The 60,948-nt window shown below is 37.1% G+C and overlaps 4 protein-coding genes, 1 long non-coding RNA gene and 2 pseudogenes across 8 annotated transcripts; 2 read left to right on the top strand and 5 right to left on the bottom strand.

Moving 5' to 3' along the window:
• The first annotated feature begins 356 nt into the window (after window positions 1-356).
• LOC103420881 (uncharacterized) lies at window positions 357-5,673 on the top strand. 3 transcript variants are annotated; one of them, XM_070806950.1, is made up of 5 exons: window positions 357-487; window positions 580-679; window positions 831-870; window positions 970-1,031; window positions 2,689-5,673. In XM_070806950.1, the coding sequence occupies exons 4-5, from the start codon at window positions 1,020-1,022 to the stop codon at window positions 5,491-5,493; spliced, it is 2,817 nt and encodes a 938-aa protein (XP_070663051.1). In that variant the 5' UTR covers window positions 357-487; window positions 580-679; window positions 831-870; window positions 970-1,019; the 3' UTR covers window positions 5,494-5,673. The 3 variants fall into 3 exon arrangements, with proteins under 3 accessions (XP_070663051.1, XP_070663050.1, XP_070663052.1); XM_070806949.1 differs by having other exon boundaries at window positions 771-870; XM_070806951.1 differs by lacking the exons at window positions 357-487; window positions 580-679; window positions 831-870; window positions 970-1,031 and adding an exon at window positions 1,058-1,870.
• A 6,756-nt stretch (window positions 5,674-12,429) lies between these two features.
• Window positions 12,430-14,726, top strand: LOC139188416 (uncharacterized). The gene is made up of 3 exons (XR_011571826.1): window positions 12,430-12,840; window positions 12,932-13,031; window positions 13,131-14,726. It is a non-coding gene; the product is annotated as an uncharacterized lncRNA (long non-coding RNA).
• Window positions 14,727-14,787: 61 nt separating this feature from the next.
• Window positions 14,788-16,712, bottom strand: LOC103422110 (uncharacterized). Its single transcript, XM_008360146.4, has 2 exons — window positions 16,064-16,712; window positions 14,788-15,147 (listed from the first exon to the last, which is right to left on the bottom strand). Exon 1 carries the CDS (start codon window positions 16,530-16,532, stop codon window positions 16,077-16,079), a length of 456 nt encoding a protein of 151 aa, XP_008358368.1. The 5' UTR covers window positions 16,533-16,712; the 3' UTR covers window positions 14,788-15,147; window positions 16,064-16,076.
• Window positions 16,713-17,657: 945 nt separating this feature from the next.
• On the bottom strand, window positions 17,658-19,370 carry LOC139188613 (transcription factor ABORTED MICROSPORES-like; annotated as a pseudogene).
• Window positions 19,371-26,352: 6,982 nt separating this feature from the next.
• Window positions 26,353-30,273, bottom strand: LOC114827329 (uncharacterized). Its single transcript, XM_070806752.1, has 4 exons — window positions 30,041-30,273; window positions 26,987-29,206; window positions 26,812-26,883; window positions 26,353-26,696 (listed from the first exon to the last, which is right to left on the bottom strand). The coding sequence occupies exon 2, from the start codon at window positions 28,571-28,573 to the stop codon at window positions 27,158-27,160; it is 1,416 nt and encodes a 471-aa protein (XP_070662853.1). The 5' UTR covers window positions 28,574-29,206; window positions 30,041-30,273; the 3' UTR covers window positions 26,353-26,696; window positions 26,812-26,883; window positions 26,987-27,157.
• Window positions 30,274-37,070: 6,797 nt separating this feature from the next.
• On the bottom strand, window positions 37,071-38,693 carry LOC114827298 (basic helix-loop-helix protein 004-like). 2 transcript variants are annotated; one of them, XM_070806880.1, is made up of 5 exons: window positions 38,396-38,693; window positions 38,241-38,277; window positions 38,034-38,142; window positions 37,573-37,788; window positions 37,071-37,421 (listed from the first exon to the last, which is right to left on the bottom strand). In XM_070806880.1, exons 1-5 carry the CDS (start codon window positions 38,487-38,489, stop codon window positions 37,374-37,376), a joined length of 504 nt encoding a protein of 167 aa, XP_070662981.1. In that variant the 5' UTR covers window positions 38,490-38,693; the 3' UTR covers window positions 37,071-37,373. The 2 variants fall into 2 exon arrangements, with proteins under 2 accessions (XP_070662981.1, XP_028964774.1); XM_029108941.2 differs by having other exon boundaries at window positions 37,573-37,791; window positions 38,396-38,684.
• An 8,043-nt stretch (window positions 38,694-46,736) lies between these two features.
• LOC103429522 (transcription factor ABORTED MICROSPORES-like) lies at window positions 46,737-49,698 on the bottom strand (annotated as a pseudogene).
• Window positions 49,699-60,948: the final 11,250 nt, after the last annotated feature.

The raw sequence follows: 60,948 nt of genomic DNA, 5'->3' as shown, positions 1-60,948 counted from the left end.
CGTTTGCCCTTTCTTTCTCTAATAGGTTTCTTATGAATTCAATCCTATTTGAAATAGGATTTTGAAAGCATGAAAGCTGGATCCTTTTTTTATTGTGACAAAGACTTGTTTTGATTTGTCTTTCCTTTGTCTTGGGAATCCTATTAGTTTGTCTCCATGCTTTTCATAAAGCCCATAATTTAGATGGGAACCATGACTTTCCTTTGTACTCCACGTGAGTGGCTTTCCTGTTATCAAAGAAAGAAGACCACATCATATCCATCCTTTTATTTTCTTTTATTGGAACTTGATGACGCCTTGTCCTCTTGTTGCAGTTCCTATTCTTCTATTTATCATGGGGCTTTGAACCATTTAACCCAAATGTCCTTCCAATCTGACAACAAGTTGTATTATTATTTTCTTTATGTAACTTAAGGCTTCTAAGTCCAAATAGGACTCGGTTTCAACAAACTCTCTTCCTCTCCATGTGAGAAAACTCCCACGTGAGGTGCAAATTTCATTAGTATTCACGCCTCCTCGCAAGATGTCTTTGGCGATTCCTCATTCTCTTAGCTCTAAAACCTGGTGGTTTTCCTCCAGATGCAGGAAACTATTCCGATATATTTGGGATCCCGTGGATTTCGCTATATTTCAGACTTCTATTTGGATTGAGTATCCGTGGATTTCAGAGTGAGAATGGGTAAGGTTTGTTGGAGTTTAAATTTTTTTGTTCCAATTACTTCGTTTTTCCATTATTTTCTCTTTAAACAGCAAAGTCCCACTTTACGCAGGACACAAGAGTTCTCATCTTCCTGCTGCCCTATTCTTTTGCTTGTGTGCTTCCTCTGCAGATCGAAAACTCAAAACAAAGAGGGGGAAGAAATCGAGCAGGTTACCCATTTTTGTTCTTTATGTTCTGGGTTCGTTTACGTATTTGGAGTGAAATGAAAATGTAGCTGCAATGAGAATTTTATTAATTCTTTCGTGCAGGCATCGCAGACTTGGTTGTTGGACTCTGCATTGAAAACAATTGTTGACCCATGGCTCCAAAGGTGAGATTCTGCATTCAGAATTTTCTTTCTCTTCTTTTGTCTTGTAGCAGTTGTAAGTTTTATATCAATGCTTGGTCAATATTTTTTTGACCCAATGTTTGATCAAACTGATAGTCACCCTTAGGTCCTTCGGTCCTTTAGCTATATATTTAGAAGCTGGCAAATCTTCTTTCTCTTCTTTTGTCTTGTAACAGCTGTAAATCTTGTTTTAATGCCTTTGGTCAAAGTTTTTGACACTGAAAATCTGTTCCATCTTCACGTGGCAAAGAAGGCTTTGAACCTTCTTTTGATTTTTACAGGAACTTTTCTTCCTTTAATCACTCATTTTTGTCAACATATGCACCTTTTCCTTGTTCCCTTGTCTCTTTTATCCAATATGATAGCTATGTGTATGGCTTTTTAAAGAAACAAACTTTTCTTCCTCATCTTCTTCACGTGAATGATTTTTGAGATGTCTCTCCCCTTGGATTTTGAATTCTTCATTTTCTTTGGACTCTTATCCAAATAGTTTTTTTTTTAACAAAAGGCATCCTCCATGTTTTGTACCCGTGGGTAGCAAGAACATAAAACAGAATAATTTCTTCTCTCTTTCTTGTGTTGCATCTTTGTATATGTTATTTCCTTGCTGTCCTATTTCTCGGGACTTAAACTTAGAGCTTTGAAATTGCACTTGACAATCTGGCGAAGGAGTAGACTGTTTTAAATTTTGGTTTAAAATTTCACGGGGTGGTCTAGGCCACCCCGAAGAAATTCATGGGATTCTTGGAGATTATCTCTGCTGCAGCTGGGGAGGAAGTCGGTGGATTGTTCAGAGTCTCCACCTCCATTTGATTGGTGAAGTATGCCAAACAAAGAGACAATGGCCTTATATGCCTTTGCTTGTTTCCCTTTCCTCATTTTTTGTTTCTCTACTGCTTTTCAGTTTTGTGTTTGCTGCTACAATGCTTTTTTATTTGCTGTGGTCTCTGCTCTCATTTTGTTCTTTCTGCAACATAACAAGAGAAAATAATAATTTAAATAGAACTTGTTTCATACCTGGTGATGAATGTTCTTCTTTAAATCTCGACTTGAAAGCACGAAATGGTTGAATAGCTTGCTCTCTTTCCTGGCAGCACCTTGTTGCTTTTGGTATTTTCTCTAAAAGTTGCTCTTATTTTCGGCAGAGTTTCCCCTCTTTTTTCTGTCTCTCCCTACTTGCTGCAGGTGATGCCTATTTATAGGCATCCTAGGAAAGCTCTAGGATTTGTTACGTGGGGGAATTTGGAGGCCATGAACTCCTGCCACTTTTACTTAACCTCTCCCACGACTTGTGCAGTTTTTTTTTCACGTTTTGCAGAGAGATAAGAGGTTTCTGTGTTGCACGTTTTTCTTCCCCCTTTTGTAGGAAGAAATTCATTATTATTTTTTTTATTTGTTTATTTCTGGATCTTGCTTTGTATGTAAGGCCCATTCTTAAATTTTTGGGCTGGTTTACATCTTTGTTTTGCCTTGTAGTCTGACCCAATTTGTATGGACTATTTTTTTTAATGTTGTATATTTTTGTTGTTCAACAGATTGCCCCCTCAAGCTTTATACGTGAAATTGTTTTGAGCGTATAAGGCTTGATATGTCCATGTCGAATACTGAGCTTCTGACCAACCTGCATTTTATATTTCAGGGAATAAATGCAGATGGTCAAATTTGTACCCAGCGAGCTGTTGATAAGGTCGGGAAAGAGTTTGCCGCGGGTCTAGGGTATAAGCGTTCTTCTCCATTGGCTTCACTTAACTACAACTTTTCTTTCAGTGATCCCCCTACCTGGTTTCTTCCTTCCAAAGTGAACTCTGGTCATCTTGATTTTATTCCGGAAGATGGTACTATCAAGGTTGGTCGGCATCAGGGCGATTTATTTCAGGCTTATACTCTGATGAAAGTGAATAATGAGGCTGATGGAGACACCAAGTTTAAAGTTGATCCAAATTTTTTTCCGCTTTTACACAGAATGATCCGAGAAAAGACAGATTGGGGTTTGAGTGTGAAGGTCACAGGTTGTGCTACTTTTCAAGTTGGTGTGCTGGAGTGGACAGAGACTATTTTACGAACTTATGCAAGTGTGCTGCGTCAAGCAAATATTTATGGTGCTGTGGCAGTGTCCCGTTATCCTTACAAATACTCCTCTAATGTATGGAAAGCTTTCTGTGAGCTATGGGGGCCTTTAACCAACACCTTCCACCAGGGAAATGGGGAAATGAGCATTTCATTATATGACTTAAAGGTGATAGGTGGTTTACCAATTCTCGGTGCTCCTTATGAAGAGTTTGTTCCTCCAAATGATGACCTGTACAAGAAAGAGGCTTACCCGTCTACTCTTCCTGAACTTTTGAGAATTCATTCCCAATTGTGCAAATTTTATGGGCAGAAACATATATTTTGGAATCAATGGTTGGACCATTTTTATCGAGGAAAAATAGTTTATGCGGGCTATGGTGAGAAAAATCAGCGGATGTCCCCGAATGAGCAAAAGATTTTTAAAGCCCGAGGAATCTTGTTGGAAGTCACAAAAGAAGGGGCCTTGGCTGCATTTTTGGTATTCTGGCTTTGTAGATTTGTTTTGCCATTAAAGGGCGGTAAAGTGAGACCCGAGACTTTTCCCATGGCTTGTTTAATGGCGCAGGGTTCTAAAGTCTCTCTTGCGCCAACTGTTCTTGGCTATATTTATCGCGGCCTTGGGGATATCGTTTCTTGTCCGAGGGGACCTGGCTTCACATATATTTCCATGCCGGTTCACTATATTGTCGGTTGGCTAGGGGAGCATTTTCCATTTTTATACCGATCTCGTCCTGATAGTGATTTTCCTAAGGGTTATCCTCAATTAGCGAGATATGCGGGTATTGAACCCAGGGAGGTCAATATATCTCATGCGAGGTTTATCTTTCGGAGCGACAAATCTGTTATTTATCGCCCAACTGTTTTTGTGGAAGAGAAAGGTTGCTCTTTGATGGATAGTGAAGACCTATCTGATGATTATTTTGAATTTTTGGTCTGTGTTCGCACTGCAAAGCTTCCTGTCAGAATTGGTGAACACCTTTGGCTAGAACCATATTTTCCTAACAGATTTGCTCGTCAATTTGGCTTTGATCAAGGAGTTCCAATGAACAATTTAGCATTTGGTGTTTCTAGTAGACAAAATTGCAGTGTTGAAGCTATGTTCGAAGCGCAGACGGTGCTTCTTAAAAGGAACACCGGATCTCTTTTTTATGTTCCATGTTCAACACATCAAGGGATCTGTACCTATTGGTATTGTAAGTGGTGGAGGACTTCTTGTGTAACATATCTTGGGATTTCTTTGGCTGATATTTATGCTATCTTCAATAAGCGTCCTCTTAATAAAAAGACAGTTTTTAGTGTGTCAGTTCTGAGAGACATAACTCCAGGTTTGAGAAAAGAGTTTTTGCTTTCCGAGGTGGGATTTGATAAGTCTCCTGGCTTGCAAGCAGTTGGTCAGAGTTCTAGCCTTTCTAAAAATAAGAATACAATGGCTGACCAGGAATGCAAGGTTATCTCGGAGTCTTCTTCACCAGGATCTTCTTTAGGGAGTAGCCATGATGTGAATTTTAAGCGTGCTCGTTATGAGAATTCTGATGGTCCTGGTGGTGTGGATATTGAAACTGTGACTGCTGCAGATAATTTTACTCCAGAAATTATCCCTGGAAACTTAAGTACACCATCTGTGAAGGTAACGAACCAGCCTTGTAGGGGAAAGTCAGCTGCCTATCTGTCAAATGAAGTTGCACCATCATCCTTGCAAGAAGTGACGGCATCCATCCATGCTTTGTTTGGCTCGGAGGTGAGCAATTTTAGGCAAGGATATATTATTAGTGAAGTAGAGAATATTTTTGTCAAGCTTTCCTCTTGCAACTCACCTACAGAAATTCTTGGCTGCCATGAGGAAGTGAATTTGGTGCTTGATGTTTTGGTTCCCATCATTAACATTTTGGAATCTGGTCGAACAGAGCTCGAGTGGTTTGTCAAAACCGTTCGCCATATTTTTGCATGTGCTTCACAAATTTCTGATAATGCCAAGATTATTGATCAAGGTAATCATATTCGCGATTTGCTTCATTGTCATGATGAGTGTTTGTCAACTAAGAAGGCCTTCGAGTCCGAGTTAAACAAATCCATTCAGGAGCTTAAGAAAATTGAAGCTGAGGAACTGCCTGTTAAAGAAGCAGAGGAGATCGCTCGTGTTCTTCGCCAGCAATATGATTCTGGAAAACATGCTGTCAAACGTCGAGTGAGTGATCTTAAAGCTTCTATTGAGCGACAAAAGAAATTGGATGTGGAGCTTCGTCAGTCTCGAGCTGATACAAATGAAGGGCTCCTTCCGGATGTTGAGCGTGCTGAAGTTTTGAACAAATCTGCAGAAGAAAGAATCTTGAACTCGATTGCCTCCCTGCTCCACTTTTGCAGTAAACCGGAGTAGGGATCCATGTGTTTTTCTTTCTATTTTGCACTCCTGCTATTTGGGATATTTATGTTGGCCTTTCCTTTTTTTTTCGCAGACTCTTTTGAGCAAACTTGGTTGATAATAATGGGTTCATTGAACCAGAATATTTGAGATTTATCTGAATTTTTTTTATGTTATTCAAACCATATTCCTTTACCCATTTCCCTTGCTAAGTTTACGTGCCGTGTTCAACTTCAACATGTCGTACCTTTACCTATATATATATATATATATATATATATAATATACATAGATATGCTTTATTTGGTAGATTTTGCGATGAAGGTGTCCTTTTTTATTTCCGCAGCATATTTCTACGAACGGTTGCACCATTTTCAACCGTGGCTGCTGTTTTTGACATTTTAGTCATGTATAGCTGCTGTCAGTATTTATGAGCAAGTGTAGTTTGATATTGAAAAGACTCCACACTGCATATTTCCTTGTAGATAGCTGCACCCTTAAACATGGCGATTGCTTTCTAATTTTTTTGTTCATACGGCATGGTTCCTCGTAGATAGTTGTACCATTTTTTAAATATGGCTGCTACTTTTGACATTGCTTTAGCTTCTTTCATCACTGTACGTAAGTGAACATCACCTATGTTTTGTCATTCTCAATTTAAAACTCTCGTATGCGAAGAGTTCAAAAAACTAGCATATGACAATTCAAACAAATGCTAATTCCATTGGAGAGAAAAAAATATAATTTTTATGAGTTATGGCTGCATCTAATTTTAGGGATCAGATTGCCTACGTACCCTGTGAAAGGATCAAGCCAAACGTAGTTCATCCCTTGATTTCGGGAAAGTGGTTTTTACGGCTGTATCTAGTAATAAAGCTAGACTACCTACGTACCCCATGAAAGGATCAAGCCGAACGTAGTTCACCCCTTGATTTCGGGAAAATGATTTTTACAGCTGTATCTAGTAATAAAGCTAGACTACCTACGTACCCTATGAAGGGATCAAGCCGAACGTAGTTCACCCCTTGATTTTCGGGATTTGATTTTTATTTTTATTTTTTATGACTGCACCCATTTTTAATGATAGGCTGCCTACGTACCCTTTTTGAGGGATCAAGTCATACGTAGTTCAGAAGAAAGGATTTATCTTGACTTGTTTCCTCTGCACTTGTTTCCCTCTCGGAGTTTGTGAGGCATTAGCTTGCCCCCTATCCTTTATTTGGGGATTATTGCTTGAGCTCAGTTGATTCGTCACCATTCTCTTTTTTTTTCTTCTTAATGGTAACGCAGTTTACTTAAGTTGAGTCACAAACTTCTTCCATGCTTACTTTCTCAATTGTTCCATAAGTTTCATTTTTTGGAAGTGGAGGTGCACTATTGAAAGTCCTGAAGTCGATGCAAGTACAAACCTGTCCATTTTTCTTCTTGATTAGAAAGTAGGTTGGGAATTGTCTGACAGACTTAATAGGCTCGTTATCAGATTCCTTGCTTTTTTCTTTGCTACCAATCGTGTTGACTTGAACAATGTCTTGTACCTCTTCTTGCGCATCGTCATTTTTGTCACAATTTATTGTCACCTTTTGGGTTTTGACTCTCCACTTTTTGCTTTTATGAGACTTCTTAGGTTGAGAGTTGATGATTTTACCAAGTCGTAAGAAGACAGAAATTCGAGGTGGCTTGCTGCTAGATTTTTCTTCAGTGAACATTGCTTTCTCGAGATCAGTAAAGCCTTCAAACTCATGATTCTTGGTATTTGAGACAAATGCTTTAAGCATATCATTTTCTTGGTGTACTGTGACGTTGATGGCACTCTTTTTAGCTTTGCACCTCTTCGCTTTTATCTTTAATGGAACCTTTGATGAAGACTCATTTCTTTTGAACGAAACAATGCGACCCTGTCGACCATTATTCCTTTGCAAATTTGTTGAGACTACCAAATTGCCCCCAGGAATCGATTGGTTGATTTTGCGTAGAGGCTTTGTGTAGTTGGTCATGAGTGCTTCAAATGCATTTTGGATTTGTTCCATTGCCTTCTTTTCAGGTTCTCTTCGATCTTGTAATGAACAATTGAGACCTACTTTTCGAGATTTCGGAGTTTTAGAACTCGCGATTTTGACTAGCCTTGATGGCTTTACCCTCTCCATAACTAGTGATCGTGATTCCTTCTGCACCACCTCATTTTTTGTTGGTTGCGAAAAAGTGACTTTTGATTGTTTGTAGAATTTTGCATCTGCGTAATTCACTTCTTCACCCCTAAATGGGTTGGTATCCGCTAGGACTTTTTTGACTTCGCCATTCACCAAAAACTTGAAGCATTGATGGAGTGTAGAAGGAACGACACCATATGTATGAAGCCACGGACGTCCCAATAAAACATTATAAGATGTGTCAGCATCGATTACATGGAAAAGGGCGTCGGAGTACAACTCCCCTATCTCCATTTGTAATGCTATCGATCCCATTGCTTTTTGTCCGACTTGATTGAAGCCTTGAATAGTTAACATTGATGGTGTCAGTTGACGAACATTCATCCCCAGAACTCGAAGTGTTCGAAGAGGAAGTAGGTTTACTGCTGATCCACAATCAAGCAAGATTCGATTTATTGATGTATCTCCCACTAGTCCACTGACGTACAAGGGTCGATTGTGGTATTCGTCTCCAAGTACAAGGTCACTTTCGTCAAATGTGATACTTGCAAGGCAGCAAGCGTAATACTTTGGTGACGTTGTATCCATCTCTGTAAATTTCAAGCTTGTTTCAAATACTTCAGGATTTGTTAAAGCCATGATGAGTGCTTCTCTAAGCTCCTTAGACATTTTTAGAGCATCGTACACACTAAGGAGAGATGGGATGCGCTTAAGATGGTCGACGATGTCGTATTTGCCATCTTGGGACTGTAATACATCTTTTGTATGTCTCTTAGAGGTACTTGCTTTTGTGGTTGAGACTGAAATTTCTACCGCAGGCTCTACAGTGGTAATGACTGGAATTTGTCTTGCACTTGGTTTATCGGAATGTTTGACTGAATCAACTACTTCTTTTCCTTCTTTCTTGTCCGCAGACGGTATCCTTTGGCCAGAGCGTAGAGTTATTTCATCTACCTCATCATCGTTGTGGATTTCACATGAGGTCGTGCGACAATTTCCAATTTCTTCCTCGCCTCCCTTACTCTTAAAAAGTTTTGGAGGGAGGTAGTCTCCAAGGGTTATTGGTGCTCTGAAAGGCTGCTTGTACTCATCATCTTGAAAGACTTTAGGCCTTCTTTGAGTATTCTTCTTCTTTTTCTTTCCATCCTTTGAGGGTGGTCCACTCCATAATTTTCCTTTTGATCGCTTTGTGGAAGAAAGACGTTTAGCAATCTTTTTCACCTTCTTTTCACTGGCGGTTTGCCATTCGTCTTCGGATTCAAGTGATGACGAATCCTCCCAAACATCAAAACTTGGTGCCGTCATGAGCTCATACAGAGTTGGAATTTTTGGATTTCCAGAACGAGGCATACCAGGATAAGCATGGACAACTGTGGTTTCATTATCGACATGGAATCCTACAGGGATTGCCCCTTCTGGTAATGGAGCGGAGGGTGTTGATTTTCCTTCGATCATATTGGACGTTGCCGTCTGATGTTTTGAGGATGAATCCACCTCGATCTCATGCTTGTTGATTTTTTCTTGAATTATATCCTTAAGGATATAACAATCTTCTATCGTATGGCTGATGAGTCGATGATATCGACAATACTTTGGATCATCGGTCTTATTTACTTCAGCAGGACGCTTTGGTTCAGGAAGCGTGATCATCTTTGCTGCAAGGAGTTCGTCGAAGATAGTTCCAACATCTTCATCATCGAAACTATATTTAACTTCTTTTCTTTCCTTAAGCGAAAGCCTCCTCGTCCCTTTGGTTTCTTCTTTTCTTTTTATATTGTCACTTTTCTTGTCTACTTTGACAAATGTCGCCATAGAATCTCCCTTCTTCGACATTCTTTTGTTATCTCCATTCTTGGTGTCTGACTTATTTTCTAAGTCTTGGATCATTTTTCCAATCACATTTTTCCGGGACATTTGCTTTTCCACATTACTTGCTTTAGATACCAACTCGTCGAAAGTTCGAGGCTCTGCAATTCCTACAAATGTTGCAATCTCAGGGATGAGGTTATTGTAACATATTTGCACTGCCGAAAATTCAGAAATCTTTTCCATGCATTGTAGGTTAAGGCTTCTCCATCTTGTGATGAATTCGCTCGCGCTTTCTCCGAGCCTTTGTGTTGTTTGAGCTAAATCCATTAACGTGACCTTTTTCTTTGAACTGACGAATTGAGCTAGAAAAGCTCTTTGCATATCATCCCATGTTATAATAGATCCGGGCTCTAACTGAGTGTACCATGTGAAAGCAGACCCTCTTAGTGACTGAACAAATTGCCGAACCAATAAGGGATCCGACTGCGATGTCTCCCCACAAGCTGAGTAAAAATGAGCTAAGTGTTCTTGAGGAGAACCACTTAAACCATCAAACTTATCAAAGCTCGGTTTTTGATACCCTTGGGGAAATGGCACTGTGTCATAGTGAGCTGGATAAGGCTTCCGGTATCCAAGAATTGGTGTTGTTAAAGACATTTGAAATTCACGAATCTTTTCAGCGAAAATTGCATTGATATCTTGATGCGTAATTTGGCTACCGGAACTTTCTCCTTCTGTTTCTTTCTTTGCTCTTTCTCCAGCATTATTTATGCTAGCTTGAGCGGCTAACTGAGCTGCTAAAGTTGCAATTTCAGCTTCCTTATCAGCTACCAAAGTTGCCATTTGTGCTTCTTTTTCCGCTAGTTTTCGTTGTATTTCTAGCAGTTGTTCTTCTATATTTGATGCACCAGTCATCATAACTTGCATGTTCTCAGATTCAACGTCTTCATTTATCTCCAACTTTTGGAATTGAGTCATTACTCTAGGAATCTCTTCTTGGAAAAAATATTTGTTTCCTCCAAGAATATCTCCAAGGGAAGATGAACTCTCAGGAGAATGGTTTGCCAATACTCGGGCCCTTGCACGTGTGATAGGCCCCTCGAATTGAATGTTGTTACCTTCCTCGACAACTTCATAGGCCTTGGCCTTTTGTTGAACATTTCCAGACACTACTGGCAAGATTTCTTCATTTTCCTCGACGGAGGTCATCATGACCAACTCCGTTGTAGGTAAAGTGATTGGGATTGTTCCAATCATGATTTGAGTAATGACGGGAACCTTAGTAAGTGGTGATGATGTCACTTTGACAATCTTGCGTCGAGGGACCTTGGTGTCTTTAGATGAAATAGCTCCAAGAAGCTCTCTTGAGATGATTTCAATATTTTCAAGTACACACTCCTTAGCGATCTTCTTCCTAAGAGCTCGTGCTGCTCTCTTCCTTGTGTTCCTTAGGGCGTTCTTGGACGGGCATTTTTTCGGTCCAACCTTGATGACTTTTACAGCCGCCTTGTTTGTCTTTGTTGCTACCTTAGCCTTCACCATGTTGCAGCTAGTTGGTGCTTCATTGATGGTGAAGGAGATTCGGCGACCAGCACGTCCTCCATGTCCAAGTTTGGATGCAGCAGCAGAGAGTTCGTGGAAGTAAATAGTAACTTGTGGTGCCATGCTTCCTTTTTTCTCTGCAAAAAAGAAAACACATAGCACATTAATTATCTTCAAAATTAGAGATGAAAGGGAAAATGGGTCCCACTGGGCGTGCCAAAAATTATGTTGAGCAAAAATTGTACATAATATGTAAACAAATAATTCACTCGACACAATTTCACCCTCATTCAGTTTTCCGAAGAGGGTTTTATTAATTCGAGTTCGACCCATTCTAGGCTACGCGCCTATTAATTACAACCTTTCTTTTGGAAAGGCATACCCTTTGATTCTAATTTGAATAAATCATAACTTGAGGATTTGTGTGTTTGTTTGATTTTGTGACTGCACCTAGGTCGAATCCTAGATTGCCTACGTACCCTCTTGAGGGATCAAGTCACTCGTAGTTCAGGTATTTGGTACTTGTTGGGATTTGATGCCTTGTGCAGTTTTAGCTCATGCGGGCGAGGAGCACAATGTGGCTTCGTGTTATTTAAATCTTGTTACGGCTTTGTGCCCTTTTGATACTTGATACGGCTTCATGCCATTGAAATTTGTTGTGGCTTCATGCCCTTTTGATACTTGATACGGCTTCGTGCCTTTGAGATTGATTGCGGCTTCGTGCCCTTTGAAACTTTTCTTCGGCTTCATGCCATTTTGGTATTTGGTAGCAGGAGTGAATTTAGTTTATATAAACCAGGGATTCGTTTCAGCTTTACGGTTGTGTCTAAAACTTGATATCAGACTGCCTACGTATCCTTAACGGAATCAAACCGGCGTAGTTCATAAGAACTTGATTGACTTTTGAAGCGACTTTATGCCTTCGAGTTTTGACGAGGCTTTGTACCACTTTGAGATTTGATACGGCTTCGGGCCAGTTAACATAGCTTCATGCCACTTGAGATTTTGTTGCGGTTTCATGTCATTTGATATTTGATTTTTCCTTTGACTTTGTGCCATTTAAAGTGGTTTTTGTGCCACTTAAGCGTAGAGAAAAATTAACGGGTTTATTTTTGATAAACCCACTAATATTTTGTTTTTTTTTCTCTCTGGCTTGGTACCATTTCTTACTCTATATTTCCTTTTCGTTTGCCCTTTCTTTCTCTAATAGGTTTCTTATGAATTCAATCCTATTTGAAATAGGATTTTGAAAGCATGAAAGCTGGATCCTTTTTTTATTGTGACAAAGACTTGTTTTGATTTGTCTTTCCTTTGTCTTGGGAATCCTATTAGTTTGTCTCCATGCTTTTCATAAAGCCCATAATTTAGATGGGAACCATGACTTTCCTTTGTACTCCACGTGAGTGGCTTTCCTGTTATCAAAGAAAGAAGACCACATCATATCCATCCTTTTATTTTCTTTTATTGGAACTTGATGACGCCTTGTCCTCTTGTTGCAGTTCCTATTCTTCTATTTATCATGGGGCTTTGAACCATTTAACCCAAATGTCCTTCCAATCTGACAACAAGTTGTATTATTATTTTCTTTATGTAACTTAAGGCTTCTAAGTCCAAATAGGACTCGGTTTCAACAAACTCTCTTCCTCTCCATGTGAGAAAACTCCCACGTGAGGTGCAAATTTCATTAGTATTCACGCCTCCTCGCAAGATGTCTTTGGCGATTCCTCATTCTCTTAGCTCTAAAACCTGGTGGTTTTCCTCCAGATGCAGGAAACTATTCCGATATATTTGGGATCCCGTGGATTTCGCTATATTTCAGACTTCTATTTGGATTGAGTATCCGTGGATTTCAGAGTGAGAATGGGTAAGGTTTGTTGGAGTTTAAATTTTTTTGTTCCAATTACTTCGTTTTTCCATTATTTTCTCTTTAAACAGCAAAGTCCCACTTTACGCAGGACACAAGAGTTCTCATCTTCCTGCTGCCCTATTCTTTTGCTTGTGTGCTTCCTCTGCAGATCGAAAACTCAAAACAAAGAGGGGGAAGAAATCGAGCAGGTTACCCATTTTTGTTCTTTATGTTCTGGGTTCGTTTACGTATTTGGAGTGAAATGAAAATGTAGCTGCAATGAGAATTTTATTAATTCTTTCGTGCAGGCATCGCAGACTTGGTTGTTGGACTCTGCATTGAAAACAATTGTTGACCCATGGCTCCAAAGGTGAGATTCTGCATTCAGAATTTTCTTTCTCTTCTTTTGTCTTGTAGCAGTTGTAAGTTTTATATCAATGCTTGGTCAATATTTTTTTGACCCAATGTTTGATCAAACTGATAGTCACCCTTAGGTCCTTCGGTCCTTTAGCTATATATTTAGAAGCTGGCAAATCTTCTTTCTCTTCTTTTGTCTTGTAACAGCTGTAAATCTTGTTTTAATGCCTTTGGTCAAAGTTTTTGACACTGAAAATCTGTTCCATCTTCACGTGGCAAAGAAGGCTTTGAACCTTCTTTTGATTTTTACAGGAACTTTTCTTCCTTTAATCACTCATTTTTGTCAACATATGCACCTTTTCCTTGTTCCCTTGTCTCTTTTATCCAATATGATAGCTATGTGTATGGCTTTTTAAAGAAACAAACTTTTCTTCCTCATCTTCTTCACGTGAATGATTTTTGAGATGTCTCTCCCCTTGGATTTTGAATTCTTCATTTTCTTTGGACTCTTATCCAAATAGTTTTTTTTTTAACAAAAGGCATCCTCCATGTTTTGTACCCGTGGGTAGCAAGAACATAAAACAGAATAATTTCTTCTCTCTTTCTTGTGTTGCATCTTTGTATATGTTATTTCCTTGCTGTCCTATTTCTCGGGACTTAAACTTAGAGCTTTGAAATTGCACTTGACAATCTGGCGAAGGAGTAGACTGTTTTAAATTTTGGTTTAAAATTTCACGGGGTGGTCTAGGCCACCCCGAAGAAATTCATGGGATTCTTGGAGATTATCTCTGCTGCAGCTGGGGAGGAAGTCGGTGGATTGTTCAGAGTCTCCACCTCCATTTGATTGGTGAAGTATGCCAAACAAAGAGACAATGGCCTTATATGCCTTTGCTTGTTTCCCTTTCCTCATTTTTTGTTTCTCTACTGCTTTTCAGTTTTGTGTTTGCTGCTACAATGCTTTTTTATTTGCTGTGGTCTCTGCTCTCATTTTGTTCTTTCTGCAACATAACAAGAGAAAATAATAATTTAAATAGAACTTGTTTCATACCTGGTGATGAATGTTCTTCTTTAAATCTCGACTTGAAAGCACGAAATGGTTGAATAGCTTGCTCTCTTTCCTGGCAGCACCTTGTTGCTTTTGGTATTTTCTCTAAAAGTTGCTCTTATTTTCGGCAGAGTTTCCCCTCTTTTTTCTGTCTCTCCCTACTTGCTGCAGGTGATGCCTATTTATAGGCATCCTAGGAAAGCTCTAGGATTTGTTACGTGGGGGAATTTGGAGGCCATGAACTCCTGCCACTTTTACTTAACCTCTCCCACGACTTGTGCAGTTTTTTTTTCACGTTTTGCAGAGAGATAAGAGGTTTCTGTGTTGCACGTTTTTCTTCCCCCTTTTGTAGGAAGAAATTCATTATTATTTTTTTTATTTGTTTATTTCTGGATCTTGCTTTGTATGTAAGGCCCATTCTTAAATTTTTGGGCTGGTTTACATCTTTGTTTTGCCTTGTAGTCTGACCCAATTTGTATGGACTATTTTTTTTAATGTTGTATATTTTTGTTGTTCAACAAACATCTAACTCGTCATTCAACAATCTGTTAAAAACACCAGGATTATGTCCAAGCGAAATCATAAATTTCTGTAACATAAGTAATTGAGATCCGAATGAACCTACCAATCCTGTTCAAGCTAATCAGCATAACTTACATGATGAGATTTGCACAACACTTACATTATTAATGACAAAAAAGAACGGTATACGATCAAAGATCCAAATCTGAATAGACGAGACAAAAATAACAATAACAATAATAAAAATCTCCTCACTGATTTGCTACGGGTGCGATCACCACTCTTCTGCAATGCTTAAACTCAATCCACTTTCACTACTTTGTGCAAACTTTAGGATTCCATGTGATGATTTTGTCGGTAATTACTATAACTTCCTTGGTTAATATAGTTCCGTTGCTCCCCTGACATGCCACAAGAAAGATATGTGAGTTTCATGCAAAAGTTCCCCAGCAAGCAAGAAGATCCACATTGCTATTCTAGCTGAGGTTAGGCTTAGTAATTCACACTTAAATCTATGGAAGGCTTATCCGAAGGCAATAGCTTGCAGGAACGTTGAATCACTGAAACAAATGAAAATTCACTGTGGAAAATGCAGCTTCTTCACAATTTATACAGTACCATATAATGTGGAAGGTGGAATGTGCCCTAGAGTTAAGTGCCTGAATTATGGATTCTATATAAATTTGAGTTAGAAGTCCAGGAATTTAAAGATGAAGATGAAACAATTGCAACAGATTCGAATTACTTAACAATAAGATGCTACGCCAATTGGACATCTAATGGTTGAACGGTTTAACCGCTCTTGAACACCAAGCAGTTCAATGTTAACAATTACAAGTCACTCATCTCATTTCGATCTACAAGAAGTTAAATTTCAATAAAACCAAAAGTATCATCACTATCGTAATCATTCACAGCTACTTAAAATCTAATACTCCGTCTTAAACTTCAAAAAGCTCATCTAATATTGAATTTTTCTCAGCAACAAACTTGTACACCCAAATCAACAAACTTGTACACCCAAATTATAGTTCAAGGCTTAAACATTTTCAGAACCACGCCACTATTCTATCAAGCTCTCGCCTTTTCAAAATACCGCCCTTTATCCATTCCAATTAAGGCACATCGAAATCAGTTGTTCAACTTCAATTCTCACCCAAATGCTCCCAGTCATACATACCATTGCTAAATAAAAAAATTCAACATTCAATTGCCATTTTTATGTTCACTTTCATCTCAATAAACATCAAGAAAACCAAAATTAAAATTTAAAAAGAAAAGATACATAAAAACCAAAAAGCAAGGATAAACAAGTACCAGGCAAAGATGTTCATAGACCGCCGGTCTTGATGAGCCTTCTCCTGGCCAAAAACCTAGACACGGGAGGAGTAAGCGCCAGAGTAATAGGAACCCGAATCGGAAACAGGGCCTTGTTGCAGAGCAAAGCCAATGCCAGAGCACCACCAGTCGAAGCCGCGAGCTCAGCCGTCCGACTCCTCTCCTTCTCCACAACCACAGCCGTCGATTGCCCATTTTCCGATATGGGTCCGTCCCGAAACTCCGACCCATCGGAGATCACAGGTGGGTTCTCTGGGTTTTCGTCTTTGGAGGACACGCTCCCCATGTGAAGCTTGTCCAGCAACGATTCGACGTCGACGTTGTTCTTGATGGCGACATAGAGGCCTGTGATCGAGGCAGCTGAGACTGAGAAATGGACGCCAAGTGCGACCTTGCCGTACTTCTTCAGGAGCTCTTTGAATCGACCGCCGGTGGCGACGGAGGCCATTGATGGACAAAATAAAGATGGGATTTTCTGGGGGGAAGTAGGTGAAGATTTTCTGAGAAGGAGGCACTAGGGTTTCTGGTAATCTGCGTTACTGGGTTTTCTTAATTTAATTTTGTTGTTTGGGACAAAGAAAGAAGGGATTACTTGGTGATGGGTTAAAGTCTCTTCAGTCAGTTTAATGGTTATTGGAGCTGCCAAGTGGTTGGTTATGGGCCTCACTCTTCCTTAGTTGGGCCCATTGGTAATGTCCACAATCAAAACTTCATGCTTGATCCCTTTTTTTCTTTCGGCCCTTAACTTTTACTTAATAACCCATCTTTATTAAATTTGGTTTTTATTCATGGAGAGAGATGTTCATCTAACCTAAATTACAAAAAGTAAAATTTGAATTTGGGTGTAAAGATGAGACTCATGAGAGTGCATTGTTCCAGTCAATTTAGGTAAGCTTTTAATTTACAAAGCTTTTTTTTTCCTTTCTAATTATTTTTTTGGACTCCCTTCACGTCATTTGAGTACACAATCGCTTGTTACAACTAAACGTACTTTTTAATGCTTAGAGCATGAGGTAGACATAAGCTTAGTCTCAACATCGGTGTCGTAGGGTCTCTGGAAACTGAAAGTTAAAAATTTAGAAACTCATGAAAGTAGTTTTCATTTTTTATTTAGTTTCATTTTAAAAAAATGTGAAAATAAAAACTAAAAATTGAAAACAAAATAGTTATATCACTTGTTGGTTTCAGTTTTAAAAAACTAAAAAACAAAAAGGTTATCAAATAACTCTAACAAAGACTTTTTCACATCAATGGATAGAATGTGAAATTCAGTATTACTGGTGACTCCCACGCTTTTTATGTGTGAAACCCCGATGTCGGAAACACATCATTGTAATGTAATTTTAGACATGGACTAAGCTTGATGAATAATAATATATCAAAGATTAAGCAATTGTTGATAATCATATAGTGATATAGGGTTGATATACAGAGAGCAACGCTTCTGTTAGTTTAAGATATGTAGATTCCGTCCTACGAGATTGTGCAAAAAACTTGTACCTTGTACCAACGTGAAAATTAACCAAAAAACAAAGTATTGAAAAATGCTTTTCCCATACGAAACACTGGTGCTTTATGCTTCATTAGGAAGATGGTGCAAGTGGAAGGGACAAAAATGGTGGTTGCGGAGGTGTTGCTGGTGGTGATGGTCGTCCAAGCCAATTCAATTCTCTGCCGCTTTAGCCGTCTCACCACGCCGTATTGATGGGTTCCTTTTTAGCTCTAGCAACGAGTCCCTCACATCATCAACTTCAACCATCTCGCTATCCTTTTTCTGGCAATCAAAAGAATGAACATCATCAGATTAATGCTTGCTTAAATTATATCGTACATGTTACAAGCCTCTAATTTTTCTCCCAATATATTTTCTCAACTCTCTCACATAGGTAAGGCGAATTTGTACACAAGCATGCCTTATCTTACTTGAGGAAATTCTTGCACAACGGATGCATACAACATCACGCTCACAAAAATAACCCCTCACGTACTGATTATGTGACTAAGTAGTTGAGATGAGGGATTGTGAAATTCGTTGTATACCGAAAAAATTGTGAGCAAGAGTTGGAAAGGAGTAGAGTTTTGTGCTAGAAACGCAACTAACCTCTACAATGAAAACATTGGACACGAGACATCTGAAGCTAGTCACATTTGCATTAGTAACTTCCATCCATCAATCTCACAAATCCACCCGGCTTTTGCTCACAGAATACTTTCACAAAGAACTGGTTTCCATCCAATTGAGCCACTTCCACTTGGGACTACAACATTTTTCATATCTTTGGTTAATACCTAAGAAATAAATTAATCCCGAATGGAAAAGGGTAGTCATTTTCTCACTCCCATTTTCTCTTTTTGCTTTCCTCACATTGTTTTGTCCCTTGGTTCTACATTAATTTATTCAATCCAATGGCTAAAAAACAAGAGAAATGCAGGCGTAGAATAGTAGAGTGCGAAAATCACTTCCCATAAAGAAAAACTTTAAGAAGAAAAGAACCCAAAATATGTACCTCCATCTGTTCTGTCTTGTGATCATGGACAACATATGAATAATCTTGGCTTTGTTTCGAGAAGCTGCAGTCTCCCGGTGTTCCAAAATGAAATCCATTTGAAGCTTTATGATCATCTTGATGATCATCAGTTTTAGGCCTAATGTGCTCAACTCCACTTTGGCTCTGAATCTCTGATTTGACATTGTTGTTAGCACCATCATCCTCTGCATGATCGTCAAGCTTATCCTGAAGCTGTTTAGCTTGCTTCTGCGGCTGTATCACATATTCAATGGCATCCCCAAGAATGGACGCCCTGTCCAACTGTGAATTAAAAGGGAGTTGGCATTAGACAAAAGATAGCATTTTCAGTGAGCCAATTACTTTTATAGTCGAGCTGTAATGGGAGATTCAAACTTGGTGTGGAAGAGAGAAGGATACATTGCCCTAGCCAACTTGACTATGACCAAGTCTGCCTATGAGTCTATTACTTGAGGTTATTGAAGAGTTCTTTCTTTTCATATTGTTTGTAAAGCCTGAATCGATCCAACACATGAGCGAAGCGAGACATGATACAAATCAAATGGGGTTTCAAAAGAAAAGATGCAAGATGATGCAATGAAATAGGGTACTTTGGAAATAATGGGAACCAAAGACCTAAGAGCATAAAGTCTGTCACAAAACTTTTTCCTTCTTTTTCTATCAGCAATAAGGTTTTTGGATCGAGGCCATTTCCTTGTCCTCCTCCTCTGATATTTCACATCCTCCTCCTTGTCAATCTGATCACTGCAATCTAACATCAAATCCTCATCTTGTCATTTTGCCTCATGTGTATTCGAGTCCCGCTCCTCGTTGCCCTCCTACTGATCCATGTTTGGTACTAATGCCACGATATATTGCTGCATATCTATATGTTGTTGTATCTCACTCGTCATAGACGTCTGCATTGCTTCCATCTCTTGAAACCCATTTTCTGCTGAAGAAATATCAATATTATTCTTGGTTAGGTTTCCTAAGTTGCAATTAGTAAATAGCTGAAAAGGTTCATTGGAGAATTGCTTGTTCTCTCCATGGATGCATCATATGGCTGCAGATTCAAATTCTATAAAGTAGTTTGAATGAGAGATGGTCTAAAAATCGCTTTGATTCAATTTCACTCATTGTGCACGTACCAGTTATGTTAGTTAAGGCTGCCTCCTAACATGTGCTTAGTGTAAAACAGAATGGTTAGGCTTATGACAAGTGTCATATTATGATTAGTTGAGGTAGAGTGTTAGTTACAAATGTAAAGGATGGTATAAGCTATAAATACCATAAGGATGTATTTATGACAATGTGAAGAAAGTAATAAGAAAGTGACGTATTTCATATATTTGTTTTGAAGCTTTATCTCTCTACATTTTTGGTTTCTTGATTCTTCATTGTTGACATGGTATCTTCGCCGGTCATGGCCGCCGCCATTGATTGATGATTCCAATTATGTAACTTGGAGTTTTCAAATAAATCTTCTTTTGGAGGGAAATGGTATAGTTGGATTTGTTAATGGTATGGTTCCATGTCCTGACAAGTTTGAAGACTCGGATTTTGCGGATGATAATGTTAATGACACTAAGTCAATTTATGATGCTTATAAAATCTGGATGATTCATGATAAGGCCCTAATGATACTCATTGCTGCTACATTATCTCCTTCAGCATTATCATGCATAATTGGATGTCAGAGTTCCAAGGAAATGTGGAATAATCTTCGTGAAAGGTTTGCTAGCGTTACTAGAACTAGCATTGTTCAAATGAAGATAGATCTGCAGAATATTAAGAAAGGGCCTGAATCTATAGATAAATATCTTCAAAGAATTAAGGACTCTAGAGATCAATTGGCTGTTGTGGGAGTATCTATCTCAGATGAGGATATTGCTATAATTGCTCTAAGAGGCTTTCCATCAGAGTACAACACTATCAAAGCAGTGATTCGTGGTCGAGAAAACTTGATGTCTTTGAAAGAACTTCGATCACAATTGAAAGCTGAAGAATCCACTCTGGAGGAGGTTAATAAGCAAATTCCATTCATGGCAGCTATGAATGTTCAGGGTAATGGAAATGTATATGACCAAGGGTCATCATCTAGTACAACATTCACAACTAGAATGCATGGTTCAAGCAATACTTCTGGATTTCAACCCATGAATATGCCATGTTTGTCACCAATGTAGCCAGGGTTTTCACTAATGCAAATGCAAGGTTTTCAGAATCCAATGCCATATATGCCAACTATGTCTTCTGCACCCTTTGCATTTTCTTCACAGTATGCATCTGGCTCATTCAACAACTTTCAAGGCAACAATTTCAAGCCTAAGGGCAAGGGCAAGAAATTTTATTCTGGATCTCAGTCTTCTCAGAATACACAACCGTTTGGGAACAACAATTCACAAAGTTTTTCAAGTGGACAAACAAGCACTGGACAAGGATCCTTTTCAAATATCTCAAATTTATGATAGGATGGGTCACTCTGCCTTAAACTGTTTTCAGAATGGATGCCAAATTTGTCACAGGAAAGAGGGCACACTACTACCACCTGCTTGGACAGAAACAATTCTAATGCTTCACAGTTTCCATTAAATGGTTCTTCACAGTTTCATCAACCATTTGGTAGTTCAATTGTGTACCATGCTTTTGGCAATCCATTTCATACTCCTCAAGTCATGTCTCATGCTCCATATCAGGTTTCACAACCAATGGCTATGCAAGCAAGGACTAATGGGTCACCAAATGCACCTCAACAGGAGTATTGGTTGGTTGATTCAGGTGCTACCAATCACATGACTTCAGATATCACTAATCTCCAAGTTGTAGCTCCATATCTTTCTAATGAGACAGTTACTAGTGCTGGTGGTGAAGGTTTAAGTATTGCTCATATTGGCAAAACTTCAATTCCAACTAAATCTCATACATTTTCAACTCAACTCTGTCTTACATGTGCCTCAGTTGTCTCAAGATTTATTATCAATGTCTCAGTTGTGTAAGGATAATAAATATCGATGTATTATTGATGAATTCTCTATTTGTATACAGGACAAGGTCACAGGGAAAGTGTTATACCACGGACTAAGTAATAATGATGTTTACCCAATTCCAGTTTTCAAGTCTTCCAGATCACACGTCTCCTCACCGTCTGTTTTTCTTGGTCAAAATGTGTCATCTGAATTATGGCATTGTAGACTAGGGCATACTGCCAATCATATTACTACTGTGGCACTTAGGAACTCATCTATTTCTGTTTCATGTAATAAGGATTCAACAACTTGTATTGCTTGCTTGCAAGGCAAGTTTTCCAAATTACCATTCCATAGTGTTGCTTCAAAATCTGTTATTCCTTTTGAACTAATACATTAAGATGTATAGGGCCTTACTCCTGTTAGTTCCTTAGAAGGGTTTAGGTATTATGTGTCCTTTGTTGATGAGTGTACAAGGTATACTTGGATATTTCCAATCATGAATAAAGCTGCAGTTTTAAATATCTTTGCTCAGTTTCTTGCTTATGTTAACACTCAGTTTGCCACTTCTATTAAAACTTTCCAAAGTGATGGTGGAGGAGAATATGTCAGTATAGCTTTCAAAAACTTTCTAAGGGATAAAGGTATTGTTCATCAAATATCCTGCCCTTATACTCCTGAACAAAATGGGTTGGCAGAGCGAAAAAATAGGCATTTGTTAGAAACTACAATTACCCTTATTCAAAAAGTATCATTGTCTTCCTAGTTTTGGTTTCATGCTTGTGCTACTGCCTCATATCTAATCAATAGGATGCCAACACATGTTCTTCATATGAAATCACCCTTTGAACTTCTTTTTCATGCTTTACCTTGACTTGATCACTTAAAGGTCTTTGGTTGTGCTTGTTATCCTTCAATGAAACCTTATAGACATAATAAATTAGATCCCAAAACCACATAATGTATTTTTTTGGGGTATGCTTCACAATACAAAGGTTATATTTGTTTTTCCCTTAGCACACATAAACTCATTGTCTCTATACATGTTCTTTTTTATGAGCAAAGGTTGTAGTTTTTCTAGTTCTCATTCCCAGTTAATTAGTACCCCATTATCCTATGGTACAACTTTTGAATCTTCTGTGGTACATCCAAACACTTTTTTCACATCCTATAGTTGTTCCCATTCCTTTTCCACAAGTGTTTTCTTCTCCTACTTCTGGGAATGTCACATGTCTTGTTACTCAATCCAATCCTGCAACAACAAATAACACTAGTGACCTTGTCTTTCCTCAAGCATCGACTAATTCTCCATCAATTGAGCAGCCATCGAACTATACAGAGTTGAATCCAGATACAAGCACATCTCAGGTTGACAATCTTCAATCAATTCATGTTTCTAATCTTAACTGTCATCCAATGCAAACCAGATCCAAGTCTGGTATTGTGAAGAAAAACACAGCCTTCATAGTTCAAGTTTATATAGAATCACATTCTTTTAAGGAACCACAAACTTTTCTTCTGCATCTAAGTCTCCTCAATAGCAGCATGCCATGCAAGAGGAAATGTCAGCCTTGATTCAATAGCACACATGGACACTTGTTCCTCTTATTCCAAATAAGAATCTGGTTGGGTGTAAGTGGATCTATATGATTAAAAAGAACTCTGATGGGTCTGTGGCAAGGTATAAAGCTAGATTGGTAGCTAAAGGGTTTTCTCAAGAGGCTGGTCTTGATTACTATGAGACATTTAGTCCAGTGGTTAAACCAACCACAGTTAGACTAGTTTTGTCTTTAGCTGCTACTAATGGTTGGAAACTCAAACAATTGGATGTCAAGAATGCCTTTCTACATGGCGTTCTTGAAAAAGAAGTATACATGTCTCAACCTCAAGGTTTTGTGGATGTTGACCACCCTGATTATGTTTGCAAACTACATCACTTTATTGTCTTAAACAAGCTCCTCGAGCTTGGAATGAGAGATTTACCAAGGTCTTATTTTCCTTGGGATTTAAGTCATCTTATGCAGATTCTTTTCTTTTTGTGAAACAAACTGGTAGTGATGTCATTGTGCTCTTACTTTATGTTGATGATATCATACTCACTGGGAGTAATGATGGTATGGTACAAACTGCAATATCTCAACTAACTCAAGAATTTGATATGAATGATCTGGGAATTCTGCATTTTTTTTTCTCTGGTTACAGATTCAATATGACACTCAAGGATTGTTTCTTCATCAAACAAAGTATATTCAGGAGCTCCTACAAAAAGCCAATATGGTTGACTGTAAGCCTTGTCATACCCCCTGCCATCCCAATCATAAACTCTTGAATCATCGCAGTCCTTCAGTAATAGATCCAAGTTATTACTGAAGTTTAGTTAGAACATTGCAGTACTTAACCTTCACCCGACCTGATATAGCATTTTCTGTTAATCAAGTATGCCAATTTATGCATCAACCTCTTGAATCTCACTTTGTTGCAGTTAAGAGAATCATGAGGTATCTCAAAGGTAATTCTAGTTTGGGTTTGTTTTTTAGACCAGGTTCTATGTTTTTAAAAGCTTATACATATGCTGATTGGGCTGGTGATCCTAATGATAGGAGGTCTACCACTGACTTTGTTATTTTTCTAGGGTCTAACCAATATCTTGGAGTTCTAAAAAGTAGCATACTGTTAGTAGATCCTTTACTGAGGCTGAGTATAGAGCAATGGCCACTATAGCAGTTGAAGTAGTGTGGATACAACAACTTCTTCGAGATTTACATGTGCCCTGTTTTGATGCTCCCTTGCTACACTGTGATAACATCTCAGCCATGGTTCTTGCGACTAATCCAGTTCTTCATTCTAAAGCTAAGCATATTGAAATTGATTGTCATTTTGTTTGTGAATGAGTTCAACAAGGCACCATTCAACTACAGTTTGCTGCTTCTGCTGATCAGTATGCGAATATATTAACCAAAGGCTTGTGTTCTCCTCAGTTTAACTATTTTTGTTCCAATCTCATGCTTGGTTACTCTAAGCATGAGATTGAGGGGGGATGATAGGTTGTAACATGTGCTTAGTGTAAAACAGAATGGTTAGGATTATGACAAGTGTCATATTATGATTAGTTGAGGTAGAGTGTTAGTTACAAAAGTAAAGGATAGTATAAGGTATAAATACCATAAGGATGTATTTATGACGGTGTGAAGAAAGTAATAAGAAAGTGAAGTATTTCATATATTTGTTTAGAAGCTTTATCTCTATACATTTCTGGTTTCTTGATTCTTCATTGTTGACAAGTGAGATGCTGTATTGGGCTATGACAAAATCAACAACATGCTGATATTCAAATACTTGCAATCACATAAAACAGAACAATAAAAAAATTTGCAATGTTAAAGACCATTTTTTTTTCGGATAATGACGAAAATGGCTGTACTTTCTTGCTCACGAAATGTGCACAAAAAGCAGTTAGATCATTGTGGTAAAAATCTGTTTGCTTGTTTGTCATGCAAAGCATCCATAGTCGAATCCGTTCTTGTCACCACCACCACCATTTGCACAAGCCATATGTTGCAATCCCTTTATTTTGCTCAAATTGGTTGCTGCATGAATTAAAGAAAGCAGAAGTAAAGAAGGAAAAGAGAAAAAAAAAATTGGTTAGGTTTTGAGGTTCACATGAGCAAGGAGAAAAGATTGGCTTTGTTGAAGTCTCTGAGGCACACACATAGACTGTTGGTTTATTTGAATGATTTGGAGTCAGTTGTTGTCCTCCGTGACGATTGTTCGAGTGTTTGGACTGGTGACTACTCAAGTGACGTTGTGAAAGTTGGGTTTTTTGCTTGTTTGTTTAGGTTTGTTCGGAAGCTCGCTATTGGCATGGAAATCTTGCACTGGCATTAGAATCTTGCATTGGCACTGGCACTGAAATTTGGAATCTTGCACTTACACCGATGGAATTTCGTATTGAAATTGGCATTGGAAATTAGCATAACAAGCTTGCATCCACATCGATCGTTTGTTGGCAAACTCATGTCATGCACCACCATGAGTTTGATGCGGGGGAGGGGGTGGTGTTGGAAAATATTAGTATTTATGTTTATTTTAGTATTTGGGTTTTCCTTGTTAGTTTAGGAATTGGACCTAGCCCATCCGAGTTAGGATTTCTTAGGTTTAGTTCGCTATAAATATTGGTTGTAATTTAGTTTGAGAAACAAGTCATTTACAATGTAGCCTCTTGGTTTTTGTAACCGTTTCGACATTCTTATTTGTTTAATAATATTCCGTTGTAGTCTTATTTGTGGCACATTCCGTTGTAGTCTTATTTGTGGCACACTCTAATATTCAACTTTTATAATCACTTTCAGATTACAATTAGGGTTTGAAATAACCCTACTTACACGAAAGTTCAAAATTCAAAAAGTACAAACTGAAATCTACAAAGGTTACGCACAGCTTTAGTTACAAGAATAATTCGAAAGAGGTATTTGTCGTTTTCCCCCTGAACTTGTAAGAAGATGCCAATTTCCCCCTTGAACTTTAATTTTAGCCAATTACCCCCATGAACTTTTGTTATTAGCCAATTTACCCCCTGATGTTAGATTTGAGAATTTTCCATCCAATTTTCCATCCAACTCGGTCACATGCTTGGCACATGCCAAATTTTTAAGGGTAAAAAAGTAATTTTATCCCTAATGTAGACATTCTATCTTTATTCTTCTTCTCTTCCACTAGTTCACTCCATACAATTTTGTCTAAATTAGCTAAAGAAATCTAATTAGCAACTGAAAAATATTGGCTCAGTGCCCAGTTTACCAAAATGAAATTAATGATTCTTATTTCGAGTGCTTTAATAAAGCTAACAACATCCACAAAAAATATGCAACAGACTTAACAGCCTTAACAGCCTTGCACCTAGCATCCACAAAAAATATGCAACATACTTAACAGCATCCACAAAAAATCTGCTGCATAATCCTATTAAAAGATCAACTTAATCTCAACACCAAAGGTTTTCATTAATAGGACGAAATGCCTTCCAACACATTATAGTTATACTCTCCATGGTCTTGGTTTTTTGGCAACACGTTAGGGTTGTGATGCCATTTCATTAGCCTTTCTTGTGACTTGATTCACACGACCGCCTCGGTACACCTATTTGAACTCAACACGAAAGCAACAAAAATGTTAGCAAACCCAAAACAACAAAAATTAATGTATAACAAATATTTTTGTTTTTTAATAAAAAAAGACAAATTCTTGTTATTACATGTAGTTTAGAAGTTCCTTGTGGCCTAGTTTGAGATGGAGCGGCCCCCGAGTGATGATGTGCACCAGTTTCCTACATCAAAACCATTTATACTTAGTTATTTATGTTCACCTAGCGACTAGATAAGTGATATAACAAAACTCAAAATAAATACAATCCTTGTTGATCAAATTACCTCTTTTGTGGGCACAAAACCTTGTTGTGATTGTAGTAGCCTTTGTGGACATCTTCTTTTGTTATGTCCTTCCTCTCCACAGGTTTGGCAATGCATTACAACATCATATTTCCTTAGCTTTGTTGGCCCTTTCTTTATCTCGTCTGGTGCTTTTGTTCTTTTGTCTTTAGGTCATCCAGGTTGCTTGTGGTAAAAAGGGGGTTTAATAGGCCTAAGGTCAGTTCTCTTCCACTGTTCTTTTCCAGGCATAGGAGTAATATACCCTTCATAACACCTATCATAAGCTGGCCTTTTGTAAAGTGAGTGTACAAACACTTGTGGACTAGCCTCCTTCCTAGCAATTGTGGATATAACATGAGGACAAGGAATGCCACATAGCTGCCACTTCTTACAAGAACAAGTGTGCCTTTCCAAATCTACTACAAACATACTACCAACCAAAGTATGCACTTGATATTGACCATTCCCCAAATAATTGGCAAAACAATTGAAACCATCCATATGATTTTTTTCAACAATTTTCAAAATTCTAGGTCTAACCTGTTGGGTCCACTTAGCTTCTCTTAGCCTAGCCATTCTCAACATCAAACATTTTTGAATCCTTTGTAACATCGTAATAATCGGTTTATCTCTTGCATCTAAAATTGCAGAATTAAATGACTCACACATGTTATTCAATAACAAATCACACTTTACCGATGTTCTGAAATGAGATCTGCTCCAATGGCAAGGTGGCTTATCAGCTAGCCATTTCACTACCTTATCAGATTGATTATTCATCACCTCAATTTTAGCTTCATAAGTAGGTACAGTAGTTGCCCTTGCTGCTGCCCACAATCTCTGTTTTAAGGCAAGTCCGGTGTGACTTGCACTTCTAAAATTATTATGCAAATGTCTAACACAATGTCTGTGTTCTGCAGTAGGCATCAGACTTTGTATAGCATCGCCTAGCCCTTTTTGTTTGTCAGTGATGAAGGTCCAAGCATTTCCATTCTCAATTCCCACATCCTTGAAAAAGATCTCCAAAAACCAAGTCCAAGTCTCCCTATTTTCTACCTCTACAACAGCAAATGATATTGGAAACATGCCATTATTGGCATCAACACCAACAACACTTAGGATCTGACCAGGATGGGGTCCCTTAATATGACACCCATCAAAACCCATTATAGACCTACACCCTTCTTGAAAGCCTTTCTTCAATGCAGCAAAGCATATGTACAACCTTTTAAAAACAGGGTTTTCACCTTGGAAATCTGTTTTTACTTTGATAGTACTCCCAGGATTTCTCACTTTCAACTCTTCCAGGTAATCCCAAAGCTTGGCATATTGCTCATCTATACTACCTTCTGTCACTTTTTTTGCAATTCTCTTTGCTTTGTAAACTTGGTTTTTTGTTATGTCAATACCATAATGCTTTCTCACAAGTTCCATGAAACCAGTCACACTCATATTGGGTTTTGATCTAAGCTTCTCATCAAACCGATTAGCTAACCATGAGGAGGTGGCAAATTTAGAATGCTCATCCCTTACACAAATGTGTTTAGGATTATAAGTTTTAATTCTAATTGTCGGTCCCTTCCCCATAAAAGAGGCATACAATTTCCATTGACAAGGTATTGCAGCTTTTCCTGCACACTTGATCAGTAATCTGTTGGAATCATTCACTGCCTAATCTAACGGTCGACAAACAGACACACCATAAGCCCCTATTGCCTCCCTGCATTGTTTCATGTTTGGAAATTCCAACCTTAGATGAAGAGTGAGATTAATTTTATCTGTCTCTCTCCTATATTGAGGTAGCTTAGGTGTTTTGAGTCTTCTTCTAACCCTCACATTCATCATCCACATTAAACCCCTCAAACTGAACATCCACATCAACAAAGGAAGCTGCACACGGATCACTCCCAAGATTGTTTATGATTTTCCTTAAGTCAATCAAGTATAACAAATGCAGCCTAACTTGAGGCGATATGAGTGAAACCCACTGAAACACATCTGCATCGCATTCAATTCGTAAAAAACCCTTTATTTGGTACCAATAGTAAAAACCTGTAGTCTCTTTATTATACCTAAGCACTGTAGCAGCCTCATACATATCAAGCATGAACATATAATCTTTAGTATAATTGTCAACCCACTGTACAATACCACCCACATACTAACCAGCTTTAAAGTGACCACCATGGTGTATTTCAAGTGTGAATAGGTCATGATTACCTACAACAAATACATCACAATATAATCAGGATCACCAAACAACACTTACTAACCAAATATCCACCAATATACAACATTTACTAACCTAACTTGCTAATTATTTAAAGAAAGTCAATAAAAGCAACAACTAAACATATTATATGTGCAAAGTTGATAGTATACAGGAAGTGCCAACAATGCTACACCAAAAAGATTATACCAGCAAAGACCTGCAACGTTGCTTGTTTGTTAGATCCCTCATCTCTAAAGCTTGAAGCAAGAGGGAATAATTTGCTTGGTTTGTTATCCAAGTAGCAAACAGCTTGCTAAATATTTTGGGCCACAATCTATATGCAAGCTTCCAGCAAAAGAAAATAATTTACTAATTATTGGCTTTGCCTGTTATACAAACAAGCCTATTTATTTCGGGCACAATCTATGGAAGCAAGCATGAATCAAAAGAGTTCATTAACAAACAAACAAAAAAATAAAATACTGTATAGCAAATCAAAAGACCATAATACAGTAAACAAATTTGAGATTATGTAGCTTAGAGAAGGTAAATTAAGAGACTCAGCAAATGGTGTTTCTTGCTAAATACGAGGATACCTTGACTCAACAGCACAAGTTAGATCCACATCAGGGCCATGCTCTCTCCCATCCCCTTCTTGAAAAATTTAAAAGGTTGAATGGCGTGTGGGTGTGGCTGGGTTGGGATTAAGGTGGGAGGGTGTGGGACGCAGAACTGAATAAAACAATCAAGGGACCCCATATACACACACGACTGGAAAAATAGCACACAAAGCAAACCTTTCACATATTAAACAAACTGAAAAAGAAAAAGTGAAGACTTACTGTATCTTGGAGGATGCCCACCATCCCTGACCATGATACTCATCGTTCTCAACTTCAAAACTTAAAATACCTTCAATATTTGGTAGCAATTTGTTGATTTCACCGTCTATTCTCCATATCTTTTCTCAGACTGTAACCCTAGAATGCCCAATTCTTTGTGGCTCGCCTTCCCTTGCTTCTCCATATACCCAACAACGATTAGGTTTGGTTGTGGTGTATGATTACCATTTTGTCCTCACACCATTAGCATGTGCAGAGCACGCGATCGAATTGGATGGTAAATTCTAAAATATAACGGTAGGGGGTAAATTGGTGATTTACACAAGTTTATGGGGGTAATTGGCTAAAATTAAAGTTCAGGGGGGAAATTGACTATTTCTTACAAGTTTAGGGGGTAAATCAGCGAATACCCCTAATTCGAAATGAAATCCTACAAACAAGGAGATAAGACTTCTAAGCACAGCATAACTCCTCAAGAGCCACCAACTGTTGACTTCGTCTAACAAGAGTATCAGTTCAGTTGGCATCTATATTTAACTGCACAATCATCATATCCAAAACTTTAGCAAACTCAGAAGAACAAAACAAGCATTCTAAAACCTATTATATATTTTTGGAGCTTTCAATAAAACCAAGAACAAAACACATTTTATATGGAGAGAACTTGGCAGGTGAACTGCAGTCCATTCATGAGAGAGAGAGAGCTCAATTAATCACTAAATAATCAGTTACTAATTGTTTTTATTTTTTATTTTTGGATAATTAAAGAGGATGGCTGGGGTAATGATGGGAGGAGCACAATGCATGAGCTAATATAGCGTGCAAAGTGGTAACTAACATTGCTAAAGTTTTTCATTCGTTTTGGTTTGGTATATGTATTTGCTCATGTTTCAACTACTCCCAAATGCTTTAAACTAAAAACGGAAATCATATATTCGTGAACATTTCATTCAAATAGTTTCGCAAAACAAATGCGAGCTAGCTCTGTTTGTCTACGAAGATACGAAATTGAGCCTAATTAAGGATATGAAGCCCTTCATGCACTCCTAGTGGCCAAATAATTCACAAAAACTATGAGCTATAAAATCGCAGTTTATAGTCATTTTTGTAAAGTTTCATAAAAACTATTACAAAATCATCATAAAACTTAGTTCGTGTCATTTTTGCCGGAATATAAGTTTGTTAGAAAAAAAAATCATCCAGGACATTGCAGAAAAGTTCTAGCTCTTGAAGGGCCTTGCTAGTAGTTTTAGTTTATTTTTCTCTTTTCCAGCCTAAAGTTTAAATAAAAATAATTATTGGACTCAACTAAATGGAAGACCCCTTCCAAATGGCTCATAAAGGTCGTTGTTTACAAAAATTATGAGCTACAACTCGCTGTTTTTAATCTATTTTGCTAAAAACTTTTTTGTGTCTTGTGGGACTCAATAAATGATAAAATTGAAAAAGATCTTTCTAAATGGCAACAATCGCTTTGTGCACAAAAAATATGAGGTATAATTCACGCTTTTAGATTGATTTTCGAAGATCTTTAAAACTACACTAAAACCTAATTTTTATGATATTTTTTCTAAGTCATAAGTTTGTTAAAATTTATTGGTATTCTAGCCCGCACCAGTGTTTTAATTATTAGTTATTTTTTCAACTTGAAAATCGAACAAAAAATACTTATGGAACTCAACAAATAGTAAGACCATCTCTAAAAGCGTCAAAAATGCCACATAGACATATAACGGTAACAAATGACATACAATTTACTTCAACTGAGATGTCAAATATGACATGAAAAAGAAGGCTAAACTGACATAGACAAAGAAATGTCAAATTTGAAGCTGTCTTCAAATTTGATTTTTGCTATTTCCAAAGGCATTTCACTAGCCTTACCTTAAATACTAGCATATTTAAGTATTATTTTATTATTTTTAAACTAGCAACAACCCAACTTTTATTATTTTGTTAAAATAAAAAACATAAATGAAGCAATAAAATTTGGCATACCAGGTGGAAGGAAAATATTGACAATATGTCAAATTGGCAAGTCAATTTGACATCTCCTTTGGAGATGCTCTAAGTTCACTTCCAAATGGCTTATAAAAAATTTCTTCTACGCACGCAAAAATTCTTACAAAAACTCAGCAATTGCATTGTTCATAAAACTTGTTAAATTTCGAGTTTGATTTTCATGTTTTTTTTTTGTGAATAAATAGTAAATTTGCGAAGTTCTTTGGGTTTACGTTTTACACTTATGAGACTCAGTAAATCAAATAAAATCACTAAAAAAACTTAACCAAACATGCATATGAGCTTCAATCAATGATGAAATTGTTTCAACGGCTTATAACATTTTACTTCGCATTAAAATATCATGTGAAAACTCAACAATTGCATTTCTTAAAAAACTCTTGAGCTATAACTCATGATTTTCAATCAGTTTTCGAAGTTCGACTAAAACTATTATATTCTTGTCGCACTAAGAATTTAGTAAAATAAGCTTATGAGACTAAATAAATAGTATGACGCTTCAAAGTAGATTCTTATACTATAATTTACTACACGCATAAATATCTTGCGAAAACTTAACAACCAATAAAAAGTCAAACAACAACAATATGAAGTATTAAAAAGGGATAGTTTAGTTGCGGTCCTTGGTTCCTAACTGTTATAAACTCAAACCTTATACATTTTATGTGACAGCCCGTCCCAGATTATTTTTTCGGTGGTGTGAAAAGACTAAAGTACCCTTGAACGTTTGTGGTGTTGTGTGGTTTAGGTTTTGGTTGTGGACCAATTAAAATTTTTCCTAAGTGTTTGGACCCAATTAGAAAAGAGATTTTTGTTTGTTTTGATTGGTAGCCCAAACTGGACCACACACACACACACCCAAACTCCTGTTGACCTTTCTCTCTCATTCCCTCTCGGTTTTTCTCCATTCTCCGTACGACCATACAGACAACTCCTACCCTAGCTATCCATTCACGGATCGGGGTTTTGGAAGTTGTTTTCTTGCTCCTTGCAACCTTAGGAGTTGATCTTTAGCATTGGTTGGACGTGAATACCTCATTTTCTCGAGAACCCAGTTTTGGGTTATTGTTCATGCAGTCGTGATCGTGGAAGTTTCAGTGAATTTTAAGGTTCTAGGAAGCTTTAGGACGTCTTCACAAAGCTCGGAGAAGAAAATTAGAGTGTTTTGGACGTCAGGAAGTCCCAGTTTGCGAGTTTCAAATTTTGGTCGGATTATCGAGGTTTCTCCGGTGAGATTTCGTGGGTTTCAAAGCTTGAAAGTGAAACCGGAGATCGTAGCGGCGCCGACGACGGTTTCCGGTGAACCAAGGAAGACGAAGAGGAATATTCTGTTAAGTTTGATGGAATATTCTAACGGCGTCAGGTAACGCCATTAATTTCTGTTAAGGTTTTAGCGGAATATTCCTAACGGCAGTTAAGTTTCCTTCAGGGTTGGCCGAGCGTGGGGGCGCGTCTGGCCGTGCCTTAGCCGGTGCGTGGGTGGTTGGAAATTTTTTTCTAACAATATGGGGATGTTCGTGGTGTTGAGTAGATCACGTTGGTATATTCAAACACCCCATTTGAGCATTGTATGAGAAGTTATTTCCTAGTTTTGTGTATGTGCTTTAAATAATGTTTATTTAGTTATTTCGCATATAGGTGTGACCTATCCGGAGGACGAGCACCATCAATCGAGGCTCGGGGGCTACAACCCTTCGACATATCAGTGAGTGGGCTTTTGGTTTTCCGTATATAGCTATATACTTGAGATTTTTCCCAGAAAATAAAATTGAATGATTATACATTTTGAAATGCCATACAAAGTATCTGCCTATTTTATTTATGCATTAGTAGTTGCATATATTTATGATTGGTGTTACGGACGCACATGTAAGTTTATAAATTAAAGATACGAGATTACTTCAGTTATGCGAAATATGATGTGATGTATTGAGAGCTCATAAACCTGCACCCCAGTGTTTAGTGCTCCCGCCCAGAGTTAGGGCACAGTCCTTCACGTGATGTTCATCTCCCGCACCATATGTTCACCTTGGATCCAAGTTAGGTGCACAGGCTTCTTGTATAGACCACTTTAGGTGGTTCCAACTCGTAGGTGACCCGCGATCATTCGCACAGCCTTCACGTGATCGTAACACTAGAGCATATTTATTTTACACCTAGTCTTGTCGTACAGACCACTTTAGGTGGTTCTGACTTGTGTGCAGGATTTGATATGGTTGAGATTGGTTATGAGCTATATACTCAGCCGTGCAGATAACGTTAGGTGAATTCGGCTGATATGATATCTGGCATTGATATATTTAACTGAATTACTTATGGCATTTCATTGAGATACTTTGGCATGGTATATTTCTATGGATTTTCATCCTGAGCATGATTTCTAATATAGTATATATTATATTCTCTGGGAAATTATACAGGTTTGACGGCGAGGGGTTAGAACTTTTGAGAAATGAAATGATTTTGAAAAGCTTTGTTTTTGCCCACTCACACTTTCTGTTTTGCGCCCCTCCAAGTTTTAGGTAGAAGTGTTTTGGTGGTTCTCGGGGATTTCGACGGTGGTTCTGACAGAACATCATAAATGTAGGATCACCCTTGGGTGTTGTATAATTAGTACCTGTCTAGTTGGACTGCACTTAGGCTACTTATGCTCTGATTGTGTATTTCACACTTAATCTCGCACTTGCACCTTATCTTAATTAGTACTGCTAATAGTTGGATTTTTTATTTACTCATATTTCTCTATATCATTATTGCTTCCGCACTGTGCACATGGTTACGTCACTCTCATGTGACGGCTAACATGTCTTGATTTAGGTCGGGGTGTGTCATTTTAAGTTTTTAATTGAAGTCCCTCCCCTACCACATAAATGACATAATAATAAAAAAGATTCAATAATACCAATAAAAACTCAACCTTTTTTGTTTGCTTTCATTTACACTACCAATTCAATTATTCAAAATTGCTTATGGGTGCATTCTAGGTATAAAAAAAAGGGATTTTATTTTATTTTTATAAAATATGGGTACATTTATATAGGCTACACTTTACAATTAAAAAATTGGTACATTGGGTACATATTACATAAAAAAAATTGATACATTTTATACAAAAAAAGGCACGTTTTATATAGCAAAAAATGGGTACATTTTATGTAAAAAACAATGGTACATTCTAGACTAAAAAAATAAATAGATTTTACATTAAAAAATGGGTACATTTTACATAAAAATGGTACTTACAAAAAAAAAGATACATTTTGCATATAATAAAGTGGTACATTTGTAACGGAAAATGGGTACATTATAAATAAATTATGAATACAAATAAAAGGTTAAAAAAAATTATGAATACAAATAAAAATTTAAAAAATAAGGGACAAAAAGAAATTAATATATGGGTACAAATTAAAATTTAAAAGATAATCGGTACAATTTAAAAAAGGTTGCAAATTAAAAATGGGTACAAACTACAAATAGAAATATATGATAAAAAGTTTAGCCATAAATATAAATATACTAAATGTAATGTTTCTAACACTAAATAAATGACGTTAATTAAAACCCAAGGACCCTAATAAAAATTTGAAAATAAATAAGGTTTTAATCAATGAAATATAGAAAATAGGGATGAAAATTGAATTTCTCCTATTAAAAATCACCATTATATATTTAAGCTCATACTACGTCATTATTATTGTAGATCAAAGGGAAAGAAACCGAATGGGCCTAGTCCAATGTTACACATTAGTTAGTAGATTTAGACTGTGATCAACTAGTTATATGTGGAGATGGTGTTGTTGGTAACTTGGTAATGATTATGCTGATGGTCATGATAAAAGTTAACTGTGGTTGCACAATGCTTAAGCCTTCATCTCAGGTCACACCTTTTAATGGATTTTATTGACAGATTCCGAGTTATCTCCAGCATAGAGTCCCTAAATAATCAGCTTGAACTATTTCACTGTCATTTTTCTGCATAAACATTATATTTTTATTAATAAAAATATAATAAGATGCTTTATTAATTTAATTTAGATAATGTTAATTACCTGTACTTTAAAGACATTTGAGACAAGGTTTTTCAAGCTAGTCACATTTACATAACTTACTTCCAAGCCTAAATTATCCAATGCATCCATCAATCTCACAAACCCTCCTGGCTTATGCTCACATATTAGTCACAGAAAATTTATTCCCATCTAACCGAGTTACTTCCAGTTGTGACCGCATTGAATTTCACAGTTTTTTTTATTACCTAATTAAGAGAGCACTCCCGATATACGTCCAAATTTAAAAGAATATAAGATTTTAATTAAGTGTGTACCTCCATCCTTTTATTTACTGGTTTGTTTGAAATGAAAGTTTCAGTTTGACTCAAAACTTCCATAAATTTGATCGTGGTTTATAATTATAGCTTCCATACTTGTTTATTTGTGATGGTCACGATTATGGTAATTGTAATGACAACACTGATATGCTTAATGGTGGTTGTGATTGTGGTGGTGGTAGTTGTGGCAACAATGTACAGTGGCAAAGGTGGTGGTGATCTAAGGTTAGTGGTTGTATAATGGCAGGTGGTGGGAGCCACTTTATTCTCTAAGGAAAAAATGTGTGTAGGAGGATAAATAATGTTAATTTTAAAATTTAATGAGAGTACTATAGGAATTAAAAATATCCATTTTCTACTAAATTGTGAGCTCTGTATGTGTGTGTCTTGCGAAGTTCTAAATCACAAAATATTTTCGTGTTATTTTCGAAAAGTTCTAACTTATTTTTGCTATATGTTCGAACTCCAACTCCACCAATAGAAGAAAAATCAACAACATAAAGGTCGTACCTAGTGCACAAGGCTCCCGCTTTACGGAGGGTCTGGGAGAGGTGAATGTCGGCTAGCCTTACCCCCATTTATGGAGAGGCTGCTCCCAAGTCTCGAACCCGAGACCTACCACTTATGGACGAAGGCACTTGCCATCACACCAAGTGCGACCTTTAAAAATCAACAACATGAAGCATTAAAATCACCGTTATAATTAAGTTCGTACTACATGAAGTGAAAGAAACCGAATACGCGCCTAATTAATTCATACATGAATTGAGTAGATAATAATCAACTAATTAGAAAGATGTTGTAAGTGGTACTACGAAGTATGGTAATTGTAGAGGTGGTGCATGTTATTGCCTTATTGATAATGATCTTGATAGAAGTGATCCAGTGATGTCCCATTCCATAATGCTTTAGCCATCGTCTCAGGCCACCCTTATGATGGATTCCATTGACAGTTTCCGAGTTATCTCCAGCAAAGAGTCCTTAATTAACGTGATCAGCTTGAACGATTTTACTGGTGCTGTCATTTTTCTGCATAATCAAACATGTAGTTATTAGTTTATGAATAAAAATATAATAAAATGCTTTATTAATTTAATTTAGATAATGTTAATTACCTAAGACAGCAATCCAAATATACATACAAATTTAAAAGAACGTAAGATTTTAATTAAGTCTGTACCTCCATCTTTTCATTTACTGGTTTGTTTGCAATGATAGTTTCAATTTGACTCAGAATATCTGATTGTAAATTGCCATCGTTTCCACATACATTACTAGTTTCCTTTGCTGATCCTTCATTATTTGAGTTACGTTCAAGCTCTTCTTGAAGTTCTTTTACTTGCCTCACCAATTTGGACACGTACACAATCGTGTCCCCGATGATTGAAGCCCTGTCCTTCTAAGAATCAAGATGATTAGACATTCCATTAGAGTTCTGTTAAAGATTGTGTTCACATTAGCTGACTACAAGATGTGACAGTGTACTAATTAATCACATTTTTACTACATATGGTCAACTATTCATTAACATAGAAACTGTCAGCGCAATTTCCCATTATACTGTATTATTATTGTCTATTGAAAATGCTAATAATACTAATCTGAAAATTAAAATAAAAAATTAATCCCATTGATCATCACCCCAGTATTGTTAGGAACCAAAGTGCGAAGGAAATGGAGTCTGTGGCAAAGCTTATTCCTTCTCTCCATTTCAGCTTCAAAGTTTTTTGATTGAAGCCCTATCCCATTCCTACAGCAACAACAATCAGTTCATCAATAAACGTTATAAATAGGGGGAAAAAAAGTCACTGGGGAAAGGAAGAAATTGAGAGAGTAGCTAATCATAACCTTTGGTCTTCACTTTCCAGGAGGATGTTCATGCCACCTGCAAATAATTGATAAAAACCGAACCACAAAAATGGAAAAAATTAGTTTCAAATTGCTAAATCTTACGGAGTTACTAGAGACATAACAAGAACTGAGAAAAATAAAAATGGCTATACCTCTTTTGCATGGACATTTCAGTAAGAAAAACGAGATGAGAATGAAAGAAGAAACCAAAGAGAGGAAGCAGATAAAGCAAAGGTAGACATCCATAACTTTAGTCAATTAATTAATCAAATCAAGTAAAACAACCGGAGGCTCTTGCATTTCACAAAGGTTTCTTTTATATGGAATGAGTTTGGTAGGTGAACTGCAGGCCATGCATGAGTGTAGCGTGAGAGAGAACTGAATAAAAAACCTAAACAAACTAATTAATTACTTTTTGTGTTTCTTTTTTTTCGTCTTTTTGGGTAATTAAAGAGGATGGCTTGGTAAATATGGGAGGAGCATATTGCATGAATGAGCTAATATAGCGTGCGAAGTGCTAAAAAGGCTTTTCATTCATTTTGGTTTGGTATATGCATTTGCTCATGTTTCAACTACTCCAAAAGACTAAAACCTAAATTAGAAGGGAAATTGGTTATGTATGAGAGAACGTCACTAACTAATAATTGATTATTCTTTTATTTTGTCTACTTTTTTACTTTGTTTCCTTTTGCCCCCCAATTCCTAAATATGTTGATACTTTCCGTTAGCTGTGGCAATACAATCCGACTCGAAAGCCACCACGAAGAAACGAATTTGGGTGGGCGATAATCGTATTTTTGTTACAATTGCGTTATGCTCGGATTAGATCTAAACATTTTCATGTCCACACAAGACAACCCGTGAACACAAATTGCCGACTTTTGGATTTGGTTGAGTTCAAACCAATGTCGCTCAGAGAAATCAGAAGTGATACAGATATGGTATCTTCGACATCAGATGCCAACTCATTGCCAAAACAGAATAATCGCATCAAGTCACTTCTCAGTCAAAGTTTGTTAATCACATGCCATGTACTTGTAAAATTGTTACCGAAGTTTGTTAATCACATATCATCTTCCTGTAGAACTGTTATTGACTACTTCAGATAGTTAGTTAGTGATTAATTGTATTCTGTTTATTGAAATATAGTCTAGGTCATTTTTTTCCTAAATGTGGAATTCAAACTTTTAACATCCCTTCATATGCCAGTTAATTTTCAAACTTAACACGTGATCATATCTTTACAAATACACGCAAAGTCTTTTTTTCAACGTGGAATCCCAACAGTGTGTTCAAGGGTTTGGTTTTGAGAATAAGGGCCTAATGAAGCTCATCATAATAAATAGTCTATAGGCTCTTAGTTATTGGGTGAAAAAGGAGGATATTATAAAACATACCAAAAGAAAAGGGCATAGGGTTAATCAATCTAGGGTTAAGTCCTAGAAACAAGAACTACGGACGATGTTTCTAGAAAAAAAAACTCCTTGAAACACCGTTTTGGAAATACTTTAGACACTGAAAACATTGCAGTTGCTTAATACTTTAAACACTTGAAATTTTTTTTCTAGGAACGATGTTTTTCCTTCAAAGCAGTGTTTTAACAATATTAGAAACGAAGTATTTTTGACAAGAGAAGACTCTCGAATTATATTTGATACATGATGATCTGAATAGAACTTATTTGGTGTTTAAATATTCTTACCAAATCGAAGCTTCCAAATAAAGGGGGAAATAGAAAATTATAAAAATTGTCTCAACTCTTCAAACGTATTTTTGATCTAGTAAACATCAGTATTTGGCCCAAAAGACCCATAAATAATCGCATAACATTACCGAATCATGTTCGAAACAGCACAGTACAACTTCATAATTGTCAAAAACTATTTCTTTGGATAACGCCTGTCGGGGATGTCTATAATCCCGCTAGTTATTCTGTAAGATTTATATAGCCAAGATCAAGATTTAAGCCACAGTAAACACAACCAAGAAAGCACAAAGTCTTTTCATATGAACTACTGCATTCACACTAACCTGATGAACCTCCGTTGGAAAACGCCATGGCTGCAACAGTCCAAACTCTGTATGTTGCAACTCTTCTTCTCTCTGGCAGAACTCTTAATGCTCTAACTAAGAATAGGGATTAGTTCTTGATTGAGCGTATGCCTGTGAGAGCAGAGATTACAGCATATATATATATATATATATACATATACCTCTCCTAATCCAATGAGGATTTCCTATTACAATCCACTTAGGAAACAACTCATGTTTCCTAATCTATATCAGTTCATCTCCATGATAGATTCCTCTATCAACAAGAACTCACATTCATCTTCCTATAAGGCTTTCTTATACTAATCGGTCCAAATAGCTAATGCCAGTTCACCGAATACTCATGTTCATATTCTTACATTCTCCCACTTGAACATGAGACGTAGAACAAGCACAACCTTCACCAATTATAAGAAGTGATCACATAGCCTTATTCAAGATTTTATCATCATGACCAATGTCCCTTTGCATTTCAAAAAACAGAGGAATCTCAGGCTACAACTAAAAGCAGCATTGATTCAAGATTCACATGTATCCAATCCGCAAATATGACTCATGATCAACACAAAAACCAGTCCAGAAAATGCTCCCACTTTTCAAAAGATCATAACATATATTAATCTTCAATGAAAAACAACATTTCAATGATTGAATAAAATTCATGAACTATATAATCTTTTAAAACAAACAAAATTGTTTCTTAAAATATCATATGAATCTAACAAGTCCATCATCAAAACCATAATACTCCAAACCGAAGTATCAAGCCTTGAGATAAAGACACTTATTAAAAGTACAAAACAAACTAACAAACTAAACATAACTAAGTAAACCAGCTCAGACCAAAACTATAATCACAGTCCCAAAAGTGTGTTACTCACATGATTGCAATCTTCCAGTTTTCCGAAAAAGCCCAATTACTCCCACTGATCTAGACTCTCCAATACTCCCATCCGAGATACATGTTTTTGAAACTCTTTAACATGCAGCGCTTTAGTCAAAGGATCTGCAATCATCAAAACAATGCTAATATGCTGAACTTCAATCATCCCCTTCTTTACTTCCTCTCTTACTTTAAGAAATTTTACATCCATTAACCTTGAGGCAGAAGTTCTTCTGTTATTTTTTGGCAAAGAACACAACAGAGTTGTTATCACAAAACATCCTTACTGGTTTCTGAACCGATTTTACAACTTTTAAATCTGTCAGAAAGTTCTTCAACCACACAGCTTGTTTCATTCCTTCAAAATAGGCTACAAACTCAGCCTCCATAGTGGATGTAGCTATCACAGTTTGCTTAGCACTCTTCCAAGAAACTGCACCACCATTTAACATGAAAATATAACATCCGGTTGACTTTCTATCATCTACATCACCAGTCAAATCTGAGTAAATGTATCCTTCAAGTTCCAAAGATTCACCCTTACCAAAAACCAACATAAAATTCTTGGTTCTTTGTAAATATCTCAGAACATTTTTGGTAGATATCCAATGTGCTTCTCCTGGATTTGCTTGAAACCTTCCCAGCATTCCTACTATAAAAGCAATGTCTGGGCGTGTACATATGGTGGCATACATAAGGCTCCCTACCAGTGAAGCATAAGGCTTAGATTGCATCTTCTTAATTTCCAAATCAGTTTTCGGACACTGATTCTTTGAGAATTTATCCCCCTTGTTAACTGGAACTTAGCCACAGTTACAGTTTTCCATATTAAACCGGTGTAATACTCTATCAATGTAACCCTTCTGAGACAAACCAAGCTTTTTTTTTTCTGTCTATCTCGGACGATATCAATCCCTAACACATAATGTGCTTCCCCCAAGTCCTTCATGTCAAATTTTTCACTTAGCATCCTTTTGGTAACATGTAACAGTTGGAGACAAGAACTAGCTAGAAGAATGTCATCTACATAGAGCACTAAAAAGATAAACTGTGAACCAAAATATTTAGTGTAAATGCAATCATCCAACTTGTTTTCTTCGAACCCCAGTGAAGACACAATCTGATCAAACTTCAAATACCATTGTCTAGAGGCCTGTTTTAACCCATATATCGACTTATTGAGTTTACAAACCATATTCTCCTTCCCCTTTTCAACAAATCTAGTTGGCTGCTTCATGTAAATGTTCTCTTCCAAATCTCCATTGAGAAAAGCCGTTTTCACATCCATTTGATGCAACTCCAAGTCAAAATATGCAACCAAAGCCATGACAACTCGCATAGTATCTTTAGAAGATATTGGAGAAAATGTGTCATTATAATCAATCCCTTCTCTTTGTGTAAAACCCTTTGCTACTAACCAGATCTATATCTTTCAATACGACCAAGAGGATCTCTTTTAGTTTTATACACCCACTTGCAACCTATAGGCTTGATCTCAGAATTAGACTCCACAAATGTCCAAACTTTGTTCTTGTACATCGAATCTAACTCATCCTTCATTGCATTTTGACATAGAACTGATTGAGAACTTTCAATGGCCTGAGTGTATGAGAGAGGGTCATCAATATCCCTAATGTCGAAATTAGTTTCTTGTAAATAAACATAGTCACTTACTGCTGTCGACTTCTTTATTCTAGCTGACTTCCTGGGCTCAAAAGGTGATACATCTTCAATGGCTGCTGTATGTTGTGATTTAGTGATGATATCATAATTTATTGTGACTGAATCTGTCTCCATAGTGTTTTCAGTGCCCGAACCCAATTCACCACTAGAAGGCAATTCTTCATTCAAGTTTTCTACGGCAAGTGACTTTGTTGAAGGAAATAACAAAAATTGATTATTACCTGTTTGTGTAGTATTACCAGAATCTTGATCCATTTCTTCAAAAACAAAAATTTCCCTTGATAGATCTGAAACATCTTCATCTTCTAAGAAAACTGCATTATGTGTTTCTTGTATCCGAGTGTGACCTTGAGGAATATAGAACATGTATCCTTTTGATTTCTTTGGATATCCTATGAAGTAACATGACTGAGTCCTTGAATCCAGCTTTCTTTCAGTAGGATTATAAAACCTAGCTTCTGATTTACAGCCCTAAACATGGAAATAAGTGAAGTTAGGAACTCTCCCATGCCACAACTCAAAAGGTGTTGAAGAATTGCCTTGCTTGGAACTCTATTCAAAATATAATTGGCTGTCTTCAAGGCTTCTCCCCATAAGAAACCAGGCAACTTGGACCTTGACATCATGCTTCTCACCATACCAATAAGAGTTCTATCCCTCATTTCCGAGACTTCATTTTGTTGAGGTGTCCTAGGTGTTGTATACTGAGCTACAATGCCATTTTGCTCTAAGCAAAGTGCAAATGGTCCATTTTGTTATCCTGATTCAATGTACCTGCCAAAGTATTCTCCTCCCCTATCTGATCTAACAATTTTAATAACTTTACCTAACTGTTTTTCAACCTCAATTTTGTAAACAATAAAACATTTAAGGGCATCAGACTTTTCATTAATCAGAAAGGTATATCCCAGTCTAGAGAAGTCATCTATATAGTTAACAAAATACTTGTTTCCACATATGGTTTTGACTGGAAAATGACCACATATATCAGTGTGTATGATTTCAAGCAACCCTTGACTTCTTTTGGCATCTAGTTTTCTAAAGTTGGTCATTTTTCCTTTCAAACAATCAACACATTCTGTTGTAGTGGCAGAATCTAATTTGGGAATTAGCTCAATTTTGGAAAGTTGAAGAATCCTTTCTTTAGAGATGTGCCCTAACCTCTTATGCCAAAGAATGTAAGATGAATCATGTTCTAACATTCTTTTTGAATTGACATTTAAAACAGATTGATCAACAAACTCAACTAGACACTCTAGACGCCAGAGAATTTCAGACAAGAGGGCAGTTCCTAAAATTGTATCAAAACGGTTTTTTCTTAAAGATTTTCAAACATACATCATCAACATAGAATGCATAACCATCTTTTGTTATTTTAGAAGCAGAAAGCAAGTTTCTTCTCATTTTGGGCACATAGAGCACATCCTTCAGTTGTAAAACAAAACCAGAATTCAGTTTTAAGTTCACTACCCCAATGGAATGCACTGCAACCTTAGTCCCTTCCTCCACATAGACATGATACACAGTATTTCCGATCTCCTTTTGTTTTTGAAAACCTTTTAAAGAGTTAGTTATGCGGACCGAGCATCCAGTGTCAAACCACCAAGAATCAACAGGTACTTCACAAAGGTTTGACTCAACACAGACAAGTACTTGTTCCTTTTCTTTGCTCTTCACATAATCTTTAAAAATCTCACAATTCACTTTCAAATGCCCTTTAGTCTTGCACCAAAAACACTTAAGTTTAGACACATCTTTAGGTTTAGCCTTAAATTTATTAGATTTTCTAGGGGAGTCAATTACTTTAGCAGATATATTGAATTTACTAGAATTCTTAGTGAATTTAGAATTCTCACCAAAACCAGAAGAGCTGTTATTGTTGAATGCTTTCTTCTCTCTTCCAGGTTGCACATAGTATGATTCATCGATCTCTTTGCCTTTCTCTTGCTTTTGCCGAGTTTCCTCTTGCACACATTGTGTAATCAATTCATCTATGTCCCAGTTCTTGTCCTGTGTATTGTAAGAGACCTTCAACTGACTATACTTGGCAGGGAGTGCTTGAAGGATCATAAACACAAGTTGCTTCTCTCCAATATTTACATCCATGGAGTTTAACTTCTCGGCAGCATCTGACATCTTCATTATATGATCCCTTATTAAGCCAGTACCTTCTATCTTGTACTGAGTCAATACAGACATTTACTGACTTACTTCTGCCTTCTCGGACTCCTTAAATTTCTTTTCAATTGCAGCCAAGTATTCCACAGCAAGCTCTGGTTTCTTAATTCCTCCTCTAATAGTGTCAGTCATCCCAACTTCTAGGATGGAAAATGCTACCTTATTAGCCCTTGACCATCTTTCATAATCAAATTTCTCAGCTCTGGTGCTTTGATCACTAATTACAGGCTTGGGATTTTCAATTGCTATATCAAACTCATTGAGAGTCAATAGCAAGTTGATGTCCCTCCTCCACTTCTTGTAATTACTACCACCAGTAAGGATTAGAATATTTGCTAAGTTTAAGGTTTTCATTGATATTGCAGACATCGATGAACTTGAAATCACCATATGAACATTCAAAGTTCAGATTTTGTTTCACAGTCTATTGCACATCAAAGCTTTATAACCAATATCCATATATACAATATTAACAACAAACAGTTGGTAGGCGCATATAGGATTATCGGTTTCAGAATAGATCACGAACTGATCACCGTATAATCAGAACCAACCATCAATTACACTGATTTGTTCCATACATCTCAGTTCATGATTTCAATAGCGACAATAAATTTGCATAAATTTAACCAAATATAATCATCTTAAGAATGGCTTCTTTCATTATACAGACCATTAAGATGCCTTATTTACAGAAATTAAATCATATGCTAAGAATGACTTTTTTCATGTTCATAAAAAATCATTATACAGACCATTATACAAGATTTATGATATTCATATTGCTAATCCGAGTTTTGAAGATCACATACCGTTTAAAAAGACAAACATCAACACCCAGCAGCTGAAACATTTAAAACAGATGTTGAACACTTAATAACATGATTTGAATTTCCTCATATTGCTTTATGAATGAGTCGGGATTAAAGGAACAAGATAAACTCTTCTTTCCCCTAACCCAGAAAACCCCAAAAAAAAAATTATAATAGATTTCGAATACCGACAGTCATAACATTCTAACCTTATTTTACCAAAACGCACCGTTTTAGGAAAAATTGTTGTGAAACCTAGAACCGGTTTCGAAACCAGATGACCGTAATTATCTGAATTATTGACTTTGCTTGATTGAATTTAAGAACTCAAACCTATGGCTCTGATACCACATGTAAGATTTATATAGCCAAGATCAAGATTTAAGCGACAGTAAACACAACCAAGAAAGCACAAAGTCTTTTCATATGAACTACTACATTCACACTAACCTGATGAACCTCCGTTGGAAAACGCCATGGATGCAGCAGTCCAAACTCTGTATGTTGCAACTCTTCTCCTCTCTGGCAGAACTCTTAATGCTCTAACTAAGAATATGGCTTAGTTCTTGATTGAGTGTATGTCTGTGAGAGCAGAGATTACAACATATATATATATATATATATATACACACATATACCTCTCCTAATCCAATGAGGATTTCCTATTACAATCCGCTTAGGAAACAACTCATGTTTCCTAATCTATATCAGTTCATCTCCATGATAGATTCCTCTATCAACAAGAACTCACATTCATCTTCCTATAAGGCTTTCTTATACTAATCGGTCCAAATAGCTAATGCCAGTTCACCGAATACTCATGTTCATATTCTTACATATTCTACATCAGAATGCTCAAAAACATAATTAATTAGTAGATTATGCTTAACTAAGTATATAAAGATGTTGTAGGTGGTATGAAGAAGCATGGTAATCGTGGAGATGGTGTTGTTGGTAATGATCGTGTTGAAAATGATCCAATGGACTGACGTTCCCTAATGCTTTACATCATCTCTGTCCACCCTTTGGATGATGGATTCCTTGTTATCTCTAGCAGAGAGTCCCTCACATGATCAGCTTGAACTACTGCAGTGTCTTTTTTCTGCGTAATTAACCAAACATATAATTAAAATTTAATATTAGTGAGTAAAAATAAAATAATTAACATTCCCAAGTCCCAACTAATTTAAGTGCTTTTCACGAATAAGCCCCTAAAATTCTTGTTTTATAAAACACTGAAAGCGCCGGTTTGAATAAAAAAAGAAGAAAAGAATAAAAGAAAAAAACTCATTGATCCAACTATTATTAGACCTGACCATATATTGTTGTATCTGACACTTACTGTTGATAAATGAGGGATTTTGTCTTTTATAGTATGATTCTTGAATGTTACTTATCCCTAACATTAACATTAACAGTTGTGAGGAGGTACATAATTAAGTAACAATTAGGAGATAATTGGTTACCTACCTCTACTTTGAAGACGTTAGAGACAAGGCTTCTGAAGCTAGTAAATGCATTGGTCACTTCCAAGCCTAAAGAATCCAATGCATCCATCAATCTAACAAACCTTCCTGGCTTGTGCTCAAAGAACACAGTCACAAAGAATTCATTTCCATCCAACTGAATCACCCCTACCTGTGGCTGCAATCATATTATTTCATTATGTTTATCTAACATGTCAAGTTTTAAAAGATATAATAAAAGTTTATACCTCCATCTCTTGTCCCCTGTCATTAGTAATATGCGAGTCTTGGTTTTGTTTAGAGATGTTGCCAATGTCTCCTTCTGTTCCCACATGAAACCGATTTGGAAGTTCATAAGTTCCTTGTTTATTTACAATGGTATTTCCGTTTTGACTCAGAGTTTCTGGCTGCAAATTGGTGTTGTTTCCACAGATATTATTGGCATTCCTTTTCTTCCATCTTCCATCATTTGAAAGCTGCTCAAGCTCATCTTGGAGTTCTTTTTCTTACCTCTGTAACTCCTTCATGAAGTCAATCGCGTCCCCCAAGGATGGAAGCCTTGTCCATCTGTGAATCAAATGAGTAGGCATTACATTCTGCTAAAGTTGTCCCATTTTTTACGTCACATTAACCAACCACATGATGTGATTACATACTTGTCACACGAGTTACTACGATCAAGTGTTAGTTAACATATCAACCATCACATAAGCAAATGTACAGTCATCTAGTACAATTGGAAAAAAAAATAAAATAAAATAAGGCCATGATCATCACCTTAGAAATGTTGGGAACCAAAGAGCGAAGGCAATCATAGAGTCTTTCGTTAAGTTTCTTCCTTCTCTTCCTCTCCGCCACAAGGTTTTTGGATTGAGGCTTTTTTCCTGTTCTCCTCCTATAATTTGTGCCACCGTCATCATCAAATTGATCAGTACAATCAGAAGCTGAATGATTTGCAGTTCTTCCACCCTTGTGTTTAATTGAGTCTTGATCATCAACAACCTGCTGCTCCATGTTTTCTATTCCCTCATTAACTCGAATATTATTATGCAATTTGTGTGCATCACTATCAGCTCGAAGCCCCACCTCTCCCAAAGACTCATGTGAACCTTGATCAAAATTATAGACAGTATCATTGTTACTATTTTGGAGGAAATTCATTGGGAAAGTGCTGCATAGGCGGATTTGGTCAACTGCGATATCGCATGGCAAATTCGAAATGTGATCCAATGCCATTGCAGGAAAAACAGGTTGTTGCTGGAAACTATGAATGTTGTTCAGATGATCATTTCCTTCATTTTCATCTACCAGAAATGCCTTTGGTCTTATGTCACTGCTCATGTTGTTTATATCAACAGTGAAGCTTGTTTTTGTGCTTGCATTAAGCAGGATGTCTTGCTCATGTGAAATGTTGCATTGGACAGTGATAAAATCAATCACTTGTTGGTCTTCAGAGACCTGTGAAAGTGAAGAAAAAAAAAAAGCGTATTAATGAATACTTATAAATTGTAATGTGTGAATTTGTTAGTTGCTGGCAAAAACTATTGTGACCCTTACATACCCCATCCCCCACAAAACTTTTGTAGGACACAATGTTTCAAGTGGTTGGTTCATATCATGTACACAAGAAATTCTAGCATACAAACGTTTGCATACAGCACCTTTGTATGTGGATCTAACTCAGGCTCACATTTTGTGTGAGAGGTGACACCTACGGACACGCATATGCAAGAATTTCCCCACATAAAAGTCTAAAATAACAAATTAAAAGGAAGGTTTAGAAGTGAAGCATCATACATATCATACATCTTTAGAGGCAAACATCTCAATCAACCCTCCACTACTTGGAACCAAAACCCTAGTCTCATCTCTTTCCTGCAAAATGTAAGTGATGAGGAGAGTTACATAGGGACCTATTATTGGCACTCCAAAATTTCTATATTTAGTAAGAAAAATAGTCTAATAAGGAGTGCACAATTGAATTTTTGGGGTATGGGATTTCGAACAAAATGTTGTGGGGGATGGGGTATGTAAGGGTCACAATAGTTTTTGCCAGCAACTAACAAATTCACACATTACAATTTATAAGTATTCATTAATACGCTTTTTTTTTTCTTCACTTTCACAGGTCTCTGAAGACCAACAAGTGATTGATTTTATCACTGTCCAATGCAACATTTCACATGAGCAAGACATCCTGCTTAATGCAAGCACAAAAACAAGCTTCACTGTTGATATAAACAACATGAGCAGTGACATAAGACCAAAGGCATTTCTGGTAGATGAAAATGAAGGAAATGATCATCTGAACAACATTCATAGTTTCCAGCAACAACCTGTTTTTCCTGCAATGGCATTGGATCACATTTCGAATTTGCCATGCGATATCGCAGTTGACCACATTCTTACCTGAGGTGGACGGATGGGATGTCTTAGATGGCTGCGGCATGGGTGATGGTACCCTTGCCGTGGGGTAGGTGTTCTCATCTTCTTCGAGTTGTATCTTCTCATCTTCCTTGTTTCTCACCTCTTTTCCACTTCGTAATGTGATAGCCTTTGCAGATTCGAAGCCACCCTTTGGATTGACCACCGTAGTGCTTGGTAACTTACCATTTTCACGGAATTGCCCCAAAAATTCGGCCATTTGGCCCATTTGCTTCTTCAGCTCATTAACCTCCTTTGCTTGGTTCTGCATTCCCTGCGCCATGGTGGTTAGTAACTGATATGTTTTATCATCATTCATAGACGTACCTGGTTGAGTTTGGGAAGATTGTGCCTGAGGAGGTGGTTGTGGTTCCATTGGCCTTGGAAAGAAACCCGGGGGTTGTCGGAATCCACTTTGTTGGCCATATTGTGGTGCATCTCTCCATCTGAAATTGGGGTGGTCACGCCATCCCGGGTTGTATGTATTGGAGAAAGGATCATTCCTTGGTTGGTTTTGATTCCCATAACCCACAACATTGGCCGATTCCCATCCTCCATTCTCAATTAATTGAGGGCATTGATCAGATTTGTGTCCTTGAATGGAGCATACACCACAGATTGTAGTTCCTTGCGTTTTGGGGCCTTCAACCAACTGCGATAACATAGACGTAAGGTTAGCCATTTGGGATTGTAACTCAGAAATAGAACTTACCTCATTGACATGATGTGGCCGTGGGGTGTCTCTTTGCCCAACACCTTCATATTGTTGTGCATTGAGTGCTCGATTCGCAATGAGAGTTTTGGCATCCCTAGGTGTCTTATCCACTAGAGCTCCTCCCGCGAAAGCATCCAACATTTGCCGTTCAAGTGGTAAAAGACCTTCGTAAAAGTATTGAAGAAGTAACTCCTCCTTCATCTGATGCTGTGGACAAGAAGCAACAAGTGATTTAAATCGTTCATAATAAGATGGAAAAGATTCACCTTGGCTTTGCTGAATTCCACTTATTTTTTTACGAAGAAGAATGATGCGAGAAGTTGGGAAAAACTTCTCCAGAAACGCCCTCTTCATACTCTCCCAAGATGTAACTGTACCGGGAGCCAACTCGTATAACCAATCCTTGGCTTTGTCCATTAAAGAGAATGGAAAAGCCTTCATCTTTAAAATACTTCCGTCAACGGTAACCGGAGTCATACTTGAGCACACCACTTCAAATTCCTTCAAATGTTTGTTCGGATCCTCCATGGAAAGCCCATGGAACTTTGGAATGTGGTGGAGCAAACTTGACTTTAACTCGAACTCTTCGGTTTTACCTTGAGCAGCCATGGGATATTGGATACACAATGGTGCGGCATTATCCAAACCCGAGGCGGCAAGCTCCTTGAGCGTACGGTTGTCCATGGCTATACCTTGCTATTCTCCACCCACTTGTGCCGTGGCCTTCTCTTCAACCTCAACTTCTTGCTCTTATAATTCAGGCTCGGGACTAGGAGGATTAGACTCTTGCAATTTCTTTTTCCTTCTCAAAGTCCTCTCAAAATCACCGTCAAGGTCGGAGATATGCTCACGAACAGGTTGTGAGCTACGGGTCATAAACTAGTACCTAAAAACAAAGAAAACAAAACAAATCAGCAACTTAAACAGAAACTTAAACAAAATACAATAATTCGAAAGAAAACAATCCAAGAGATTAGCAAAGTTGCTAATCCCCGGCAATGGTGCCAAAATTTGATGTGAAAAATAAGTTAACACACAAAATTAAACCCTCTTTTTATCAAATGTAGTAAAGTATGTAAGTAGGGATCGTTCTAGGCCGGGGATTAGGAGGGATTGCTAAACACTTGAAAACTGACTTAAAAACATAAAAACAAAATTTAAAACACTAAACTAGACTCAAAGAATGCAAAACTATACTTTAAAATACTTAAACAAACATAAAACTCAAAACAGCAACCTAATGACTCAAAACTGCCTAAAAACCACTTTCTGGGCAGTTTTAAGAACCTAACAAGAACTTGGACGAAGTTGGATGAAAACTTGAATCAAAACACTTAGAAACACAAATCAAAACACTTTCTAACTAATCTAAGACTTCAAAATAAAGGGGGATTTGTTTTGGACGAAAATTGAAAACAAAACAGAAACTTTAAAACAAAACAGATTGTAAAACGTTTTTGGATGAAAAGGATGGATAAAAGGCTAGTTAGGAGGTTCTTCTCCACACATGACACACTTGCAAACAAAATGATTTTCAGTTGTTCTTTCAATAAATTATGAAACTCAACACCCCAAGTTAATTAGATACGCTTAAATTAACCTTCAAGTTCTCCTTAAGTTAATGAATTGGATGGAAAAGCGCATACAACAATTCAAAGCATTCCTCAAAGGTTCCTTACGTGATGAGCACAATAAAGATACAATCAAGAATCATGAAGCACAATGAGAACTATAAGTGTTGACGAGACATTCGTTACTATGATGAGCATGAAACTAGTGCCAAGAATTCATTCAACGCGATCGTTTTCAAGCGACCTTCACTACTTGTGATTATAAGATTGTAACTATTAGGTGAAACTCCCTCATAATCTAGCATCATATTCATGCATGAAAACTAAGCGTGCACTCTCAATCAACATACACAAATAAGTTATCAATCAAGTAGATGAACGAATTGAATCCGCAACTTATGAAATAACAACTGAATGTAATCAAATCATATTGCAAGCATGTACATGGTTTCGAATCACCCCCCAACTAAGGGGGTTTAGTTCCTCATTCTTGCAATACAAAGATACATAAAATTAGACATTAAAATCAAAGGAAAGAAAACACCTAAAATGCTCTCCAACTTGGAAAGCAAGTGCATCAATGGATCTCCCTTCCTCCTTGTTGCGGCATGAAGCTTGTGGACAGATTTTTGGGTGGATTTATGGTGTAGAATGGATGGGGAATGATATGGAGGGGTTTAGGGTGAGTGTGGAAGAGTGTTTGATGGTTGGAAGGTGGTGGAGAACTAGGCAAAGAGGGTGGAAGAAGGTGGAGTGGCTGTTATGTTTTCTAGGCACTAGAATGGTGTTTTTGGGGTGTTTTGCTTCCTAGGGTGTGTATGGACGAATTTCTGTGATAAAATGATGAATATGGGGGATTATTCTTTGGCCAAGGGGTGTAAACATGTATTTATAGGCCCCAAAAACCTTAGAAAATCAGGTTAGGCTAGGGATGAAATGCATGGCAAGTTGGTGTGTGTGGTGTGCAATGGTCCAAGGGTGAAAATGAAGTGATGATGCAAAGTGTGAAGGGTAAAATGGAGTGGTGTTGCAGCTAGGGAGCATGAATGATTGTGTACATTGCATAGAGATGGAAAAGGAGGTGAAATGTGTCAACAAATGGGTCAAAGGTGCAACAACATGTGTGACACATGCCCTTGGATTCCAAATGTGAATGATGGAGCATCAATTGGTGCATGTAATGGATGTAAAGGTTGTCTAAAATCTAATGGGTGAAGGGAACAAGAGGTATCAAGCAATTGAGTGAAATAATTAAATGAATTAAAGCATGAAATCAAAAATTATGTAGGGGACAAGAGTGATCAAGCATGGCATGGGAATCCAAAGGGAATTCTATGTGTTTTGCATGGCAAGGAGTGTGCAACTTGGAGTGACAAATTTTTGGGCTGAATTCTTTATCTTTTGGACACTAATTCTTCACATTCTTGGCCTCTTTAGTTCTCAAATTCGTCCATCCACTTTGGCCCATGCATTTGCTATCCATTCCAAGCCCGAAACATGCTCCAAAGGCCTCCAAAATGCATCTTCTTGCATACTTTGTACTTAGAGTCTTTCACTTTGCATGTGGGCTTCTTTGCATGTGTATGAGTTGTCATTGTTTATCCTTGCAATTACACACACACACTTGCACACACATATGCCCAAAACGTCCATCCTCATGCATGCAATCCATTTGAGCCCAATATTGATCCAACATGCACCAAAATGCACTTTTCTTGCCAAGGTTGTTATTAAGACCTACAAACAAATGAAAATGGCTTTAAACACTAAAATAACTAAAGAAACACAACGTAAACGCACAAGAACAAGCCAATTAAGTCGCATAAATATGCTCCTATCAAAAATCATCTGTATCTTTAAAAAATTTAATGTGACTAATATCATAGTTGCTTGAGAATATGCATAAATGAATTTATTGAAAATTCAAGCATCTTTTGGAAAAGGGTAAATTACATTTTACCCCTTCAGGTTTGGGGTCGATTGCAACCTCATACAACATCTTTAAAACATTTCAATTTCATACATTTACTTATCATTTTATTTCAATTTCATATATCTGTTAGAAAATCTGTTAAGTAAACCGTTAAGTGATGATATGGTAAATATGTGATCCACATTTGTGCTGACATGGCTACCAAGTTTGTGCCACGTGACAATTTTTTTTTCTATGCTTTAAAAAATAATAATTTAATCAAAATATTAAATACTAATATAATTAATTAAAGAAAAATTAAAAAAAAATTCCTAAAACCCATGTCTTTCCCAACCCTAGCTGCATTCGCCTAAATTCCACTTCGCCGCCATCCCCAATAACCCCATCTCCTTCTATACTCCATCCCCATCTTCTCATATTCTCCATCCCCATCTGCTATGTGCTTGTATGCCACAAGAATCTTCCATCGCCGCCTTCATCCCTATCTAATAGTCCGTCTCCGACAAGTCCATCAACGGAAACATCACCGGCTCCGCCGTCCTCGATGCCACAGTCTTTGCCAACTACGCATCATTTCCCATCTCTTCTCCTGCCTTATCAGTTTTTTCCGTCGCAGACGATGCTGCCGCGGTAGCTTCGGCAGCCTCTTGCGCTGTTATAGCTTTCTATCATCAATCATCATCTTTGGCGAGTCTGTCGCGACCTCATCGATCGTGAACCGCACAGAGCTTTAGCGCAGGAACATCAAGGCACGGGGTTTGTCCATATCCACCTTGTCGGATGAAATCGAGGCGTTAGGGCTGAAATTGGTGGTGCCTTGTCGCCAAATTAGCCTCTCGATCTGTTGAGTCATGTCGAGATCGAACTCAGAGTGACATTATCGACCAAGCTAAGACACGAGTTGGGAGATCTCGGGTTGTGGTGGTGGTAATTGGAAGTTGTTAGAGTAAAAGATAGTATTATTAGATATTGCCGTGTGTCACAATTCTATTGGTGACTCTAGAAGTTAGTTATGTGTGGTTGTATTTATAAAAGGAAAATAATGTAATAGTTGAGACATATATGAATATACATAGTTTCTCTCACTACTTTCTCTCTTCGAATTCCCTCTTGCTTTCTTTGTCTTTCACCATAGCTAAATCTCAGAGTTATCATGGTATCATGGTATCATCGCCTGCTAAGGTTAACAACATTGGTTAACGATTCTTGTTCTTCCGCTTGTCTTCGTTGTTCAGGTGACGGTTTGGTTATTTCTTCCCAGCCGTGCATTATTCTGGTGATCATCGGTGGAATTTCTAAAACCATAGATTTTTTTTTTGGGATTTCTTGCACTAGTCGATGGAATTTCTCTTTGTCGATCGACCTTTTCTTCGTCATTGCTTTGATTTGTTCATTGCTGCTTGGATCTGTGGCTGGATACACATTTGATCATCCTCGTCACTGCAATTGAGGTGTTTTCTTTCGATTTCACTGTTTGATTCATTTCATTGGTGGTTCTTGATATTTTTGTGCCTACCAATTCATTGATTCTTGGCAATTGTTACTCATTGATTCTTGGTTTCTATTGAATCACTGGGTTTCTCGGATTTCTTGGAGCTTACTTACAGTCAAAGTAAGATTATGTGTTTTTTGGACTTACTGATTTACTGTGAAACTATTGCTTTCGGTTGATTAGTCACGGTTACTATTGCACAATTAGCACTTACACAATCTCCAATTTCTTTGCTTATACCAAGTGTTGGAAACACTGTTACTGTGAAGTTGGATGATTCAAACTATGCTACTTGGAATTTTCAAATAGAATTGTTACTAGAAGGGAATGGAATTATGGGGTTTATTGATGGATCTATTCCTTGTTCTTCGAAATATGATGTCTCAGATTCTGATGGTGAATCGGTTGTTAATAACTCTCCATTGACTGATGCTTATAAAGTTTGGAAAATACATGATAAAGCTCTTATGACTTTGATTACTACAACACTGTCCACTGCTGCATTGTCATGTGTAATTGGTTGTCAAAGTTCACGTGAAATGTGGAATAATCTTAAAGAGCGATTTGCTAATATGACCCGTACTAGTATTGTCCAAATGAAGATTGATCTACAAAACATCAAGAAATGGCCAGAATCCATTGATCTTTATTTGCAGAGAATTAAAGATTGTAGGGATCAATTAGCTACTGCTGGTGTTGTGATTTCAGATGAGGATATTGTCATTATAGCTCTGAAAGGCTTACATACAGAATATAATACTATGAAGTTTGTAATTCGAGGGAGAGAAAATCTGGTTTAACTGAGAAAGCTTTGGTCTCAGTTAAAGGCATAAGAGTCTACTCTGGAGGAAGTCCTCAAGTCACCATCTTTAATGGCAGCTATGCTTGCAAATACTTCTAGTTCAGTTTATGACACTGGTGACTCGTCCAATCCTAAGCCTCAAACTGGCAACTTTGATTTTTGCTCATATGTTCTTTCTGTTTCATAGATGCCCTAATTTAAGTAACTACCATTTTCTCCTACCAATGGTCATGTTGCATTTGTCTCTCAAACTGGCTCTGGAACTTATAACAACTTTAGGGGGAATAACAACATATTTAAGGGTAAAGGAAAGAAGTTTAATGCTGGTTTTCATCAACCTTATGGATATCAAGGTTCCGCACAACCTAGTTTTCAACATCAATCTCAGTTTCAGAATCCTGAATCTTAGATAGTTTCAGACCAATCATTTCAACCCTTCCTCATCTGTTAAATATGTGATAAAAATGACATGTAGCTTTAAACTGTTTCCAGAATGGCTGTCAAATATGTCACAGAAAAGACCATACTCTTGTAACCTATATTGACAGAATCAATTATGCACCTGTTTCTGTGCCTCTATCTCAAAACTTCTCTTAATCTCCTACTGTGCTTCAGTAACAACCATTTCACCCTACTACTCCACAGTTGCAACAACAGTTTCAATCTTTAAATCTATTTCAATCTCAATTGCAGAACTCTAATATGATGTCTCCTTCTCAGTATTCCAATGGGATGTTCCCTCCTTAACATGGTTCAACTGGTGCCTTTACTATAAGAACCAATTTCTCCTCAACAACACCACAACAAGAGTATTGGTTATTGGATTATAGAGCAACCAATCATATGACATCTGATATGTCCAATTTGCAAGCTGCCATTCCTTATTCTTCATCAGAGACCGTTACTAGTGCTAGTGGTGAAGGTTTACATATTTCACATATTGGTCAAGCTAGTTTATCTACTTCCTCTCATAAGCTTGAGTTAAAATCTGTGTTACATTTTCCACACTTATCATAATACTTATTGTCTATGTATCAATTGTGCAAAGACAATAATTGTAGGTGTATTGTTGATGAATTTTCTGTGTGTATACAAGACAAGGTCACCAACAAGGTTCTATATCAAGGACTAAGCAACCAAGTTGTCTATCCACTTCCCATTTTCAAACAACCACAACCAACTCATGCAGCATTTCTTGGACAAAAAATAAATACATCTATTTGGCATTGTAGATTGGGTCATCCAACCAATTCTGTAACTCAAGTAGCCCTTACTAAGTCAGCTATTAATTTTCCCTGCAATTCTACGCCTCAAATTTGTATTGATTGCTTACAAGGCAAGTTTACCAATTTACCTTTTCCCTTAGTAGCTTCAAAGTCTCTTGTTCCTTTTGAAGTCATTCACATTGCTATATGGGGTCCTTCTCCCACTAAGTCTTTAGAAGGGTATAGCTATTATATGTCGTTTATAGATGAATGTACACGATATACATGGATCTTTCTTATGATTAATAAAGCTGCTGTTTTTGGGATATTTGTGCAATTTCAAGCTTATGTCATAACTATTTTTCTACAACCATTAAAGTACTACAAAGTGATGGTGGAGGGGAGTATACTAGTATTTTATTTCAAAATTTTCTCAAAGCCAAAGGTATTGTACCCCAAAAATCATGTCCATACACTCCTAAACATAATGGTTTAGCTGAGAGAAAGAATAGGCATCTTGTTGAAATTGCTATTACCTTGCTTCAAAAAGCTTTTCTTTCACCTATGTTTTGGTTCCATGCTTGTGCTACAGCTACTTACCTTATTAATAGAATGCCTACTTCTATGTTAAAGATGCAGTCTCCATTTGAGATGTTGTATAAATTCCCACCTCGACTTGAGCATTTAAGGATTTTTGGCTGTGCTTGTTGCCCTTCCTTGAAACCTTATAGACATAATAAACTAGAACCTAAGACAACACAATGCATCTTCTTGGGGTATGCTGCTCAATATAAGGGCTATAGATGCTATGTTATAAGGGATAACAAGCTTATTGTGTCTAGGCATGTCTTGTTTGACGAAACTGTTTTTCCTAGTGCACATAGGTTATCCACTTCTTTTCTCAAGTCTAATCTATCCACTAAGCCATTACCAGTTCCGATTAGTCACCCTAACACTTTTCATCATCCTCCAATAATACCAATACCATTCCTACATATATCACCCTCTCTTCAAATCCCTGTTACTCACTCATACTCTTAGACACATGGTGATCTTGTCTCTACTGGAGGTTCTATTACTTCAGATTCTACATCGTCATTGATGTCATCTGAAAACCATCCTGATGTGACTACCTCTCAAGTTCCAGATCTGCAATAAGTTTCTATGGTCCATATTAACACACATCCAATGCAAACAAGGTCCAAGTCTATGATCTTTAAAAAGAAGGCTTTTTCTGCTACTTTTTCAGTTGATTCTTTTCTGGAAAATGAACCTCATTCCTTTATTGCTGCTTCAAAGTGTTCTCAGTGGAAACAAGCAATGAATGAGGAGATGGAGGCTTTTATTACACAGAAAACATGGACATTAGTTCCTCTCCTACCTCACAAGAACTTAGTGGGTTGTAAGTGGATCTATAAGGTGAAAAGACATCCTGATGGCTCTGTTGCAAGGTATAAGGCTCGTTTAGTGACCAAGGGGTTCTCTCAGGAAGTTGGCCTTGATTATTATGAGACTTTTAGCCCTGTAGTTAAGCCTACTATAGTTAGATTGATGTTATCATTGGTTGCAACAAAGGGTTGGAACTTAAACAATTAGATGTCAAAAATGCTTTTTTTGCATGGATTTCTAGATGAAGAAGTATATATGTCTCAACCCTAAGGTTTTATTGACAAAGATCATCCAGAGTTTGTGTACAAACTAGAAAGGTCTTTGTATGGTCTTAAATAGGATCCCCGAGCCTGGAATGAAAGGTTTTCCAGATTCCTTCTTAGTTTGGGTTTCAAAGCATCCTATGCTAATCCATCTTTATATGTCAAAAATGATGGTCATTCAATTGTTGTCTTGCTACTATATGTTAATGACATTATCCTAAGTAGAGATGATGATTCCCATGTTCAATCTGTAATTAATCAGTTAACCAGGGAGTTTGATATGAAGGATTTAAGATTTCTACACTATTTCCTTGGTCTACAAATTAAGTATCAATCTCAGGGATTACTTGTTCATCAATCCAAATATATCAAGGACTTGCTGCACAAGACAAATATACTAGACAGTAAGCCTCGTACAACTCTTTGTCATCCTCATCAAAAGCTCTTAAATCATGGTAGCCCTCCAGTTCAGGATCTAAGTATTTATAGAAGTATAGTTGGGGCCTTACAGTATTTGACTTTTACTAGACCTGGTATCGCTTATTCAGTTAATCAAGTCTGTCAATTCATGCATTCTCTACTTGAAAGTCATTTTGTTGTTGTCAAGATAATCTTGAGGTATCTCAAAAGATCTATGAATCTTGGATTGTGTTTTAAACATGGTAATCTGGATATTAGAGCTTACACAGATGTTGATTGGATTGGGGATCCTAATGATAGAAGGTCAACAACTGGTTTCATTGTTTTTTTAGGTAGCAATCCAATTTCTTGGAGTTCGAAGAAACAACATACTGTTAGTCGTTCTTCTACTGAAGCAGAGTATAGAGCAATGACAACTACAACTGCTGAGGTGGTCTGGCTTCAACAATTACTCAATGACATGTCTCTTTCTTTTTCAGTTACACCATTGCTTACATGGCTCTAGCAACTAATCCCTTTTTGCATTCCAAAACTAAACACATCGAAATAGACTGTCATTTTGTGCATTAGAGAGTTCAGCAAGGCACAATTTTGCTGCAGTTTGTTGCTTCATTAGAACAGGTTGTTGATCTCCTTACCAAGGGTTTGTGTTTTCCATTGTTTAACTCTCTTTGTTCCAATCTTATGCTTAGGAATGTCCACATAAGATTGACGGGGAATGTTAGAGTAAAAGATAGTATTGTTAGATACTGACATGTGTCACAACTGTATTGGTGACTCTAGAAATTAGTTATGTGTGGTTGTATTTATAAAAGGAAAATAATGTAATGGTTGAGACATATATGAATATACACAGTTTCTCTCACTACTCTCTCTCTTCGAATTCTCTCTTGCTTTCTCTGTCTTTTACCATAACTAAATCTCAGAGTTATCAGAAGCGTAGTTAGCAGACGTATAGGAGGTGTAGAATTGTGAATTGAGCAGAACTGGGTTATTGGGGATGAAGAAAGCCAAAATCCTTCCCCCCATATCCTCTTTTTCATTTTTAAAGTTTTTAATTATTAAAAATTTTAAGTTTTTTTTATTAACTAATCCTTTTTATTATTATTTCTTTTATTTACTTGGTACAAAGTTGGTAGCCATGTCAGCACAAATGTAGAACCCATATTTGTCGCATCATCGCTTAACGGTTAATTTAACAAATTTTCTAACGGATGTCTGAAATTGGAAAAAAAATAGAAGTAAATGTATGAGATTGAAATGTTTTAAAGATGTTGTATGAGGTTGTAATTGACCCCAAAATTGAGAGTGCAAAATGTAATTTACCCTTTGGAAAATGAAAGGAGATCATTTCCGGATCATTTCCACCAAGGCCACCAGATCAAATAATCCGGGCCCTTGAAATTTGATAACTAAA

Source organism: Malus domestica, chromosome 10 (genome assembly GCF_042453785.1).
Source record: "Malus domestica chromosome 10, GDT2T_hap1".
NCBI lineage: Eukaryota > Viridiplantae > Streptophyta > Magnoliopsida > Rosales > Rosaceae > Malus > Malus domestica.
This window is presented reverse-complemented; position numbering and strand designations above follow the sequence as displayed.

Coding starts and splice junctions, on each gene's coding strand:
- LOC114827298 (XM_029108941.2), bottom strand. CDS start 38,489: ATGGATGTCTACCTTTGCTTTATCTGCTTCCTCTCTTTGGTTTCTTCT. Junction 37,792..38,033: donor TGGTTCCTAACAATACTGGG/GTGATGATCAAT, acceptor CTTGATTCTTAG/AAGGACAGGGCTTCAATCAT. Junction 37,422..37,572: donor CAGTAAATGAAAAGATGGAG/GTACAGACTTAA, acceptor TTGATTATGCAG/AAAAATGACAGCACCAGTAA.
- LOC114827329 (XM_070806752.1), bottom strand. CDS start 28,573: ATGGGGAAGGGACCGACAATTAGAATTAAAACTTATAATCCTAAACAC.
- LOC103422110 (XM_008360146.4), bottom strand. CDS start 16,532: ATGGCCTCCGTCGCCACCGGCGGTCGATTCAAAGAGCTCCTGAAGAAG.